The sequence below is a fragment of the Rana temporaria genome, chromosome 2, assembly GCF_905171775.1.
Source record: "Rana temporaria chromosome 2, aRanTem1.1, whole genome shotgun sequence".
In the NCBI taxonomy this organism is placed as follows: domain Eukaryota; kingdom Metazoa; phylum Chordata; class Amphibia; order Anura; family Ranidae; genus Rana; species Rana temporaria.
Genome location: NC_053490.1, coordinates 333,286,486 through 333,358,574, shown reverse-complemented (window position 1 = coordinate 333,358,574; position 72,089 = coordinate 333,286,486). Strand labels below are relative to the sequence as shown.

The window sequence follows — 72,089 nt, the reverse complement described above, 5'->3', positions numbered from 1 at the left end:
TCGTGAAGGGGGTTTGGAGTGTGAGTGAGAAGTATTTTTGGTAGGAAAGCTTGATGTTGTTGTAGTCAGAGAGTTCAGTCTCTGTAAGTTTATATTCTGTTTGCAATTCTGTAAATGTACGAAATGAATTATTTTTTTGTGAGTGATTTTAGGTTAGATAGTTTGAGGAGTTGCCATATAGTATATTGATTTGAGTTTAGGTTGGGAGGGGTTAAAAGAGGGTCCCCTATAAAAGAAGCTAGGGGAGGAATCTCTGATGAGATGTTACATTTATGCTTTTGTCTGTGCCATAATAGTAGGTTTTGGTGTACTAATTTGTTTAGGTGGTCAATTCTTTGAGTTTTGATGGATTTGGACCAAGGGAGGCCCTGAAGGTGGTACGGTAGGACAGATTGTTCCTCAAATAATAGCCATGGTATATGGCTGGACGGTAAATACCATTGTGCGAGTTGTGTATATCTAGCTGAAAGATAATATAGCCATAGGTTAGGTATACTCAACCCTCCCTTCGATTGAGGTCTAAACATCAATGCATATCCAAATCTAGAATTTTTATTTTGCCATATGAACTTATTCATCTCTCTTTGTATAGAATCCAGGGTGTTTTTAAGTACCAAGAGAGGAAGTGCTCTAAAGAAAAATAATAGTTTTGGTAGTATAACCATCTTTGTAGCAACTATCCTACCCATAAACGAAATATGGTATGTTGACCATGATTTGAGCAAGTCTCTGATGTTTTGAAATATTCTAGGGTAATTAGTGTGGTATAGGGTTCTGTAAGATGGGGTGATATGGATACCTAAATATCTAAAGGATTCTGGACACCATTGAAAAGGAAATTTCTCTTTTAATATAGCAGTCAAATCAGGGGGACAGTTGATTGGAAGGGCTGAACATTTAGATACGTTTATACTTAAACCTGTGAGGTCATAAAATGTATCCAAAGTTTTTTTGATAAGGTTTGGTAGTGAAATTAAAGGTTCAGTGAGGAACAATAGGACGTCGTCTGCATAGAGACTTAATTTAAATTCTGTCGAACCTTTTGTGTACCCTTTGATCTTAATATTATTGTGGATGGCGCATGCAAGGGGCTCAATAGCGAGAGCAAATAGGAGAGGGGATAAGGGGCAGCCCTGTCTTGTGTCTTTGCTTTGTGGGAAAAACTCAGAATTGTGACCGGGGAGTTTGATTTGAGTATGTGGATCATTGCATAGGGCTTTAAACCTGTGCAGAAACTCATTTCTTATGCCGTATCCGGGGGGTAGTGGGTCTAAGTAGGACCAGCTGACACTATCAAAGGCCTTATGTATGTCTAAACTAAGTAATAGTGTGGTTCTAGTGTGTAGGTTGAAGTCTTGGATGATATTTGTTGCTAATCTTATATTATCTGTGATTTGCCTGTCTGGGATAAAACCTGATTGATCTGGGTGGATTAAGGGTAGGATAACTGAGGCCAATCTGTCCGCTAACATCTTGCCAAAAATGTTTAGATCATTATCTATGACTGAGATCGGGCGGAGGTTCTGTGGTGTGGAGTGGTCTTTGTTTGGTTTGGGTAATAGGGACATATTAGCTAGGAGCATTTCGGAAGGAAATTGGTTGCCTTGCAGTATATGGTTAAATAGTTTAACAAGGTGGGGAATTAAAATTGAAGCAACTTTTTTGTAATATGATGTTGAAAAGCCATCTGGACCTGGGGCCGTGAAGGTCTTCAAAGAACCCACTATCCTATTTATTTCAGTTTCTGAACAAGGTGCATTTAAAGCTTCAATTTGTTGTGTAGCTAGAGTGGGTAGAGGAATTTCATCAAGCCACTGTGTCGAGGATTGTTTTGGGGTGTTTTGAGGAGAGGATAGAAGTTTCTTATAATAATTCAAAAAAATCTCCATAACTCCTTTAGGATGGGAAATTAAGTTGCCTGCAGCGTTTCTTAGTTTATAAGTATGGGGAGGTTTCATGGATTGTTTCAATTTTCTGGCAAACATTGTGGATGAGGAGTTACTGTATAATAAGAATCTTGCCTTGGACCATCTAAGGGCTTTTTCTGTGTCTGAAGTTAGTAATGTGTCTAGGGCCGAACATTTTTCTTGGATTTGTTTTAGTATGTCTCCAGAGGGGGATTGACTGTGTTTGTGGTATAGCTTGTCTTGATCTCTGGTTAGTGTTTTTATGTCAGTCAGCTTCATTCTATTTCTGGTATCTGCCATCTTGATTAGATGGCCTCTCATGACAGCCTTGTGGGCCATCCACCATGATGTGGGAAGAATGTCTGGGGAAGAGTTAAGGGTAAAGTACTCTTCCATGTTGGTCGTTAGTTGATGTATATTCAGATGGTCTGTTAATAATGCATCATTGATGCGCCATTTATGTGGTGTGTTAGCAAGACCTATTTTTGAAGTCGTAAATTATACTATCTGGTGATCCGACCAGGGACAAGAATGAATGTCAGCTTTTGATGAGTTAGCTACTAAAATTGGGATCTAGCGGAGCAATCATGTGGGTTTGAGTAAAAAGTGTAATTTTTAATGCCTACGTTATGTGCTCTCCATGTGTCGATGAATTGGTGATTATGTAATGTGCGGTTTAATGTTTTAGGGAAGGCTTTGGATGAGGGCGCAACTCTACTTCTATCTAAGGTTGAATGTGCAGCTAAATTGAAGTCTCCGCCTACATATAATGGGGGGGAGAAGTATTTATCTAATGTATCAAATAAATTTGAAAAAAAGGATGCATGAGCTCCATTAGGTGCATATATAGAGGCTATTGTGACCATACGTCCTCCTATGGAACCTTTTACAATCAGAAATCGACTCTATAGGTCTTTATAGACGTTTTGGGTTTGAAACATTATAGAAATTTTTGATAAAAATAGCTGTTCCTCTTTTCTTGGAATCGAATGTTGTATAGTAGAATTGACTATATGCTTTGTCAAAAAATTTGGGGTGCTTGGATGCAGTGGAAGTGCGTTTCTTGCACTAATATTATGTCAGCGCCCAGTCTTTTATAATGGCGGAACACTTTTTTCCTTTTTTTGGGGGAAAATTTATGCCATTGGCATTGTGGGAAATTACTTTAAGTCCCATTTAGAATGTATAGATGAAAGCTCTGGCATGATAGATAGTGATACCAGTTAGTTATTTTTGGGTAATGAAAAATGAAAATAAGCGCCCCAATGTGTAAAAGTATTGTGTGTAAGCACCAAACTTGAAGAAACATATGATAGCGATGTGTTAATCCTAGGCATGTAATCTTTACCATACCAGTATTTTATCAATCTGTTTTTTTTGTGAGACTTGAGTACATTATAACACAACAAAGTAAACCGAAAGAACCTTATTTCAAAATTTATAGGGTAACTAAACATGTTACCTAATTTGCTATAAAACTGGAAAAAGTGAATATAAAATAACAAGGGGTCAAGCTGAAAAAAACAGTTTGACTTAAAAAAAATAACCTTTGGACAAAGGGCTGCTAAAAGTATGACCAAAAGCACTAGAAAATGTGCTGTTAAGATCCATATCTAGACTCCAATAGTGAGAGGGGGGTCAATCAAGTGGAGGCGGATAGACTAAGCAACTCTCCATTTTTTATCTATATCATTTTTCCCCTTCCTCTCCTCCCTCCCCTCCAATAAACTGAGAGAAAAAAAAATAGTGTGCATGGGTTATAAGAATATCAGCTTTGACTAAGTCACATATATAGCAAAACAAAGAATTAAGTACACGCCCCAAGGTGTAGTGAGTGCTATCTTGTGACAGGAAGAGAAAAGGCTTCATTACTTTGGTGCGATTTACATGGATTCACTGATCACATGGATAAGATAAAAAAGTTAAAATATAATAAAACAAAACAACAGCGAAATTTCAATTTTGCTTGAGATGTCTTCCATGGTCTAGAAAGTCCCATAGATAAACTAGATAGTTTGAGCTAGTTTGTGGTGTATTTCCTTGATTGGCGAGTCACTCAGATGAAGTAATTATTTTTAAGTTTGTTGAGAGTGATTTTTCTGGGCTAGTATATGACAGAAAAGAGCTAGAGTTTTACTGCCCGTCAGTAGCATTTATCAAAGAAAAGCAGAACATACAATTAAAAAAAAAAAAAAAAAAGGGGGAACTAACTCGATAGATGCGACTTTCATGGATTTGCATAGCTCATAAATGGGTTGAAGAGTTCAACCTTATTTAAGGATTCTATCATGGACTAGTAAGTCGTGTAGCTGAAATGGGAGCGAATCGCATGGATGGTCTCATTCTTCTTTGATCGCGTCCTGAAGAGGGAGTGGCCCAAGTGGGTGACAAGTGTGGAGTAGATGGTGGTCTTGGGTTTACTTCCGGATCCAACAAACCTAATTTGATCAGGAGCTCTTTGCCTTCTGCGACATTTATAACAGAATATGTGGTGCCATTATGAGGAACAGTTAGTCTGCAGGGAAATCCCCACCTGTATCTGATATGGGCAGATTGTAGGATTGATGTTACTTCCTTCATCTTGCGTCTTCTTTCAAGGGTGGTCTGTGAGATGTCGGGGTATATTTGAATCCGTGTTCCTTAAAACTCCAAGTTGTGCGAGTTTCTGGTGGCCCTTAATATATTCTCCTTTGTGATAAAGTCCTTCATACAAAGGATAATGTCACAAGGTGGCTTGTCTACAGGAGGTTTGGGACGCAGAGCCCTGTGAATTCTATCACATGTGAAGGATTGTGATGGGATGTCCGGAAGGAGCAACTGGAAGCTTTGAGATCGCGGGCATTAAATCTGTCACGGACTCTGGGACTCCACAAATTCTTAAATTGTTCCTATGATTTCTGTTGTCCAAATCTTCCACTTGTGTTTGGAGATAGGAATAGTTTTCAGCTAGTAGCTCAAAATCTTTTCTTAGATCATTGTGGGCTAATGACAACTCATCATGCTTTGTCTCTAACAAGTCTGTGCACCCTCCCAGGGATGCCATTTCCTGCTGTAGTGTGCTAGTGGATGCATTTAGTTCTGAATGGAATTTGTTTGCTAGCCTGTCATACATGATAGAGAGACTGGAATCTAGATCAGCTTTAGTGAGCTGTGAAGGGAACTCACTTAATTGTTTGGATGAGGTTGTTCCCTGAGAGGCATGTGAAGTTGCTGGAGAGGCCTGTGGAGAGGGATGGGCGCTATCCTGGGACATCTTGCCTTTCACTTTGGAGCGAAGTAAAATGCTAGTTGGAGATTGTTTTGACCGGCGTCCGCGGGTCCTGTAGTTTCCAGGCATGCATGAATGTATCCTGCAGGGGTGATGGTGGTTAATGGGTGGTTTGTCTGTGTTTTAGCTCTGTGGATAAGCTATGTTCCTCCTTGACCGGTGGAGCTGTTCCAGAGAGCCGCCGTCCTGCATCACGCCTCGCATGCGCCCCCACTTACTTGAGAATGTGTCATTTAGCTCATCCTGTCACCTTTGTCCCCGGTAAATAACTTGTTTTCATACCTTTGTGGGGCTGCGTGCAGCCCAGTCAGGAGGCCGCGGGACACTCTATCCTCAGAGAGCTGTCTCCCACCTGGTTCCCCCAACTGCATTCAGATCCCCTTTGCACTGTCCTCTCAGTCAGGGGAAGCTGCCTCAGGTGGAGGAGATAGCCTTTCAGACCAGGTCACATTAATTGTGTTGGAGGGAGTAGATTGACTGCAGAGGGGTGAGGGAGACCTCTGTAATACTGAGGCCAGGTGTAGCAAGATGTCTGCCCTGTGGGGCTATGGGATCCGGGCTGCAGCTACTATTTACTCCACATATAGGGAGGAAACCCACCTCAATCCTCTACTAGAGTGCAGTACTGTCCAGTCAGGGGGCTCCGGTGGGGGGACAGGGTCTGTATCAGGCTGCAGGGGGACAGAAGGCCTCGGGTGTCTGCCAAGGTGTACCTTTACAGTCAGTGTGCAGTTTAGGTGGGCAGTTTTTAACAGTGCCTCGGTTAAGGCAGTGCCTAGGAAGGATGGCCGAGCGAATGCTGTGTGGATGCCTAGCGGATATTTGTGCCTACCGAAGCCGAAGCAGGACGGCCGCAGCGCGCTCCCACGGGGCCAGCCGCAGGAAACACTGGGGATCCACAGGTCGCGTTAGGCCGCACTAAACCGCGGCCACCAAGGATGACCCGAGACTCAGCTCAGCCTCCGGACTTCTCCAGGTAGGTGGATGGGTGGCTGGAGGGGATGGGTTATGGTCCCTTACCTCCAGAGCTGCCGGGATCGGTTTTCTCCGGGCGGCCTCAGGCCCACAAGATGGCAGCGGCCAAGGGTGCTGGATGTAGTGAATCTCGGGCGTCACTACATCCAAAAAAATAGTGGCAAAGGATCCTGCAGGGGATCTAGCTGAGCAAACTTTGTCCGTCTCTGCAAGGATGAAGTTCCAATGGCCATAAGCATGTGTAATTAGTGTATAGTAATACGATTTTTTTTGTCAGCACCCCCCCCCCCCGATTCTCTGCTCCAGGGGGCCCCTGCCTAAAGCTGTGTGATGGCTGCCCTGTTTAGAGGCTTATTGCTATAAATGTATTGCTATAAAAGTGTATAGGGACCCGGGAACTGTCCTAGGGGACATGTATCAATGCAAAAAAAGTTTTAAAACAACCATTTTTACAGGAGCAGTGATTTTAACCACTTCAGCCCCGGACCATATTGCTGGTCAATGACCGGGCCACTTTTTGCGATTCGGCACTGCGTCGCTTTAACTGAAAATTGCGCGGTAGTGCGACGTGGCTCCCAAACAAAATTGGCGACCCAGTCCAAAGCTCCGCGGCCGCGGGACCCACGGACCCGATCGCCGTCGGAGTCCCGCGATCGGTCCCCGGAGCTGAAGAACGGGGAGAGCTGTGTGTAAACACAGCTTCCCCGTTCTCCACTGTGGCGCTGTCATTGATTGTCTGTTTCCTGATATAGGGAAATGCGATCAATGACGTCATGCGTCCAGCCCCACCCCCTACAGTTAGAAACACATATGAGGTCACACTTAACCCCTTCAGCACCCACTAGTGGTTAACTCCCAAACGTCAATTGTCATTTTCACAGTAAACAATGCATTTTTATAGAATTTTTTGCTGTGAAAATGACAATGGTCCCAAAAATGTGTCAAAATTGTCCGATGTATCCGCCATAATGCCGCAGTCACAAAAAAAATTGCTGATTGCCGCCATTAGTAGTAAAAAAAAAATTATTAATAAAAATGCAATACAACTATCCCCTATTTTGTAAACGCTATAAATTTTGCGCAAACCAATCGATAAACGCTTAATGCAATTTTTTTAACCAAAAATATGTACAAGAATACGTATCGGCCTAAACTGAGAGAAAAAATATATAGATTTTTTGGGGGTATAGCAAAAAGTAAAAAATATAGATTTTTTTTCAAAATTGTCGCTCTATTTTTGTTTATAGCGCAAAAAATAAAAACCGCAGAGGTGATCAAATAATACCAAAAGAAAGCTCTAATTGTGGGAAAAAAAGGACGCCAATTTTGTTTCGGAGCCACATCGCACGACCGCGCAATTGTCAGTTAAAGCGACGCAGTGCCGAATCGCAAAAACTGGCCAGGTCCTTTACCTGCCTAATGGTCCGAGTCTTAAGTGGTTAAACTATATACATCCTAAAATTAACATGTGCTAGGTAATGGAGATTATACCCACTGTAATAATCACTATTTTACAATACCAACAATACATTGTAATAAAAAAAAAAAATAATAATATACATTTTTTTTAAATGATCCCTGCCCCCCATGCATACAATTGAATGCAAACATATGTGTATTTAAACAGCGATTGTGCCACACGCTGTGAACATCAAAATTATAGTACTAATGGGGCATAATTCATGGTTAATGGTAAACTGATAACCGTTAAAGGCTTTTAAAGCGTTACCTATGAAATGTTTAAATTAACAGATTTTGGCTCCTATTGATTTAAATGGGGTGCAGGTCTGGAATCCAAACTTCTTTGAATTTTACCAAACCCAGGGCAGTTTGGCTCATGAGGTGGGAGAAAAAATAAACTGCATTAAAAGTGACGTATCTAGGCTATTCTACTTGAGCTGAGTATTCTTATCATCCTTTGGCATATTTAAAGGGGTTGTAAAGGAAAAAAAATGTTTTCATAATAAGCATCCTTTACCTGCAGACATTCCTCTTTTCACTTCCTCATTGTTCGTTTTTGCTCAGAAGTTGCTCTATTTCTTCTCTGTTCTGCTCACTTCCTGCTTGTCTGATTTTACTGACCACCGTGACGGGAGGGTTTACTGCGGTGGTCAGTAACGTGCTCACCCCCTCCTGGGAACTACATCTGTGTGGCAGGACGCTCTCTACTAGGGTGACCACATTTCCAAACTGCCATTCAGGGACCCCCCCCCCCCCCCCCTAAAAAATATATGTTTTTTTACATATTTTTTGGCGTATTTTGGGGGCAGGGGCGTATGAAATCAGCGGGCCCGTGTGCAAGATCAAAAGAGGGCCCTAGGCCCCATCAAATGCTGCCACTGTTCCCCATCAAATGCAGCCACTGTTCCCCATCAAATGCCACTACTGTGCCCCATCAAATGCTGCCAGTGTGTCCAGCAATTGTTGCTACTGTGCCCAATCTGATGCTGCCAGTGTGCCCATGAAATGTTGCTACTGTGCCCCATCAGATGCTGCCAGTGTGCCCATGAATTGTCGCAACTGTGCCCCATCAGATGCTGCCAGTGTGCCCATGAATTGTCGCTACTGTGCTCCCATCAGATGCTGCCAGTGTGCCCATGAATTGTCGCAACTGTGCCCCATCAGATGCTGCCAGTGTGCCCATGAATTGTCGCTACTGTGCCCCCATCAGATGCTGCCAGTGTGCCGATCAATTGACACTACTGTGCCCCATCAGATGCTGCCAGTGTGCCCATGATTTGTCGCTACTGTGCCCCCATCAGATGCTGCCAGTGTGCTCATGAATTGTCGCTACTGTGCCCCATCAGATTCTGCCAGTGTGCCTATCAATTGCCGCTACTGTGCCCATCAGATCAGATGCTGCCAGTGTGCCGATTAATTGTCACTACTGTGCCCCATCAAATGCTGCCAGTGTGCCCATGAATTGTCGCTACTGTGCCCCCATCAGATGCTGCCAGTGTGCCCAGCAATTGCCAACAGTGTGCCCCATCAGATGCTGCCAGTGTGCCGATCAATTGACGCTACTGTGCCCCATCAGATGCTGCCAGTGTGCCCATGATTTGCCGCTACTGTGCCCCCATCAGATGCTGCCAGTGTGCCCATGATTTGTCGCTACTGTGCCCCCATCAGATGCTGCCAGTGTGCCCATTAATTGTCGCTACTGTGCCCCATCAGATTCTGCCAGTGTGCCTATCAATTGCCGCTACTGTGCCCATCAGATCAGATGCTGCCAGTGTGCCGATTAGTTGTCACTACGGTGCCCCATCAAATGCTGCCAGTGTGCCCATGAATTGTCGCTACTGTGCCCCCATCAGATGCTGCCAGTGTGCCCAGCAATTGCCAACAGTGTGCCCCATCAGATGCTGCCAGTGTGCCGATCAATTGACGCTACTGTGCCCCATCAGATGCTGCCAGTGTGCCCATGAATTGTCGCTACTGTGCCCCATCAGATTCTGCCAGTGTGCCTATCAATTGCCGCTACTGTGCCCATCAGATCAGATGCTGCCAGTGTGCCGATCAATTGTCACTACTGTGCCCCATCAAATGCTGCCAGTGTGCCCATGAATTGTCGCTACTGTGCCCCCATCAGATGCTGCCAGTGTGCCCAGCAATTGCCGACAGTGTGCCCCATCAGATGCTGCCAGTTTGCCGATCAATTGACGCTACTGTGCAACATCAGATGCTGCCAGTGTGCCCATGAATTGTCGCTACTGTGCCCCCATCAGATGCTGCCAGTGTGTCCATGAATTGTCGCTACTGTGCCGATCAGATGCTGCCAGTGTGCCCATGAAATGTTACTACTGTGCCCCATCAGATGCTGCCAGTGTGCCCATGAATTGTCGCTACTGTGCCCCCATCAGATGCTGCCAGTGTGCCCATGAATTGTCGCTACTGTGCCCCATCAGATTCTGCCAGTGTGCCTATCAATTGCCGCTACTGTGCCCATCAGATCAGATGCTGCCAGTGCGCCTAATATTTGTCACTACTGTGCCCCATCAAATGCTGCCAGTGTGCCCATGAATTGTCGCTACAGTGCCCAATCAAATGCTGCCAGTGTGCCCATGAATTGTCACTACTGTGCCCCATCAGATGCTGCCAGCCAGTGTCAATTGCCCCTATTTGCTCACCTTTTAAGATGATGATATGGATAAAGTCTGCATCGGTTGGTGGTGGGGCAGGGCAGTCTTCAGCCAGCGCCGGGCGGTCTTCTCTAACTCAGACAGGAGGGGACTCAGGAGTCTCAGGCGGAGGCAGTAAGTCGGGCCGCTCGGGCGGGAGGAGGAGGAGCCAGGCCTGAAATTTACAACAGTGCACTGAGTTGCCCACTTGCCCTGCGGCAGCGGGAGGTCGCGGAACGGACGGTGGTGGCCTGCGCTGGGCTGGGCAGTGGGTTGGAGCATGGAGCAGTGGAGGCGGAGCGTGGTGGAAGAGGTCTGCGCCGCGGTAGTGCTGAGCTGCTCTCTCTGTAAAGAACCGCGGCTGAAGGAGGAGAGGAGGAGGAGGAGGTGGGGGTGGAGTCAGAGAGAGAGAGAGCTGGGCACGGTCACGGTGACGTCACTGGTTGCTACAAGCGGGGCGGCCTTAGCAACCAGTGACTGTAATTACAGTGGCACTGACTGCGGCAGTGAATGTGGCAGCCGGCAGGCAGTCCAACGTGTTTGATACTTTGATTCCGGGATACTCTATTGTCCCGGATTGAAGGCTACCGGGACACGGGACAACATTTTAAATTACGGGACGATCCCGGGCAAACCGGGACACGTGGTCACCCTACTCTCTACGTGTTAGAGACTTCAAGGAGGTGTGAATTACTGGGCGTGCCGCAATGCATACTGGGAAATGTAGTTCTTACATGAACGAGCGATGCAAACCAGGAAGTGAATGAGAGAACAGAAACTAGAACGCCGGAGGTGATATTTACTCGTTTTTTAACAGAATCATTACACTATTCTGTCTGTCTACCTTGCAGACATTAATTTTAGGCAAAAAATGTTTTTCCTTTACAACTCCTTTAATGTTCAGTCTTGCTATGCAAATAGTAAATACAGTGTAGTTAGGTTTAGTAGTTCTTATATGCAAAACTTTTCTATGAGCACAAAAATGTCCCTTATATTCACAACAGTTTGTAATCTATGCCAAAAAAAGTACAGCATTTTTAAACAATGATATTTTCAGCATAATTAATAATTTTAAGGCTCCGCAGGGTTGAGGTGTAGACTTGTATTTAATGCGCACTTTTTTACCATGATCAAACTCCCTTATATTCTTGGATTACAATGGATAGGCATAATAATCCAAGAACACTGCTTCACCGATTCCACAGTTTTCTGCTAATTGATATTTCTGTATTTCTGTAGTTGCCTAGGAGGTATTTGAGGCGTATAAACAGGTGATGCTGTTCCGCAGGCATGCTATGCTACAAAAATATTTCTGTCCAAAACTTTTTTTTTATGTATTGAAACTATGAAATGGTCAACTACTAGGTAAACAGTTTCTGCTCTGCCACCCCCCCCCCCCCAATTTGTTTTAACATTTTTTCAAATAGCTCACCAGGTACACTAGGGTTCACTTTCCAGTGTTAAGCCACCTAGAAGAATAACACCAAGAGCTCGGGGCCATATTCTGATACATTTCAGGCGGCGGAACGTATGTACTTTACGTTACGCCGCCGCAAGTTTAAGTGGCAAGTGCCGGATTCCCAAACCACTTACCTGTGAACTTGCGGCGGCATCGCGTAAAGTCCACCCGTGTAAGCCATCCTAATTCAAATGATCCAGGCAGGGGGCGTGGATCATTTAAATTAGGCGCGCTCCCGCGCCGATCGTAATGCGCATGCTCCGTCGGGTAAATTACCCGACTTGCATCGCGCTAAATGACGTCTCACGGACGTCATTTGTTTTGACTGTAACGTAAATGGCGTCCAGCGCCATTCACGGACGACTTACGTAAACGACGTTCAATTTTGAAATTTCGACGCGGGATCGACGGCCATACTTAACATTGAGTACGCCACCTAGGGGGCATCTTTATCTTTACGCCGCGTATCGCTTACGGAAACGACGTTAAAACACTACGGCGGGCAAGCGTACGTTCGAGAATCGGCGTGAGTAGTCATTTGCATATTCTACGCTGACCGCCACCTAGCGGTCAGCGTAAATATTGCAGCCTAAGATACAACGGCGCAGGCTGGTGTATCTTAGGCATGTTTGGGCCAGATTCACGTAGATCAGCGGATCTATAGATCCGCTCGTTCTACGTGAATTAAGATCCGCTCCCGCAAGTTTAGGAGGCAAGTGGCTAATTCACAAACCACTTACCTCCAAACTTGCGACGGCGGATCCTAAATCCCCCAGCGGAATTCAAATTCCGCGGCTAGGGGAGTGTCATATTTAAATCAGGCGCGCTCCCGCGCCGATTTAAATACGCATGCGTCGTCCGGGGAATTTCCCGGCGTGCATTGCTCCCACTGACGTCAATAGGACGTCAGTGGTTGCGACGTGATCTAGACTTGCGACGCGCGTGTTCGTGAATCGGCGTACGCAAACGACGTAGGAAATTTCAAAATCGACGCGGGAACGACGGCCATACTTAACAATACTTACCCCTGCTTTTAGCAGGGGTAAGTATACGACGGGTACCGCGCTACGGAAACGACGTAAGAACACCGCGTCGGGTCCGCGTACGGTCGTGAATTTCGCGTATCTCGCTGATTTACATATTATTCAGTGTAAATCAGCGGGAACGCCCCCGGCGCCATTTTTAATTCAAAAAAAAGATCCGACAGTGTAACACAGTGTGACACTGTCGGATCTCAGCCCTATCTATGCGTATCTGATTCTATGAATCAGGCGCATAGATAGGACCAGAAAAAATCCGAGATACGATGGTGTATCTGAGATACACCGTCGTATCTGCTTCGTGAATCTGGGCCTTTAAGTGTATCTCATTTTGAGAATACACTTAAACATAGGAAAGGGACTTACGTAGGCGTATCTGTTGATACGCCTACGTAACTTGTTTAAGAATATGGCCCTCTATCACTATTAAAAATATGCTATTTATTGTAAATACATTGACTTAGTTTAAACACAACATACTGTATATACACACACACAGGGCTAGATTCAGAGAGAATTTACGCCAGCGTATCTATTGATACGCCGCGCAAATTAAAATCTGCGCCGGTGTATCTTCTTTCTGTATTCAGAAAGCAAGATACGCCGAAATTTGCCTAAGATCCGACTGGCGTAAGTCTCTTACACCGTTGTATCTTAGTTGCATATTTACGCTGGCCGCTATGTGGCGCTTCCGTCAATTTCAGCATAGAGTATGCAAAGGAGCTGGATATGCCGATTCAGAAACGTACGTGCGCCCGGCGGAATTTTTTACGTCGTTTGTGTAAGGCTTTTTCCGGCGTAACGTTGCTCCTGCTATATGAGGAGCAACCAATGTTAAGTATTGACGTCGGGCCAGCGTCGAATTTTGCGTCATTTGCGTAAGTCGTTAGCGAATAGGGCTTTGCGTAAATTACGTTCACGTCTAAAGCATTGACGATTTGCTGCATAATTTCGAGCATGCGCACTGGGATTCTTACACTAACGGCGCATGCGCCGTTCGTTAGACACGTCATTTACGTTGGGTCATGTTTTATTTACATAAAACACGCCCACCTCTTCTCAATTTGAATTTGGCGCGCTTACGCCAGCAGATTTACGCTACGCCGCCGCAACTTACGGAGCAAGTGCTTTGTGAATACTGCACTTGCCCGTCTAAGTTGCGGAGGCATAGCGTAAATAGGATACGCTACGCCCGCACAAACTTGCGTCCCCCTACGTGAATCTAGCCCACAGTATATATTTATATTTCATTTTGTATAAAGTAAGGAAGGCTTAAAACCCCTATAAAGTAAGTTTACACAAAGACCACACTAAAAACTTAGCAGAAGGTTCAACCCTACCTGTCTCATCTTATTCAAAACAAAAATGTCCCTTTCACACGGGCATTCTGTTTGTCTGTTTTTCATTCGTCTAATGACGGATGAAAAATGGGCAACAATGCATTGGTATAGGAAAATGGATGTAAGCAGACGCCGTCCGTTTACATCCATTTTTCAGTCGCTTTCGTTAAGGTCCTTTTTTTTTTTTTTTTTTAATGAAACAAGTCTACATTTTTGTTTCATTTAAAAAATGGAAGCAGACAAAAAACAGATGTAAACTGATATAAACAGATGTAAATGGAAACAAAATGCATATAACAGATCTTAACAGAAGATGGATAAACTGATGTAAACTTAATCCATTTTTTATTAGCAAAAAATGTGACTGAAGAGATGACGCCTGTGTGAAAGGGGTCAAAAGCTTTGCCTTTACAAACACTAGCTTTACCCAATTGTTTTGCATTTTTTACAATTATCTCTCACGTAACCCCTTCACAGGTGAAACATCTATAGAAACCAAATAAAATGTACAAAATGCATTCAAAACAGATTCATCATTAGGATTTGAATGTTTTTGCATACTTATTTAAAAGATCTTAAACATTTTCCTTGCAATAATTTTAATAGGCAACTACTTCTTCAACATACACTATTTTAAGTCCAGGGCATTAAGCCGGTAGTCTAATGTAGGTTAAGCATGCGAGGAGCCTTTGTTGCTTTGAATTCTTCCACTGCTCTTTGTGCTTGGACTGCTGAAAAATCTGTTATATCTGATAACAAGGCTTTGTTTATTTAAGAACAGTCACACTTCTAAGATTTCTGTTCTATGTATAAAAAAAAGCCACAAGAAAACAAAATGATATATATCACCATACATGTATCATATGTGACAAAACCATTCATAGGTATTTTAAAGTCTAAGTTTGGATGCCTTAGATCGGTGTTTCTCAACCTTTTTCCAGTTAGGGCACCCTTAAAAAGTATTTTCAGTCTTGAGGCACCCCAGTCCAAGCCTTGGTTCACATTACGGTGTGTCGCAGAACACGCGCAAAATCACGCTCATTCTTGACACACAGACAAATGCTCTGCTCTTTAGGGGTACCATTAATTCTTAATGATACCCCCACACATTAGAAAATGTGGGGTGCTTTTGCTGCAGTGCAATTTAAAAAAAAAAGGTTGGCGACTTGTTTTCCTGCATTTTTGTGGGTACGGAAATGAATGGACTGCCCTACTTGCAGCTACACAGATGTGATCCAAGGGCTTGTTCACATGTCATAGGGGCGGTAAAACCACATGGTTGAGCTGTTTTTACCACCCCCAACTTCTCCACCTTTAGCTGCAGAGGCAGCAGCTGAGGGTGTTCACCTGCTGTGGCTGCAACTGGAGGTATACCGAGGGTGAATGGGGCTGCACTTCAACTACCCTGAAACTGTGTGCATTGCATGGTTGCGGTGTAGTGATGCTGCATTTACGGGCTTAAAACAGGTGGTAAAGAGGCAACAGAGTTCCTCTTTACTGCCTGTCAAATGCCTCTGAAAGCGATCTGTGCATGGATTGCTTTTCAGAGGAGCAGCAGTCCTTGCTTCTATCAAACAAGCCCTACAAAAGCCATTCTGATAGTACAGGAAATGGGGGGGGGGGGGTGTCAGGATTAAAAGTAACATACACACATACATACAGACACATGCTTACACACGCATACACACATGCTTACATACGCATACACACATGCTTACACACATACATACATACACATGCAGACACTCACATGTGCAGACACACACACAGACACATGTATACAGCAATTTTAAAATGAATCTAGCTTCTAGCTCAGTACCTTTCCAGATTCCTCATTCAGCCAGGTACTGCACTCTAGGGGAAAGCAGAGAGCACAGCACACTCCTCTGCCCTTTACTTTCACTTTTGAAGCTGACAGAGCTTCTCACAGTTCGGCAGGAGAGCTCATCTGACAGCCTTCTCTCCACTGACACCGCAACCCACCTGAGAACCTCTGATGGCACACCAGTGTGTCACGGCACACTGGTTGAGAAAGGCTACCTTAGATGACTCAATATCATTAAACAATAAGCAAAACAGAATTGGACTAAGGACTAGTGAATTTGGTTTTAAAGGCACACGGTACAAATAGTATGAAAAACTAGAAAATATTTTTTATTATTGGTATCACCTGAAAACCAGGGATACACTTAGATACACACCGGTTTGGAGCACTAAGGACTTTAATGCCAATACCTGTTACCCTTCCCATGTATATGGATTGAGGCCATTCAGTTTGGAGATCGTCGAGGCAGATTTACCCATCTGCTCATTCGTGTCTGGCCCACTGTACCATGTATACAGTTTACTTTGCTAATATATCCCTGGAATAGGTATTTTGTCTATTGCTTACCAGCAACTGATTGCCATACCACTATATGCAACTTTGTTTTTCATTCTATGATACTACTCCCCTAACTGGTTGAAGTAACATTCCTTTGTGAATTACAACCAACGATAGGCTAACAAGAGACCGTTCGTTGATTACCACCAACACAGGGTACCTTTTAATGAGATATCTATGCTCCTGAGGAAGCGCTAATCCCAAAGCGCACAACATGTTGAGCAAGCCCTCCTGTTCCTCTGGATAACCAACTGGTCACTTGTGATATAACCTACTTTATGTTTATGCTTTCTATTGAAGCTTTCTATGTTAGAATCATACAATGAATGTGAACCTTGTGTGTGGAATCGGTTATTAATTTAATTTCATTTGTGATTTTATATCTATAACTGATTTATGATATTTCTATACCAATAATAAAAAATATTTTCTAGTTTTTCATACTACTTGTACCGTGTGCCTTTAAAGCCCAATTCACTAGTCCTTAGTCCAATTCTACATTATCGGGGCGGTGGCACACCTAATACTGGTGCATCCGTAGTATCACCCTACGATTGATGTACAATAAATTAGGCCTTTTTCCTCTCAATAAGCAAAACAGAGTGGTGTATGCAGATTTTTTTTAAAACAACTGGTCTGTTTCCACTATGTTTTGGTGTTTAAAGAAATATTATTATTATTATTATTATTATTATTATTATTATTATAATAAAGGATTTATATAGTGCCAAATGTTTGTGCTGTGCTTTACAACGTATTGTCTTTTCAGTGTGTTTCTTTCAGATATACAGGAAGTCATATTGATTAATGCATAATACTATCAGTGTGTAATAATATAAAATTATATTTAATTGTATATTTTGTAATTATATATGTATATTTGGCAGCAATATTTGCTTACTACAAGTAGTTGCCCTTTACCGCTATTTTTAACATTGGGGATCAATGTGTTGGCTGACTCACTGAAGGCATCTCTTGTATACCTTGCATCTAGTAGCCAGTCTAGATATCTTTGTATTTAATATAAAATGTGTGGAAAAGTGTAGCGCTAATAATGACACAAATAATGATAATACAATAAAGATTAAATCATGCAACACCACATGTGAATGAATGGTATTAAAACATCCATAAATGTTTGGATAAATCGGTGAGTCGGTTTCTTTGAGTAAAACAGATACACAAAATCCAGTGCATAAAGAAGTGAAAAGTCCACCACCACTTATGACAAGGGGCTTACCGGATCGATTGGACCTAGACAGGCATATACCCACTAGGCCAATCAAGCTTTGTTAAAGTTGATATACTGAAGCGGGTACACCATACACGTCATGCGATTCGGTATCAATGAAGGCAAACCTCAGACAGATGATTCAAAAATGCTTCCCAGCAAGCAGCAACTCTCAACAGATCACTCAGAGGGCATATCAGTACTCCAACCGATAAGCATGAAAAAGAGAAAGCAAGGCGCACATAGCGTAATTCCGTAATAAAAATCGATATTTATTATAAAGAGAAAAACTCACATTTTACAATGGTCATTTGAGCTCATAGAAAAAGAGTAGCAGGAACAACAGTAGTCCATCCATTGTATTTAATATAAGAAAAAAATATCAGGACAAAATAAGTCAAAACTGTTGGGAAAATAGCCTAAAAAAATTCTAATAAAATCTAAATATTAATTACACACAATAAACACAATCTGCTATGATTAATCTGAAATTAATGCATACCCTTGAAAATCTGTTTTTATAGCTTTCTTTAAACCTATAATGCAGGGATATGCAATTAGCGGACCTCCAGCAAAACTACAAGTCCCATCATGCTTCTGACTCTGGTGTCATGCTTGTGGCTGTCAGAGTCTTGCTATGCCTCATGGGAATTGTAGTTCTGCAACAGCTGGAGGTCCGCTAATTGCATATCCCCACTATAATGTATTGGATTCACAATCATACCAATTAAACAGTAGCAAATTGTCAGATTATTGGTGCACAAAAGTGCAGCACAACCAAAACAATTGTTCTAATTCAAACAATTAATATAAAATCCATTTATGTGCCTATATGCAAAACCCTGTTTTTTTTTTTTACAATATAATATACACTTTGGTATAGTGAATGTAGGCCTTGTCCTTAAACAAGGGCTGGTAATCAATCCAGGAATGTTCTCCAGATTTATCCTCAATTGGTCATCCATCTTCCTCCTCTGGTTAGCACAGCTTGTGGTGGCAGACAGTGTATTGTTGAACAAAAGGAGAAATCTTGCACAATAATTTGGTTTGTTTTTGATCAATATTTTTTTAATTTATTTTATTTTTGTTACACTTGTGTGTATTGTAAATAAGCACTGAGTTTTGCATACAGGCACGGAAGTGTATTTTATATTGATTGTCTGAATTAGAGCGTTTGTTTTGGTTGCGCTGCACTTTTGTATACTAATTTCCAGTTGGTGTGGCAACATATGACAGTGGGTTAGTGGCAACATACACTTATTTTTGTTTTACACTATTGTTGGTAATGCAGGGTATATATTTATAAAATAATATAGAAAAAAAATAGTATGATAGTGGGCATATACGGTAGTCATTCCACACAGTCTTGAGATATCTCATCCAACGTGTGCTCCCCACTCGAACTTTCACTCACTTTGTGTAGTATATATGTTCTTATAATTTGGGAATATGAGTCTTTAAATTTCTTGATTTTAAATGCATAGACAATGGGATTCATCGCTGAATTGGCATGGGACAGCAGTATGGCTACAGATATGAACCACTTAAATGCACTGGAACGTTGAGTGCCTTCAGTATAGTAAATATAAAAATTAAAAATAGACAACGGCAACCAGCTGATTGCAAATAGAAAAAAAACCAGGGCAAGGGATTTTGCAGTCTTGTATTCCTTGCCATAGAAAACTCCCCTTTTCCCAGTATTTGAAATGTTTTTTCTGATATGTTTTCTGATTAGATAGAAAACTTCAATATATAAAGCCAATATAACCAACATGGGAAGAAAAACCCATCCAATAATATTAAAGTAGACCATGTAATCCATCCTCATAACATCAACGAACTGGCATTCCAGGTAGTCTGAGTTTAACTTTTTATTCCATCCGAACATTGGAACCAGCCCGACCAAAAAGGATAATATCCAAACAAACCAGATGGACAGATAAATTCGTCTTGGTGTAATCACAATTTTATACCTGCAAAAAAAGTAAAATGTAATGATTATTGTTAATTTTTTACATAATAACTTCATTCCAAAGTAAAAAAAAAATACAGGGGCAGATCCACAGAGCGAGTACGCCGGCGTATCTACTGATACGCCGGCGTACTTTCAAATTACCCGCGTCGTATCTTTGGTTTGAATCCTCAAACCAAGATACGACGGCATCTGGGTTAGATCCGACAGGTATACGTCCTCGTACGCCTTCGGATCTAAGATGCAATACTTCGGCGTCCGCTGGGTGGCGTTCACGTTGTTTTCCGCGTCGGTTATGCAAATGAGCTATTTCTGCCGATCCACGAACGTACGAGCGGCCGGCGCATTTTTTTACGGCGTCTCTAGTCGGCTTTTTCCGGCGTATAGTTAAAGCTGGTATTTCGTCGCGTATAGTTAGACCTGCCATGTTAAGTATGGCCGTCGTTCCCGCGTTTATTTTGATTTTTTTTTTTTGCGTAAGTCGTTCGTGAATCAGGATGGACGTAATTCACGTCTAAGTAAAAAAAAATTACGTCGTTGCGACGTCATTTAGCAAAATGCACGGCGGGAAATTTTGAAATGGAGCATGCGCAGTTCATTCGGCGCGGAGACGCGCTTCATTTAAATGAAACACGCCCCCTAATCGCCGATTTGAATTACGCGCCGTTACGCCACCAGAGATAGACTACGGCGCCGTAACTTGCGGGGCGCAATCTTTCAGGATTCGAACCAAAGCCGGAAAAGTTACGGCGGCGTAGCATATCTCTGATACGCTGCGCGGGTGCAGATCTCTGTGGATCTGCCCCATTGTGTTTTATTTTCCCAATTACTGATATGGTTCAATGATACATATATATATATATATTTTTTTAACACTGTTTGTATTTTCTTAAATGGACATATCTAAGTATACGGATCACATAAATTATCACATACAGTATGGTATTGTATTAAGTGACATTACTGTGGAAATAATGGAGAAATCCAGAGTTGCAGAATAGCTGTTGGCTGGATTTTTAACCATGTAGCATTTTAAACTGGATTGTAGCAAATGGAAAGAAAGTCATGAGTGGCTATCATTATTTAATTTAAACCTATGAGGTGCTGAGTCCTAAATTTAAGAAACTCCAAGATTCGTGAGGCTATAACTTACTGCAAGAATAATAATTAATATGAATAATAATTTTTATTAGCACTATTTCATTTACTAAATGTAATGGGAGGGAGCTACCTTGCAGTCAGAAAGACCAAACTCCATCAAATTTAATAAGGTGGCCTCTGGGAATACACCAGTTTTAAAAGGTAGAGTAGCATTGACAAGAGCACGCCATTTACCCAGTGTTGGAGGAGAGGTGGATAACCAACATAGTTTTCCAAATTAAATATACCAATGCCAGAGATAGAAATGAGACTAGTGTTCTGTGAAATTAGCGCAACTTTACCTAGTAGGCAAAGTTTGGGGTGAAGGGGGTTTTGGCAGCAGATATGATCACAAATAAATGTATTGGATTGAAGACAAAATGTATTCACAACAGGGCAGTCCTAAAATAGGCGGTAAAAAAAAAATGGTATCAGTAGAGATCTCTTTTCCTGTTTTGTGAGTTTACAAACCACAGACTGATTTAATCGGTAATTACTTGTAAACTGCTGTCGGCTTTAACCTAAATCTATTTCATGGTAGACACTGTATTACAGTATGAAAAACTGGTGTTTTAACCACTTAAGACCCGGACCATTATGCAGGTAAAAGACCTGGCCAGTTTTTGCGATTCGGCACTGCGTCGCTTTAACTGACAATTGCGCGGTCATGCGAAGTAGCTCCCAAACAAAATTGGCGTCCTTTTTTCCCCACAAATACAGCTTTCTTTTGGTGGTATTTGATCACCTCTGCGGTTTTTATTTTTTGCGCTATAAACAAAAATAGAATGACAATTTTGAAAACAATTCAATATTTTTTACTTTTTGCTATAATAAATATTCCCAAAAAAGATATAAAAAACATTATTTTTCTCAGTTTAGGCCGATACGTATTCTTCTACCTATTTTTGGTAAAAAAAAAATCGCAATAAGCTTTTATCGATTGGTTTGCGCCAAATTTATAGCGTTTACAAAATAGGGGACAGTTTTTTTGGCATTTTTATTAATATTTTTTTTTTACTACTAATGGCGGCGATCAGCGATTTTTTTCCTGACTGCGACATTATGGTGGATACATCGGACAATTTTGACACATTGTTGGGACCATTGTCATTTTCACAGCGAAAAGTGCTATAAAAATGCACTGTTTACTGTGAAAATGACAATTGCAGTTTAGGAGTTAACCACTAGGGGCTTGAAGGGGTTAGGTGTGACCTCATATGCGTTTCTAACTGTAGGTGGGTGGGGCTGGATGTGTGACATCAGTGATCATCGTTCCCTATATCAGGGAACAGACGATCACTGACATTGCCACAGTGAAGAACGGAGAAGGTGTGTTTACACACACACCTCTCCCCATTCTTCAGCTCCTGTGACCGATCACGGGACACCGGCGGCCATCACGTCTGCGGGTCGCATGGGCGCGGTCACGGAGCTTCAGACCGGGTCATGTGCGCGCGACCCAAGGCAGGGCTCTTAAAGGCGACGTACCTGTACCTGCCTGTGCCCAGCCGTGCCATTCTGCCGACATATATCGGCGTTAGGCGGTCCTTAAACAGTTGCCGTCCAGCCACTGCAGTTTTATGGCGGCAGGTCGGCTTGGCTGCGCAAAATCACGTAATATTACGTCATTTTGCATTTCAGCCACTAGGGGCGCACGCGCCGTCAGAGCCACGCGCGCCCCTGCTCACCCCTGGTGCCGACGCACGTGCCCGGCGGGCGCGATCACCGCCGGGCACCCGCGATCACTCGTTACAGAGCGAGAAACGGGAGCTGTGTGTGTAAACACACAGCTCCCGGTCCTGTCATGGGGAGAAATGACTGATCGCATGTTCATACAATGTATGAACAGCGATCTGTCATTTCCCCTAGTCAGTCCCACCCCCCCTTCAGTTAGAACACACCTAGGGAACATAATTAACCTCTTCCTCGCCCCCGTAGTGTTAACCCCTTCCCTGCCAGTGACATTTTTACAGTAATCAATGCATTTTTATAGCACCGATCGCTATAAAAATGCCAACGGTCCCATAAATTTGTCAAAAGTGTCCGAAGTGTCCGCCATAAGGTTGCAGTACCAATAAAAATCACAGATCGCCGCCATTACTAGTAAAAAAACAAAATATTAATAAAAATGCCATAAAACTATCCCCTATTTTGTAGACGCTATAACTTTTGCAGATGAGGCGGCACTGATGGGCACTGATAGGCGGCACTGATGGGCACTGATAGGCGGCGCTGGTATGTGGCACTGATGGGCACTCATAGGCAGCACTAATGGGCACTCATAGGCGGCACTGATGGGCACTCATAGGCGGCACTGGGCACTCATAGGCGGCACTGGGCACTCATAGGCGGCACTGATGGGCACTCATAGGTGGCACTGATGGGCACTCATGGGCGGCACTTATGAGTGGCAATGATGGGTACTTATGGGTGGCACAGATGGGCACTGATAGGTGGGCACTGGGCATGGATGGGCACTGAGAGGTGGTACTGATGGACACTGAGGGGTGCTACTGATGGACACTGAGGGGTGGTACTGATGGCATTGCTGGGCATCACTTGTTTATCCCATATTGTGCCAGTCAGTGCCCATGTTGCCAGTCAGTGCCCATTTGTGGGCACTGATTGGCATCTATTGTTCTAATTTTTTTAATTGTTTTTTTATTTGCCCCCCTTCCCTGGTTGTCCTGGCGGCTTCCCTGGTGGTCCAGTGTGGGCATCCGAGGGGGGGGCTGCGCTGATAAACAATCAGCGCGAACTCCCCCTGTCAGAAAAGCCGCTGATCGGCTCTCCTCTACTCGCATCTATCAGATGCAAATGAGGAAGAGCCGATCAACGGCTCTTTCTGTTTACATCGTGATCAGCCGTGATTGGACATGGCTGATCACGTGGTAAAGAGCCTCCGCCGGAGGCTCTTTACCGAGATCGGAGATGCAGGGTGTCAAACTGACACCCCGCATCACCGATCGCCGCGCGCTCCCACGGGAGTGCAACGGCATGTTATCCTGCAGGACGTCAATAGACGTCCAGTCAGGATTACACAACCACTTCCCGGACGTCAATTTACTATTGACAGGGCGGGAAGTGGTTAACCACTTGTCTACCGCCGTATTGTAATATGACAGCCCTTCGGCCCTTTCAGGCGGCCATCAAATGACGTCCTTGGCTTCCCGAAAATTGTGGAGAGCATGTGGGCAAGCTCGCTGCACCAATGCGCGTGCCCGGTGGGCGCGATGTCCGCCAGGCACCCACGATTGCTCATCACAGAGCAGGGACGTGGATCTGTGTGTGTACACCTTCTCTTTCTAATGACACACACCTACTCTTCATTTTTATTAATTGTGCTCATTACAATACAGCCCAGTTTGTAGTAGAATATATGGTCTAGGTTTTTAGTGGGTATTTTGCTTTGAACAAGGCTAATCGCCAAAACATGTGAGCATTTTATTTACTCCTGTGCAAGAAATAAAAATATTTATATGGATGTTGTAGTTGCCGGATACTACTTTTGCTTAATGCTAAATTCTGGTGCATTGAGGACACTATAAAGAGCGAGAGCACCTGTGTTGGATTCAATGTGCAACTCACTGATCTGTTCCCCTATCATTTACCTGGTACTGGAGGCCAATGGAGAGAGAGGGAATCCCTTGCGGCTAAGTTCCAGATCCCCCGAGGGTGAAAACAGGAGAGGTCAGGCCCAAAGAAGCACGGGTCACCTGCTGGACTGTATGCAGGAGGTTCTAGAGTACAGCTGGTGTGCTGGCATAAAATCAGCAAACAGGTAACACCCGTGAGGTGTTTCAGGATTCAGATAATGCTGCTACTGGAGCGTGTTCAGAAGGAAGCCTAGGTTGTGACCCGGGTTGGTATCAGAGCAGACATGCTCAGGTGGATAGCTGGAGTCGAACACAGGAAGCAAACAGGAGACAGGTCAAGGACAAGCCGGATTGGTAACAGGAGACACAGGAACAGGAATATCACAATGATAACACACTGGAGGAGCCGAAGATCAACCAGCAAATGCAGACACTAGCAGACTTCCATATAGGCCCACGTGATCTGCTGGTAGAGATACTAGGTCCTAAAGTCCTTCTCCTGCCAGAGATGCTGGGTCCTAAAGTCCATCTTCTGCCATAAGTGTTGGTAGAGATGCTGGGTCCTAAACCCCTTCTCCTGCCATTGCCCCCCTGCCGGGCAGCCTCTGGATGCCCATTTGGGCAATTTTCTCAGGGTATTTGGCCCGAAACTCTCAGAGGAGACTAGGGGCATGTACATTGGCTTCAGGTTCCCAGAAGCTCTCTTCGGAAGGATACCCTTTCCATTTAATTAGGAATTGGGTTTGTCTCCCTCACTTCCTGCAGTCCAGGATTGATTCTACTTCAAATTATGTGTCCTCTTCAATAGTCACTTGTGGCGGCGGTGGCTTCCCTCTCCCTGGAAATGGATCTGGAACAGTTGGTTTAAGCAAGGAGGTGTGAAAGACCAGATGGATCCTATATGATTCAGGCCGAGACAGTTTGTACGCCACTGGGTTTATTTCCCGTTTGATCTGAAAGGGGCCAATATATCTTGGCCCTAGCTTCCGTGAAGGGCAGGCCAATTTCAGGTTGGCAGTAGACAGCCACACTTTGTCCCCTACCTTAAAGGGAGGATTCCCCCTCCGTTTCTGAGCAAAATGTTTCTTGTAATCCACTTGGGCTTCCTGTATGGACTCCCGGAGGACCTAATAATTGTTTTGTATCAAAACCAGTCTGTCCTGCAAGGCGGGTACAGTAGTTTCAGGCATAGTTTCAGGCAGGGCAGCAGGGTGGAATGCATAATTGGTCCAGAATGGGGACTGGTTTATAGCTGAATGGTCAGAGTTATTATAGGAAAATTCTGTCAGTGGGAGCAGGGATGCCCAGTCATCTTGGGAAAAAGCTGAAAAGCAGCGGAGATATTGCTCCAGAGTTTGATTTGTGCATTCTGTTTGCCCATTACTTTGGGGTTGATAGGCGGATGACAAGCAGAGTTCCACTTCCAAGGCTTTACAAAGGGCTCTCCAAAACCTGGAGGTGAATTGCACCCCCTGGTCCGAAACAATGTTCTTTGGGAGTCTGTGAAGTCTGATGATCTCTTTGATACAAGTATGAGCTGTTTCGGCTGCAGAAGGAGTACCAATCATTGGTATGAAGTGGGCCATCTTAGATAGTCGGTAAACCACAACCAGGATTGTTGTGAAGTTTTCAGAGAGAGGAAGGTCAACAATAAAATCCATAGAGATCATCTCCCAGAGGCGATTAGGAATAGGGTCTCAATAACCCCCAGGCTTTGGCTTTGTCGCCCTTTGCTACGTAGACATGTCGTGCATGACTTGACGTAGGATCTGCAGTCCCAACTGAGGTTAGGCCACCAAAAGGACCGCTGAATGAGCTCATTAGTCTTACGGCTCCAAAGTGCCTTGCAACTTGGTGGTTGTGGAATTTCCTGAGAACCTGAGACCTTGCTTACTGAGGTACGAAGATTTTGTCCTGGTGGCAAAGTAATCCATCCAGCCTCCCTAACCACTTGACAACTGGGCACTTAAACCCCCTTAATAACCAGACCAATTTTCAGCTTTCGGTGCTCTCACATTTTGAATGACAATTACTCAGTCATACAACACTGTACCCAAATGACATTTTTGTCCTTTTTTTAACACAAATAGAGCTTTCTTTTGGTGGGATTTAATCACCGTTGGGTTTTTTATTTTTTGCGCTATAAAAGAAAAAAGCCTGAAAACCTGTAAAAAAAAAATATTTTCTTTGTTTCTGTTATAAAATTTAGCAAATTAGTAATTTTTCTTCATAAATTTGGGCCAAAATATATACTGCTACATATCTTTGGTAAAAATAAGTACATACATCCTGATTTTTCTGAATCACATATGACCACAGGCGTGAATCTGGAAATCTTGGGACCAGATGGAGACTATGGTGTTGGTAACAATATGGACAGATTACTTAAGCTCTCTCGTATACACAAAAGAAAGCTGAAAGCATGGAAAGCTGAAAACATGTTTAACTACTTGTCGACCAGCCGCAGGTCGGCTCCCCTGCACGAGAGCCCGTAGCCATACGTCAGCTCCTCCCAGCTCGTCCCTGACTCCCGTGCGCGTGCCCAGCGGGCACGATTACCGCTGGGCACCCGCGATTGCTCGTTACAGAGCGGGGACTGGGAGCTGTGTGTGTAAACACACAGCTCCCGGTCCTGTCAGGGGAGAAATGCCTGACCGTCTGTTCATACAATGTATGAACAGCGATCACTCATTTCCCCTAGTGAGGCCACCCCCTACAGTTAGAACACACCCAGGGAACATACTTAACCCCTTCCCCGCCCCCTAGTGTTAACCCCTTCCCTGCCAGTGGCATTTTTATAGTAATCCAATGCATTTTTATAGCACTGATCGCTATAAAAATGCCAATGGTCACAAAAATTTGTCAAAAGTGTCCGCCATAATGTTGCAGTACCGAAAAAAAATCGCTGATCGCCGCCATTACTAGTAAAAAAAAATATTAATAAAAATGCCATAAAACTACCCCCTATTTTGTAAACGCTATAACTTTTGCGCAAACCAATCAATAAAGGTTTATTGCTATTTTTTTTTTTTTTTTACTAAAAATATGTAGAAGAATACGTATCGATCTAAACTGAGGAAAAAAAACTTTTTTTATATATATTTTTGGGGGATATTTATTATAGCAAAAAGTAAAAAATATAATTTTTTTTCAAAAATGTCGCTCTATTTTTGTTAATAGCGCAAAAACGAAAAACCGCCGCAGAGGTGATCAAATACCACCAAAACAAAGCTCTATTTGTGGGGGGAAAAGGACGCCAATATTGTTTGGGAGCCACGTTGCACGACCGCGCAATTGTCAGTTAAAGCGACACAGTGGCGAATCGCAAAAAGTGCTCTGGTCTTTGACCAGCAATATGGTCCGGGGGTTAAGTGGTTAATGAAGGAAACCAGACTGTGGTGGGATCTCACTGGATAGAAACAATATATCAGTGAATCCATGATCCCAAGGGGTTTAAGAATTAAAAAAATCCCATCTACTGTGTATTCGGACACCTTCCTTGCTAAATGTAATGCCATCCTTTCTAAATGTTCATTGGCATTGATGCAACTAATGCCGCGTACACACGGTCGTTTTTTTGTGATGAAACAAAACAACATTTTTAAAAACGTCATTTAAAATGACCGTATGTGGGGAAAACGTTGTTTTATGTCTTCTGAAAAACGACCAAAAATAAATTCGAACATGCTTCAATTTTTTATGTCGTTTTTCAAAACGTCGTTTTTTGTGTCATAAAAAATGATCGTGTGTAGGCTAAAACGACGTTTAAAAAAAGTTTTTAAACCCACGCATGCTCAGAAGCAAGTTATGACACGAGCTGGAATGGAACAGAGTGCCGCCGTATGCGCTGAACGTAACCGCGCTTTGCTAGAGCATTTTGAAAAAACAGTGGTGTGCAGGCAACGTCGTTTTTTAAAATGAAGTTTGAAAAACGTCATTTTTTTTCATGAGAAAAAACAAAGTTTTTTTACAAGACAAAAAACGACCGTGTTTATGTGGCATAATTGTCTCCCAGGAAGAAAATCTGCTACAATCAATATAGAAATAGAGGGCCAAATCCTCAAAAGAGATACGACGGCGTATCTACTGATACGCCGTCGTATCCCTGTTTCTAACTATGGAACTGATCCACAGAATCAGTTTTCCATAGTTAGGCAGAAGATCTGACATGTGTAAGGGACTTACACTGCCGGATCTTAGGATGCAGTACCGGATCCGCCGCTGGGGGCATTTCGTGTCGAAATGCTGCCTCGGGTATGCAAATTAGCACTTACGGAGATCCACGAAGCTTTTCAGCTTCGTTTTTTCTCCGTAAGTTTTAGTTTGCAAACGCAAAATTAGGGCTGCTTTTACAAAGTGTAAAGTTAGTACACCATGTAAAAGCAGACCCTTCTGTCCAGTGACGCGATTTTTTTTTTGTTTTGAATTTTTTTTTTTCGCCGTATCTTTTTTTTTTTCCCGACGCAACTTTATTGACCCGTCGCGATCCACAAAGCTCGGCGTAACGTAATTTCGCGCTATGCACGTCGGGAAAATGACGTCACGAGCATGCGCAGTACGGCGGGAGCGCGCCTCATTTAAATGGGAATCGCCCCCATTTGAAGAGGAACGCCTTGCGCCGGCGGAATTTAAGTTACACCGCTGCAAATTCCCAGGTAAGTGCTTTGTGGATCGGGCACTAACTTGGGAAATTTGCGGCAGGTGTAACTTAAATGGAAAAAGTTAAGTTACGCCGCCTGGCTGAGGATTTGGCCCAGAGACTTTAAGAGACCACCTCCGAACACAATAGTCTTGCGATAATTTATGTAAAAAAATAAAAATTCAGTGATCTAAAAAATTTACCTTGTATCACCCGTGAACACTAAATCACATAATTGACATATGAAGTATTTTTCAAACAAGTCTCAATAATAAAATGAAACTCTAGTGAAAGTCCATAAGTAAGTAGTTGAAGTGAATAGTTGAAAAATCCTCCATCGCTGGGTCTTGCCTCCACCATACGTAAAGAATGCAAACTCTCCGGACAGAGATGCTGTCTAATATATAGAACCGCCAAACTTCCTTGTTACTTTTTTTATTCTCCTCACAGGAAATCTATGCAGCTTCAAATTAACCTCCTTAGCGATATTCCCGAGTCTGGCTCGGGGTGAATTTTTCATACCAAAAGTGGTATCCCTGAGCCCGACTCGGGATCGCATTGTAGGATACAGGGAGAAGTTACTTACCTTGTCCCTGGATCCTGCGATGTGTCCCCGCTGTATGCGCGAGCTCCTCCGCTGTGTCTCCTCGCTCGATTCACAGTGCCAAGCTCCGTTCCCTGCGACGTTATGACGCACAGGATGGAGTTTGGCGCCAAATTCAAAAAGTGAAACACACAATACACATACAGTATACTGTAATCTTATAGATTACAGTACTGTATGAAATTAATACACACCCCCTTTGTCCCTAGAGGTCTGTCCAGTGTCCTGCATGCAGTTTTATATAATAAAAACGGTTCTTTCTGCCTGCAAACTGTAGATTGTCCATAGCAACTAAAAAGTGTCCCTTTACATCAACAGTGCTTTTAGACCAGCTAGAAAACAGCGATAATAAATTAGAATCACTTGCAGAATTGAGCGATAGCAATTTGTGGGGAAATTCGTCATCAAAAAATTTAAATAATGACAGCGACAATTCTGCAACTGAGCAAATTTCAGTATTTTTGATTTGATTACATTATTGAATAATTTTTATTATAATTACATTATTATTTGTTATAATTATTTATAGTTATTTATTATATTATAATTTATGATTTTGTGTTTCAAACTTTATCATACCCGGGATGTCTGCTAGACTCTTGTTTGGACAGATTTAAGTGTGTTATTCCTAAGAATTGCAGGCCTACAATATATATCACCAAATTTTCATGCAAAATAATTGTACCGCTTTTGGTACAAAATTCCAGACATAATCATACCGCCAGGTAGGTTAAGATCTTCCAGATATCAACTCTCTCCAAAACACATCTCATGGACATCAAAGGGAATGAATGCTCTCATCCAATAAAACAAACCAACAATGTCAAAGAAAAAACGTATAGTATAGTATTTATAAATAAATTATTTAAAAACAATAAAGCTTTGAACTTTATTCCTGCCACCACTCTACTATAGTTTTGCGGCACCAGATGTAAGTTTGTGGATACCAGCGACACATGTTTGTGTATTATATGTATTGTTTTAAAAACAAAAATCGCTTGACATATATTCACGGGCGATATAAGTAAAACATTTTTAGAGCGTTGCATTTTTCTGTTTACATGTATGATCTGGTGTTCTTGTATATCTACACTGATTGCATGCTGCTCTGTGCTTACTAATTAGACCTGACATACTTTGATCTCTCAATATTTATGCCACTTTGAATGATGACTTACGGGAGTCTAATAATAAACTGGAGCAGGAAATCCTGGACACTAAAAGACAAAAATATCTAAGAGATTTACAAGATTACAGGCAAGGAACCGTCTATGTGTGGAACAGATCAGGAAGACCACACTCAATCTTAAGAAACAAGAGAAGACACAGACACAGACAAAGGCATGTCAATTTCAGTTCTCCTGATCTGTCAGACACAGTAATTTTTCTATTCCAATGTAGCCCCCTGAAACCTTCTCAAGTGAATTATGGTAATGATCAAGATGTTCCAGATACTTTCAATCTTCAGGATCTGATTGCAAGATCCACACTTGAGAGGCTTCAAATCTTCAGGCGGTATGCATGGTATAGACACAGATGTTCCTCACAGAGGCAATAGGTATTTCTATCGGGTTCATACCCAGAGTACGGCTGTGGAGAGGGATCTCCTCAGCCTTAAAGAGAATACTATTACTACCTCCACCCCTGTCAGAGATAATTTGACTAAATCTGAAAGACATGCTCTCTAATCTTATGGCTTGCCGTAATATTGTAATACGTGACATGGACAAAGGTGGATCAGTGGTTATCTTTATCTCTGAGGATTATAAGACTGAAGCATTGCGTCAGTTAAATGATACTTCTACGTATCGCCTTTTGGAGGGGGATCCCACTCCCATTTTCAAGCAACAGTTGTCAAAACTTTTGGACACAGGCAGGAACCTGGGGGTTTTTACTCTTAAAATTACTGAATTCCTATAGTCCCAGTATTCCATCACTTACCCAAAGTACACAAGGGTGACCACCTCGTTAAAGGCAGACCCATTGTCACAGGCATTGGTTCCCCTTTTGAAAAACTGAATGAGTGGGTTTATCAGTACCTTCAACCACTTGTCACTAGGCTACTTGGATACATTGGGGACACTTCTGCAGTACTATCTCATATCCAAGATATTCATTGGTAGGATTATTTTTTATGGATCACACTAGATGTCAAATCTCTATTCCATTTACATCATTATAGCTCTTATGATGCAAAATTAAAAGAGTTTTTGATTATGTCAGTACATTTTTTGTTGGAGCATAATTATTTTATTTTTGACCGAGTGTATTATTTACAGACCAGAGGAGCATCCATGGGAGCTAAATTTTCCCCATCTCTTGCTAATCTGTACATAGGATGGTGGGAGGAGTATTTTCTATTTTCCCATTTTAACCCATGTGCAGACAGCATCAGATGGTATGGAAGGTACATTGATGATCTGATACTAGTTTGGGACAATTCAGGTTCAGCTCTATTGCCTTTTATTTTTTTACCTTAATTATAATCCTCTGAATTTGGAATTTTCACATGAGATAGGCTCCAGAAACATTGATCCCATCTCTGGTCTTGTTCATTCCTTCACATTCTATAAGGATGTCAGGCAATTTTTTGTTATTGGCATCTAGCTTCCATCATAAACACACCATTCAGTCTATACCCATGGGGAATATATCAGAACTAGAAGAGACTGCTCTAATACAGGCAGCTTCTTTAGAGAATGCAATACCATCAACTCCAGGTTAAAGGACTTTGGCTATAAGGATTGGCATATCAAAGCTGTTTGTATGGTTTATGGTAGGGACGGACTGTCCCTTATTAACTATAGGTGCACTGCCACTTCAGACAACTCAATTACTTTTGGCACTACTTTTTCTAAAGAATTTAATCAAGTTAGAAATATTATTCGCAAAAATCTTAGTGTGTTATCCACAGATAAATATCTTGTCCCAGTTCTCTCCAATGCCTGAAGATTTTCCAGTGGATGTGATTTAAAGAGAAGTAAAGGTTTTGTTTTCTTTTCAGTTTCATCCTTGCCTAGGTGGATGCAGCTTCGGTCCGATGCTGCATCTGTCCTCTGTGCCTCTACACTGAGAACTGAGCGATCGAACAACACCAATGGCTCAATTTTCACAGCTCCCCAAGCAGAGATTTGCTGACTGTCAATCAGCAGCTCTCCGCTCTGCTCATCCTCGCTCATTGGAGTGCTGAGCTGTGGAGGGGCGGAAATTGACTGCCTCAGGCTCTCAGAGGCTCACTGAGAGCCTGAGACAGGTATTAGTCCAGGCACCTTGCGGATCCAGACATTAATGGGATATCACCACTTCAGGCAGGTCAAACGAAGGTAAAAGCCTCTCCTCCAGAATACGAGGTGCTGACAATGCATGTAACAATGCAAATAGGAATAGGAAATTCTGGACAGCCAAACTGCAAAGAAAGTTTTTGCCTTTATTCAAAAAATGTATTAAAAAATACATGCCACAGCAGATCAGAACGGACAGAAGAACTGACGCGTTTCACACTAACAAACAGTGCTTAGTCATAGCTATGATAAAGGCAAAAGCTTTTTTGGGAGAGCAGCTGTCCAGAATTTCTTCCCATTTGCATTATTAATGTCAGGATGACGCAGTGTCTTGACTGATTCCTGTGACATCAGCAGAAAGAGGACCTTAGTCCACTCTCTGCTGAAAATGGGTCACAGGAGTGTAAAATTAATTGCACTCCTGTGATCCATAGGAGCAGCCCAGCCAAACAAGCTTTGGCTGGACTTCTCCTTTAAACTCTGGGCAGCATATTGTCACCCAGTTTGTACAATCATCCTTTCATCAAAATTCATGGCTGGAAATGTTTTTTTTTTGCAGCCTTAAACACTTGCCGCCCTATTACAAAATTACGGCAGCAAAGTGGTTTCAATATCCTGACCCGACGTCATATGACGTCTTCAGGATATTGAGCCGCTGCGCGCCCTCAGGGGCGCGCATCGCTGCGATCGTTGTTGCGGGGTGTCAGTCTGGACAATTTTGACACATTTTTGGGACCATTGTCATTTTCACAGCAAAAAATGCATTTAAAATGCATTGTTTACTGTGAAAATGACAATTGCAGTTTGGGAGTTAACCACAAGGGGGCGCTGATGGGGTTATGTGTGACCTCATGTGTGTTTACAACTGTAGGGGGGTGTGGCTGTAGGTGTGACGTCATCGATTGTGTATCCCTATAAAAGGGATCACACGATCGATGCCGCCGCCACAGTGAAGAACGGGGAAGCCGTGTTTACACACAGCTCTCCCCGTTCTTCAGCTCCGGGGACTGATCGCGGGACTCCAGCGGCGATCGGGTCCCGCGGTCCCGGTCACGGAGCTTCGGACCGGGTCACGGGCGCGCGCCGCGGGCGTGCGCCCGCGACCCACGGCTGGGTACTAGCACAGGACGTACGTGCATGTGCCCAGCCGTGCCATTCTGCCAACGTAAATGTGCAGGAGGCGGTCCTTAAGTGGTTAAGCATCGTATCATCAATAGACAATTCACTCAGCTGTGCACCTTCAGCTTTGGCCTGCTGACTTAACCCCTTAACAACTGAATTACACATAGGGTAAACGGACTGCTCACACAAACTCTCATTGCATGGTGTAGACCAAGTCTGTTCAACCAGAGCAATATCAGGGCTGTCCTGGACAATCTCTGGCTCCAACATCTGGAGACCCCCAGAGATTTCCCTTGGCAACACTGTGGTTCTGGTTGCCAAGGGAGACATACCCCTTTCCTCATTACTAGTGAACACATCACCATAAGTGCATGTATCATCAGCAATATCTTTATCCTCAGCATTCATAAACATAGCAGTTTTATAAGCTCTATCAGGTTGTCTTTTGTCATAACGCATGGTACCATGCGTGCCACTCAGCACACCACCCTTCCTCTCCAAAGGAATTCTTCTGCCCACTAGGGCGGCTTCACAGTTGTCCTGGGAAACCACTTGCCTCACCACTGCAGGCTCCTTGGAGGTTTCCCTGGGAAACTCTGCAGCACCTGTCACTGTCACTAGGGAACATGGCACACCAACTGTTTTGGTCACTCCTAACACATCTCTCCCAGCACTCTGCTGGATTGCCTTGGGTGCACACAGAGTCCATATGTCATTTTCAGTCGTTGACTTTGCTGCAAGCAGGGTTTTAACCTGTGTCTCCCCACTAATCTGGGTAGCACAGTGCAGCAAGTCAATTTTTACACCTTCTGCAGATCTCCCCACTGGACACACTGCCACTTCACTTGGAACAATCCCACAAACTGCAACAGTCTTACCATATCCTGCAGCAGGTAACTTTGGCTTAATTTGAGTGCGCTGTCTCTCAGCTGCATCCACACAAACTACTGCCTCCTTGTGGCCACAAGGCGACACTGCAGCCTTTCCAGACTCGCTGGTGGTGTTACAGAGCCTTGGGCAAGTAAAGATTCCATGTCCCAGTTGACCACATTCCAGGCATGGTGTTTGGTGACTTTCTCCTGTTGCTAAGGGAGATGACACTCTCCCAACACGCAGAATATCACTGATATCTCTATGAGGATGGTGATATTCCTCTTGCCTGTAGCTCCTCCTTCCCATTTGCATATTTTATCCTGTTGCTAACGGAAACGGTGCTCCCCCAGCTGCACTTTGCTGGCTCTCCCACACACGTAGACTCCTCTCTCTATAAAGCGGTGATGCTTTAAACTTGCCACGACCCTCTGTAGGCAACATCTTTGTCTTGCGGTCCATCGACCTGATATCATAGGCGTTGCTATGGGCAACTGCACCAATCTGCTCACTCTTTACACTCTCAGCAGGCTTCTCATACCTTTGCTTTGCTGAAGCCTGGGACAAAGGGCACTTGGAAACGTCATGCCCCCACTCACTTGACCGCAAACAGCGCACTTGGTTCTTAACACTTTTCACATTGATAGCTGGCCAGCTTGCACGAGCGTTGCCAGGGACAACAGCATGTGCTTCCCTTTTAACTTGGTTCAGTGCGGCCAAGTGCATCTTGCACCAGTCTGGGGATTTTTTTGTGGGTAACAACCCCTCCAGCCACAAGGTTCTGTCTCTCATCTCAGCAAACATTGCTTCCTTTTTGCGCTTTGACCGTCCCATCTCTGCAATCAGGCCAACAATGTTTTTTAACAGTTCCTTTTAACACAGGAAAATTTGAGGTACTGTCTCCAAGACTTGCAAACAGCACACTTTCACATGCAGACTTCACAATTTGCGATTCCACTTGAACTATCCATTCACTGGACCTTCCTAAGTGGATACATCTCCTCAGGCCACGCTGAGCTCACTTGCACAGGTACACCACCTGTATACAACACAGGCCATCAATTGAACTCCTGTGCAATGCAGTTCGCCTGACTGCCACACACAGCTAACAGCAGTTCACCGCAGAAAACGTTGACTTTTCGTTCACATTGGCTACTCACCACAGCATTGCTGCAAAACACACAGTTTCTTTCTACTCACTGTTTTTTCGGTATGCGAGGATCTGGAACTCTTCCAAAACTGCCCGAAGCAATACCTCCATCATATGTAAGATTGGGGTGATCAGACTCCAGCGGTAGGTGTGTTTTTTTAGTGATTACGCCAGTCCAGAATTTTTAAGGGCCTGGTAGCCCACTTTTCTTTAAAAGCACAAAAAGTTCACAAATACATCAGTAGCCCTCACAGGGGGTTCCACCATTACTGTATCTTGCATACTTAACACTTTAGCCTCCTGGCTTTCATTCTTGCCATCCGGCTGTTTCAGGCCTTAAGTCTGCTCCTCAGAACAAACAGAGTTTTCTAGAGTTAAGCTCATACCTAGCTTACTCCTGATCAGCGCCTTGCTGCTCAGTCACTAATGACATCTGACTCCTGCAGATACGCATGCTCTGGCTGCACCCATGCAGCATCTGACTCCTCTCAGGGGGATGGGAGACCACATGGCTCCCAGGAACAGACTTCCTGTCTGTTGGATGGGACTCTGAGCCATAGTCAGGTCAGAACTAAATAGCCAAACACACAGCTGTGCAATCAGTGTGTCTTTCTCTCAAAAATCTGGCGTAAACCAGCAATCTTTAAGTTAGCACAGGGTCCCACCACCACACTCCCCAGACCATCACTGACCCACCACCAAACCGGTCATGCTGAACGATGTTACAGGCAGCATAAAGTTCTCTGAGGCTTCTCCAGACCCTTTCACGTCTGTCACATATGCTCATATGCAGGGGCGGACTGACAACTCATGGGGCCCCCAGGCAATAGAAGATTATGGGGCTCCTGGGCTTACAGATGGCCACCACGCCAGGAGGCAGTGCAGAGGCAGGGCAGCTAAAATCTCAAGATTTTCACATCAAAAGCATGTCGGTTTCGGACATATCAAGGACCGATGTAAAAAAAAACAACACACAGATTTTTACATACTGTTCCTGGTATTATTGAGCCTGGCAAGCCTGATGGGGCCCCCTAGTGGCATGGGGCCCTCGGGCAGTGCCCGAGAGTCCCAATGGTCAGTCTGCCCCTGCTCCTATGAAAAGCTTGGGGCACCAGTGGCGGACCTGCCAATTCTGGTGTTCAATGGAAAATGCCAATCGAGCTCCACAGTGTCTGGCAGTGAGCACAAAGCACACTAGAGGACGTTGGACCCTCAGGCCACCCCATGAAGTCTGTTTCTGATTGTTTGGTCAGAGACATTCACACCAGTGGCCTGCTGGAGGTAATTTTGTAGGGCTCTGGCAGTGCTCATCCTGTTCCTCCTTGCACAAAGGAGCAGATACCGGTCCTGCTGATGTGTTAAGGACCTTCTACGGCTCTGTCCAGCTCTCCTAGAGTAACTGCCTGTCTCCTGGAATCTCCTCCATGCTCTTGAGACTGTGCTGGGAGACACAGCAAACCTTCTGGCAATGACACGTATTGATGTGCCATCCTGGAGGAGTTGGACTGCCTGTACAACCTTTAATGGGTTTAAGTATCGCCTCGTGCTATCAGTAGTGACACTGATCCTAGCCAAATTAGTGAAAAACAGTCAGAAAAGACGAGTAGGGAAAAAAATGTCAGACACCTCCACCTGAAAAAACATTCCTGTTTTGGAGGTCGTCTCATGGTTGCCCATCTAGTGCACCTGTTGTTAATTTCAATTAACAGCAAATCAGCTGAAACTGATTAACAGCCCCCTCTGTATACACCCCTCCCCCTCTGCTACTTAACTGACCAGATTAATATCCCATGGGGTTCTGATTCAAAAGTGTTCGAGAGAGAAAGAGAGAGAGAGAGAGAACAAAAAAAGTCCACACGCAGTATAAAACTTTGTATGTGATAAAATACATGTGCAGAGAAATACGCAATGAAGGAAAAGAATAAACCTTACCCTCCCCATGTGTATGAATGTGCACACACAAGCGGAACCCATGATGAAACAAAGAACATCATATGCAGCAAAAAATCCCCCTTCCAAAACATCTAAGTTTACCACATTGCTGGCCATAGTAAAAGTAAAATATATAAATACATTTTTTTCTTACCTCCTTGTGTCTATTCTATTCAAAAATGATCTACATATAAGTAAAAAAATATACAAATCTAGAAAATGCAATATAGAAATGGAAGGAGAGAAAAGAAGAGGAGAAGCCCCAACATCCAAAAGAGGTGATACTATTGTTTACTCATAAAAATTCAAAATTTCCCACTCAAAATTGAGGCCGATACGACACAAGACAAACTCAGAGTACTTGTGCCTGTGATCCACCATTGCTAACTGAGGGTATCCCTAGTAGGGTACTTTCGGAATGGAGGTCAGAATGGATGGACTTTTCTGCATGCAGATATAGGATCCTCCATAACCCAGGCATTGACCATGTTCCTATTGCTGTATCTCTATAGAAGATGGCAGCAGGAGTGAAAGGAAGGTGGGAAGGTGGGGATGCAGTTACCTCATCCTCCTGTGTGGACTCTGCTCATTGTGAGTGCAACAGGACATAAGTGCAGTGGACAAAGTTTCATGCATAGTTTCAAAAGCAGTAGCACCCTGCATCTTACTACAAACTTTGCATTATGTGCCATGGTGAGCATCCTCAAAGCAAAAATATTTTACCACCCCCCCCCCCCAGCAAAAATCCCCTGTTTAACCCTACAGTCCACAAAAATCCCTTCTCCCCCAGCAACACCCCCTCCCCCCACCACTACCAAAAATGTTCACTCCCCCCCAGTAAAAATCATTCTCCACCAACAAACCCACCTTTTCCCTGGCAAAATTCAATCCTGCCACAGAAGAAGCAACCCCCCCCCCCCCCAGAAAATGTTCTCTCCTACTTCCATTGAAAAACTTACCAGACATCAGGTACAGTGGTACCTGGAGTAGGGTGACCACGTGTCCCGGATTGCCCGGGATTGTCCCTTAATTAATGCTTGTGTCCCGGGCACCCTCATTACGGGACAATACAGAGTCCCGGAATTGCCCCCTAAAATAGCCTTTGCATACATCCTCTCTGTCTCAGCCTGTGGTGGACCCCTAGCTGACAGAGAGTGAGACCCCTATTCACCACCGCTGGCTCAGTGCCCAAACTGGTTGCTACCTGCCTCCCGCTTGGCGTGTAGCAACCAGTGACGTCAGAGCAGGAGAGAGGCAGAGACCTATCACAGCGGATGAGAGTTTAACTTCCTCCTCTGCGCCTTCTGTTAAGCTCCACCCACCTCCTCTTGTATGTTCTGGAGTCCACCGGCAGCCAGAAGAAACTTCGGACTCTGAGACAGACTGCAGTGTACAAACTAAGGCAAGTAACATGCAAAGCACTGACCAGCATTAAAGATCCATCGGTGTTAAAACCCTGTCGGCTCTCTCTCAGCAGTCAGAGTTCAGCACTTGTAAGAAGCTGGAGTGTGTGTCTGCACAGTACACTCAGAGGCTTGCTCCAGATAAGGGTCGGCAGGAGAGGACACTGACACATGACACCCTGGATGGAAGGAGGAAACATCCTTAGATATCAGGGCAGGGTTCATGCTGGAACTACAGGTGCCAGCATTAACCCCTCAGAGCTGAAGATGTTTCCTGCACACATGATAACTCCTCACACCCAGTCCTGTCCAGCTGCTCAATGTCTCTTCTCTCCCACTACTTTTTGCCTCTCACTGCAGCAGCCCCCCCCCCCCTCCTCATTCACTCTCAGCCTTTCATGGTCTGCCACCTTTTCACCTACTAGTCTTGTTAACCCCTCTGTATATCAAGCTATCCTCTCAGTAGTGGCTCATCAGCGACAATCACAACCTCAGAATCCTGCCAGCATTCCATTCATTGCTCCTTCAAACTGCCAGAAATGTTTTAGTTACTCCACTGCAGCGGTGTAACTACAGGGGGCGCCATTGCAACCCAGCCTCATACTCCAGGATGGTCCATGCAGCTTCCCTCTAAACCTGGATAGGAGGGGCGGCATATAGAGGAACCGATGCCCCCCATGTTCTTCTTGCAGCCACTGAATGCCTGCAGGAGGTAAAGGCGGGCATTCAGTGGCTGCAAGAAGAACAGGGAGGGCATCAGTTCCTCTATATGCCACCCCTCCTATCTAGTTTCCTTCTACTGCCCACAGGTCCCTCAACACTCTCCTGGCTGATCTTCCCCAGTAACTTCTCTGCTCCCTTCCACCCCCCACTCTCCAACCCCCTGCTGTCCTCTGGTCCCACCTGTGCTGTTCTTCAGTCCCTCCTTCTGTGCTGTCCTCTGGTCCCACCTGTGCTGTTCTTCAGTCCCCCCCCCTCCTGTGCTGTCCTCTGGTCCCACCTGTGCTGTTCTTCAGTCCCTCCTTCTGTGCTGTCCTCTGGTCCCACCTGTGCTGTTCTTCAGTCCCCCCCCCTCATGTGCTGTCCTCTGGTCCCACCTGTGCTGTTCTTCAGTCCCTCCTTCTGTGCTGTCCTCTGGTCCCACCTGTGCTGTTCTTCAGTCCCCCCCCCCCCTCCTGTGCTGTCCTCTGGTCCCACCTGTGCTGTTCTTCAGTCCCCCCCCTTCTGTGCTGTCCTCTGGTCCCACCTGTGCTTTTCTTCAGTCCCCCCCCCTCCTGTGCTGTCCTCTGGTCCCACCTGTGCTGTTCTTCAGTCCCCCCCCTCATGTGCTGTCCTCTGGTCCCACCTGTGCTGTTCTTCAGTCCCCCCCCCTCCTGTGCTGTCCTCTGGTCCCACCTGTGCTGTTCTTCATCCCCCCCCTCCTGTGCTGTTCCTGATTTGGAGGAACTGTCCCTCATTTAGAGCATTGTCCCTCTGCCCCTCTGTTCCTCTTTTCTCCTTGTTTGTCCCTCAAGGAGCCAATATAAAAGAATAGTAGTGGTAAAAAAGCACCTGTGGGTTTAACCAGTTTTTCTTTGTTTATAATTCTCCTACATATTTTTGCTAATAGGTGTCCTTCATTCCCATCTCAGAAAGTTGGGAGGTGTGCCTCTATCCATCCCACTGCCCCTCTGCTCTGACTACTCTGTGCCCCCCCCCCCCCTGACCACTCAGTTGTTTTTCTTGATGCCTAGGGCCCACTTTTGATCTCCCACATGGGCCCGCTGATTTCATATGCCCCTGCCCCAAAAATCTGCAAAAAAATGGGGGGGGGGGGGGGGCCCTTGAATGGCAGTTTGGAAATGTGGTCACCCTAGCCTGGAGTGAGAAACAGTCCTCCAAGAATTTCCTCCAGCTGCGTCAAATGACACATTGGAGCCGAGTAGAAACCCCGGAGAGATTTGCTCAGCTCTGTGCTGCAGCTGTATATGAGGTATTGAGGTCTGAAAGGGCTGTCAGGCACATTACCACTGTGTAAGTGGTCCCCCCTGCTTTGGGTAGAGGGCAGGGATAAAGAAAGTGTGTAGCCAAAGTGGCTGTGATAATACAGTGCAGCTATGTGTGATGCAATTGGGCAAGCGATCCAATATGGTAATATCATTTATTAGAAAATTGAATATTTTATTACTTTGTAAATTTATATTTTTGCTTTAGTACATCCTACAGATGGGCTGCCAGGTTTATGGGATCTTCTAAGCATGTTATTTAAAGGAATTTCGCATTTTAATCGTTCATGTTAATTTCAATAAAAGAGCTGCTCCTCGCTGAATGAAATTTTTAAAAAGTGTTTCTTGCATTGCTATATGCCCCTCAGGATATTGCTCTGTTTCCCTTGCCCTTTGTTTAAACCCCTTATTGTCCTTGAAAATGGTTAGAATTGATTTTATATGCCCCTCAGGATATTTCCCTGCTCCCCTTGCCCTTTGTTTAAACTTTAAACCCTCTTATTATCCTTGAAAATGGTTAGAATTGATTTTAACCACTTGCTGACAGGCTCACACCAATGTATCGGAGAGGTTGTACTGTTTTTTTTTTTTGCTTTTAGTTTTACATTAAAAATGTTTTTTGTTCTTTTTCATGACAACGGTTCTTTTACTTGCTATCATTGAATCCAAGTTTTTTGTTCTGAGACAAAAAGACATGAGCATTAAAAGAAGTATGTATTTCTTTTCAACACGGTTTGAATTTCAGTGCATTCAGAAACTAGCTTTTGGTTGCAATAGGCAGCAAGAAAATTTGAAAAGTATGTAACAAATCAGGAAATACCCAACTACCCTTTTCCACAAAGAGGAAATGGTTTATGTAATGTATCTGGTAAAAGTAACATATTTATGCATGTTAAGTTAATAAGATACAACTTTGTAATAATGTAGTGCCATAGACAGGGCCGTCTTTACCGCAGGGCAAATGGGGCAGGTGCCCTGGGCCCTGTCACTGTTGGGGGCCCAAAGCAATCCCCTTTGAAAAGGGGGCCTTAGATGGCAACCCCCCTTTTTTTTATTTATTTTTAAATATTTTTTTTTTTTTATATATATATTTTTTTTTTTTTATTAAAGGGACAATTTTTTTAGGGGTCCCCAGGGGCCCAGAGGCCCCCAGGGCCCCAGATGGCAACCCCCCTTTTTTTATTTATTTAAAAAAAAAAAAAAAATAATAATATATTTTTATTTTATTTTTTATTAAAGGGCCAATTTTTTTTTTTAGAGGTCTGGGGGTCCCCAGGGGCTCGTAGTTCCCCAGGGCCCTGGATGACAACCCCCCTTTTTTTTTATAAAAAAAATCTTTTTTTATATATTTCTTTATTTCTTTTATTTATATATATATATATATATATATATATATATATATACTGTATATATATATATATATATATATATATATATATATATATATATATATATATATATATATATATATATATATATAATATAAATGTTATTATTATTATTATTATTATTATTAAAGGACCCAGAGGTCCCCAGGGCCCCGGATGGCAACCCCCCTTTTTTTATAAAAAACATTTTTTTATATATTATTTTATTTATTTTTTTTCTTTTTATTTATTTTTTATATATATATATATATATATATATATATATATATATATATATATATATATATATATATATATATATATATATATTTTTTTATTAAAGGGCCCAGAGGTCACCATGGCCCTGGATGGCAACCCCCCCCCTTTTTTTTTATAAATGTTTCTTTTTTATATATATTTTTTATTATTTTTTATTAAAGGGCCCAGAGGTCCCGGATGGCAACCCCCTTTTTAAAATATATTTTTTATATATATTTTTTATTTATTTTTTTCTTTTTATTAAAGGGCCCAGAGGTCCCCAGGGCCCCAGATGGCAACCCCCTTTTTAAAATATATTTTTTATATATATTTTTTATTTCTTTTTTTCTTTTTATTAAAGGGCCCAGAGGTCCCCAGGGCCCCGGATGGCTACACCCCTTTTTTTTATATATATTTTTCTTTATTTCTTTTTTGTAAAGGGCCCCCCGCTTCTAAATTCATGGCAGCCCTCCTCTGCTTCTCAAGTTCAGGCGGCAGCAACCCCCCATCCCGGTTCTCTGCTCCAGGGGGCCAATGCCTGAAGCTGTGTAAGTGGCCCCATAATTCCTGATGGCGGCCCTGCCACCCGTTAAGCCCCTGTGCTGCCCACAAATCAGGCTGAAAATCATCAGCGGCACGCAGCCAGTGACAGTACTGCTTCCCTTTCCAGTGTTTTAAAATGTACAGCACCCCTGGCTTCCCTTTAGACGTGCACTTCTCCCTTCCTGCCACTGGGTGCTGCTTGTATATAAAAGTGAATTAGAATGTGATTTTATAACATCCCCAGTTTGCTCTTCCCGAGGCTGACTTCTTCATGTCCTGCTCCTCAAGGTATGTCACTGTTTGCTAATCTATATTGTAAATAGAAGTTTTCTGTAGAGTGTGCCCAAAGTCTTTATAATATTTGATGATTTACTGCAGGTCTGGTCAGTGTTTTAAAAAGTTCCTCTATTTTACACATGGCATGGCATGGGGTCACAGCACCGTCTGTCCATTCTGCTTTAGCACCATGGGACCCCATGCCATGCCATGTGTAAAATAGAGGAACTCTTTAAATCACAGACCAGACCTGCAGTCCAGGCTGAGTAAGGCCTCAGAGCACATGGCATTACTGTCTGTATTTAACTGCTTGATGGGTTTATTTTGGGCCTGGCTGGTTCACATGTATGTATTTTGGCGGCCCACATTTGCGCAGGCACAGCAGCCCATTCATTTGAATGGGCCGCCATGCCTGTGTTTCCTGCAAAGAAAAGCGCATGCCTCATGTAATAGGCTGCGCACACAGCACGCCTATGCCCATCAAGCACTAAAATACAGCACTGTCTGTCCATTCTGCTGTCTGCTGTGACTTATCTGCAGTTCCCGCACTGTCAAACTTGCTGCATTTTAAGATGTTTAGGTCACGCTTTTAAAAACACAGTGCGTTTGTGTGTGCAAGAACTGCAGGTAAGTAGCATGGTGCAAAAGCAGAATGGATTTCAAGGCAACTGTATTTTTAAAATGCTGAATGCACCTTTTTTCTGCAGGAAACAAAGGCATGGCAGCCCATTCAAATCAATGGGCTGCTGTACCTGCACAAATGAGGACCGCCAAAACATACATGTGAACCAGTCAGGCCCAAAATAAGCTGGAGGGGGGCCCAAAAAAAATGTTTGCCCAGGGCCCAAACCATATTAAAGACAGCCCTGGCCATAGAGTCATATTGTGATTTTCTTCCTTGATTCAGTTTCCAAACAATGGGAATTATTTACTAAAGGAAAATCTACTTTGCACTACAAGTGCACTGCACGTGCAGTCACTGTAGATCTGAGGGGGACATGCAAGGAAAATAAAAAAAATTGCATTTTATCTTTCACATGATTGGATGATAAAATCAGCAGAGCTTCCCCTCATTTCAGATCTACCCCTCAGATTTACAGCAATTGCAGTTGCAGTGCACTTGTAGTGCAAAGTGGATTTGCCTTCTCGTAAATAACCCTCAGTGTGTTAATATGCGATGCATACTAGCACATTGGGGGGTTTATTTACTAAAGGTAAATCCACTGTGCACTACAAGCGCACTTGGAAGTTTACTTGGAAGTGCTGTCGCTGTAGATCTGAGGGGGACATGCGGGGGGGACAGCATTTTTGCTTGAATATGATTGGATTATAAAATCAGCAGAGCTTCGGCAATTTCAGATCTTCCACTCAGATCTACTGCTGCTGCACTTCCAAGTGCACTTGCAGAGCACTTGTAGTGCAGGGTGGATTTGCGTTGAGTAAATCAACTCATATGACTTTACCTTGCAGGTTAAAAAAAAAAAACAGCCAGTGGTTTACTACTGCTTTAAATAGATAAAGTATTTTAAAGTGTGTTTAACTACTTGCCGACCTGCCGCCTTCATTCTTCGGCTCTTTCGCAGGCAACTAGGGGCGCGTGCGGCGACGGAAGGCGTATGCGCATCCCGCTCGCCCCCGACACCCGTGCGCGTGCCCGGCGGGCACGATCGCCGCCGGGCACATGCGATCGCTCGTTACAGAGCGGGGACAGGGAGCTGTGTGTGTAAACACACAGCTCCCGGTCCTGTCAGGGGGGGAAATGCTAATCCTCTGTTTATACAATGTATGAACAGAAGATCAGTGATTTCCCCTAGTGAGGCCACCCCCCCCCACAGTAAGAACACACCCAGGGGCATACTTAACCCCTTCCCCGCCCCCTAGTGTTAACCCCTTCCCTGCCAGTGGCATTTTTATAGTAATCCAATGCAGAGCTTTTTTTCTCAGAAAATAGGTGCAGGAACTCAACCACGACCCGTTCAGATTTCACAAACAGTAGAAGGGTCTTAAAGGGGCATTAAATACCAGAATTGCATTACATACAGAGTGTAGAGTTCAGGGGGTTACAAAGCTGTAACTTGTAAACACAGAAACCAGACTCCTGTGTTTACAAGTGATTGTGGTGAGCAGGCACCAAAGGGTCTGAGTCAGAGGTGGTGGAACTGAGTTCCCTCAAGTTCCCCCTGAAAAAAAGTCCTGATCCAATGTATTTTTATTGCACTGATCGCTATAAAAATGCCAATGGTCCCAAAAATGTGTCAAAAGTGTCCGAAGTGTCCGTCATAATGTCGCAGTACCGAAAAAAATCACTGATCGCCGCCATTACTAGTAAAAAAAAATATTAATAAAAATGCCATAAAAATACCCCCTATTTTGTAAACGCTATGACTTTTGCGCAAACCAATCAATAAACGATTATTGCGATTTTTTTTTACAAAAAAATATGTAGGAGAATATCGGCCTAAACTGAGGAAAAAAAATGTTTTTTTATATATTTTTGGGGGATATTTATTACAGCAAAAAGTAAAAAATATAAAAAAAATTCTAAATTGTCGCTCTATTTTTGTTTATAGCGCAAAAACTAAAAACCGCAGAGGTGATCAAATACCACCAAAATAAAGCTCTATTTGTGGGAAAAAAAGGACGCCAATTTTGTTTGCGCAATTGTCAGTTAAAGCGACGCAGTGCCAAATCGCAAAAAGTACTCTGGTCTTTGACCAGCAATATGCTCCGGGGGTTAAGTGGTTAAACACAAAACCAAAAATGTGTTATATACTACAGCTTAATAGTCCTTAGATGTGGCGGCTGCATTCATTTAAGGCTTAGACCCCTTTCAACCTGGGACGTTTTTCAGACGCTTTAGCGTTAAAAAAAACGCCTGTAAAGTGCCTGAAAGAAGCTGCATCTGCAATCCCAATGTGAAAGCCTGAGTGCTTTCCCACAGAGGCGCTGCGCTGGCAGGGTGTCCAAAAAAGTCCTGCAAGCAGCTTCTTTGCAGCGCTTTAGGAGCGTTGAATACACTGCTCCCTTCCCATTGAGGGAGATTTTTTAACGCCAAAGCGCCTGAAAAATGCCCCAGTGTGAAAGGGGTCTTAGCGGCACTTAACCAGTGTTCTTCGGGCGCTGGCAGTGTGAAAGGGCTCTGAAAGCACTCAGGCTTTCACATTAAGATTGCAGATGAGGCTTCTTTCAGGAGCTGGCCGAAACTGCAGGCCACACAAACCCTCATCCGGAGGTACAAGGGGACCCCAGTGACTTACTGGGCTCCCGGTTCTACTGAAAGGATCCCAGGCTGGGTGCCGTTTGATTGGGGAGTCGGTTTGAGGGGGACCCAGAGGCAGGTCGTCCAACAGAGCCTGAACAAACCAATTGGGGATCTGGTGACCAGAGTACTGACAGGTATGTTTGCTGTCATCTGGTGACCAATGCAGAAATCTACTGGGAGGATTCGCTCCATCTATCTATCTAGCTCAGTTATTGTAATTGGCCTGTGATAGGGGCCCTAGAGCCAGGCCTATAGACAGGCCTGTTCCTCCCAGAAATCCTAAGTGACATCTTGGCTGCCAGGCTTATAGAAACGGGTCTGTCCGGGGGCACTTTACCCACTCAGTTGGAGTGGCGACGAGTTACAAGTTGGTACTATACAGAGCAGTGCCGACTGCTCCATTTAATATCCAGGCCTGATACTGCAAGGTTCTTCCTCTCTCTCTATTCATCAACTTTATCCTTCCCAATTTGTGTTGATGTTGGCCTGGAAAATAAAGCATTGGAAAAACCCTTCAAAATTTTGAAGTTGAAAAACAAAATGTGCATTTATAATTTTTTTCTTAGGAGCTTGTAAAGCATTGCATCCATGTTCAGCAGATCATGGGTGCTATGTCAGGATCCTGCAGACTCTCCGGATAGCTGTCTGCCCATATCTCCTGTATGGGAAGGCAGGGATTATTAAAAAGCGAATGGAGGAAGGTGGTGTTTGGAGACAATTTATACGTTGATTACCCACACAGAGGTGCAGTCTGGAGACTGTAGGAATTACTACCATTGGTAAAGTGGACTGATCGTGATCGTGGTGGACACATGGAGTGATCTGTCTATGTGTTTTATACTCATCCTTGAGGTGAGCAGGCATTTTAGTAGGTGGTGGTGTGCACTGAATATTGGATCCATTTAAATAGGATTTTACACAGCAGTGACAGCTTTGGAAACCTTCATATGAACAGTTTTTTTATATATTTTTTTTTTTCATAAATTGTTTTATGGAATGTATAATTAATTGTTTATATAAGATTTATAGATGCGCAGCTCTGCACTATTTTCACAAAATTAATATTGCAATAGGTGTGGTGTATCACTATAAGTGTTCAGCAGCTGTGTAGACACTCAGAGCGGTATATCTGATTTTTTTCACGTCATTATAGAAGTAATTGATTAGTATTGAAGCGCTGATTGTTTTGCCCACAATTTATCCCTGACCAGTCTGGTGTGTTCCTTGGCCTTCACAATGCTGTTTGTTTACTAAGATTCTCTAACAAACCTCTGAGGGTGTGACAGAACAGCTGTATTTATACTGATGCCGCGTACACACGATCGGTCCATCCGATGGACACGGACCAATTTCATCATTTAAAAAACGATCGTGTCAGAATGCGGTGACGTAAAACACAACGACGTGCTCAAAAAAACGAAGTTCAATGCTTCCAAGCATGCGTCGACTTGATTCTGAGCATGCGTGGATTTTTGACCGATGGACTTCCACACAGACGATCGTTTTTTTCTATCGTTTTTTTATCCATAGGAAAATTTTAAAACATGTTCTATTTTTTTTCACCGATGGAAAACAAACCGACACACGATCGGTTTGTCCGATGAAAACGGTCCATCGGTCCGTTTTCATCAGACAAACCGATCGTGTGTACAGGGCTTAAGGGTGCTGGTGAGCACTCTTGAAGTTCATTGATCTTCCTGCACTCAAGTAACTGCCTTCCCATACAGGAGATATGGGCAGACAGCTATCCGGAGAGTCTGCAGGATCCTGACATAGCACCCATGATCTGCTGAACATGGATGCAATGCTTTACAAGCTCCTAAGAAAAAAATTATAAATGCACATTTTGTTTTTCAACTTCAATTTTTTTTTATTTATTATTTATTTTTTGGAAAACTTGTCCTGTGGTAGAGTTTACTACAGCTTTAATGACATTTTTTTTTTTTTTTTTTTTATCGAATGGAATGGAATTAGGTGTTGCTGAATTGACCAAATATGACATATACGCGATAAATAAAATAAAATAAATACAATATAGGATCAAAATAGTCTAAGTTAGATAAAATAACTCACCGAGTGGGTATCTTAATTCTCAGGTATCTGTCAATAGAAACTGCCAGCAGAGATAGGATGGATGCATTGGTTAATATAATCATTAGACAGCACATAAACAAACAGCTGTAAAAAGGTAACTTCATTCCTAGGCTAACTATAATGGCCAGGGGCATAACCAGGACTCCAACGGCAAGATCAGCGAATGCCAATGAAACGATGAAGAAAAAAGTTGTGTTCTGAAGGCTTGAGTTCAGTTTCACTGCCCAGATGACTAGGATGTTGCCCAAGACAGATGATATTCCAATCACAGTTTCCACTGTAATATAGGCTGCGGTATACGATAAATCAGTCTCATTTGCCATTTTCAAAAGTGCTGTCACATTCACTGACTTTCAAAGTGAAGGAAAGCAAGAGGGTGACAATAAAAATTAAATGCTATTTAGTGCGTTCTTCATTCTTTCACCGCACCTACTGGTTAAGATGTTCCGCTCGCTCTTTGTAAATACAAAAATCTCTTGCTGCAATGACACTTCCTATTGATCTTTTAAAATAGATAAAAGGTTACAGTAAATCCTGCTGCCATTCCTGCTTGTGTCATAGGAAGTTGCTGCTGTGCGTTCAAATGAAAAAAACCTGCAGGATGCTCTGCCTGTTTGCAAGGGTAACCCAGGCACTTACTACAGTTATGTTTGTTTCTAGAGAACTAAAATTATCACGGAAACCAGCTTTATTTTGACAAATGCTACTAATGCTTTTAAAAACAGATCGAATGAGGAACTTTCTATTTGGCACCGTAAGCACAAATGCGCTTCAGCCACTTTTGGTAGAAAGTTCTATGGAACTCAAGGCAAAGGAACAATAATAAATAGTAAGGGAAAATTTAATAAGAAACTGAATGAAAATACAGAAAAAATAAATAAAAATAAAACAATCGCAAATAGAATAGATAAGCATCAATACAAAATAAAATGAAGTGCGTATGAAGGCTGTCCTGGGTTTAAAGTATATTTAAATGCAAGAACAAAAATGATAGCATTGCGGCTTACCTGTCCTTGGTGGCTGCATTTTTCCTTTTTTTTTAACCTAGTAATCTTGATATTAACACAAAAAAACAAAAACAAATGCAATCACTGCATCTAGGACAATAAGGTCCTAGATGCGGTGATTGTATTTGTTTTCTTTTTTCTACATTTTTTTTACTTTATTTTAGCCTATTAATCCTGCTTTTGGTAAACTTCCTTTCCTAGAGTGACAACCATACTGAACAGTGTCGTCACCCTAGGACAGAGAGTGTATTAGGACTATATAACACTGTGTTATTACTACATGACATCTCCCTTTCCTCTCCATAACAGGTGGTAAGTATTCTGTAGTCCAGAAAGATAGCAGGGAACAATGCTGATAACAGTGAGGCAGAAAGCAAGGAAAGTTATCAACTCACAACATTTCTGGCTGGATGAACAGTCACTTTGAACAGATATAATAAAACATTTTCAATGTTTAAAATGGCAAAAGGGAGCAAATAGAAATGTTGTGTTCGTTTATTGAAATGCTAATGTAGCACCCTACTCCTGTTGAACAGGCACTGCTTTAAATTTAGTGGGGGTCTGTGCTGTTGGCTCAGACCAGAATGATTAAGGGCAAATTTGGCCTCTGTTCCAGCCATGGCTGTGCTGAAAGTATCCACCATTGCTCGCCTGGGGGTGTCATTACCACCCCAGGCCAAGGGTGGCAGCAGCAAGGTCAAGGTGTATTGAGTGTCCCCCTTGGCAGCCAATCAGTGGGAGTGGTTGCCCGCCGTGCGTGCTGGGGAGGGGTACTTGTCATCCGTCCGCGCCTCGTGGCCTGAGGTGCGCGTTCTGAATCCTAGTTCCGGGACCACGTTGGCCCGGGGCTGCAGCTTCATTTGAGGGCCCAGTTGTCTGGCTGTGGCCTGTACTAAAAAGATGATCCTGTGCTGTCCAACCTGCGGGAGGAAGCCACCTGATGAAGGAAGCCAGGGGAGGACCTATCCTGGAGAGGGCCATGCAAGAGGCTGGTACCTTGGGAGAAGGCCTGGAAACTTCATCGAAGGATGCACCATACACCGAGAGGTTTGACAGTGTCTCCTGCCGGATCTAAAGGTCTAAAGAAACAAAGCTAAAGAGATCCTTTGGCAGGGGATTCCGGACCAAAGTGTCTCATCAAGAAAGGAAGGTCTGTGGCAGAGACTGTACTTTACTTTGTGCACCATCCCGGCTGCTGGGCCAGTGAGAGGGACCTATCCGAGTGAGCAATACCCACTCTGGCTAGAGTGGCGACGAGAGCTGTATGCTGGAAACATAGGCTGTTACCTCTAGCAACAGAATTGGAGAGTTACTTCGCTTTATTGAGAGTCTGAACTTTATTCGAGAAAGAAGGGGTTGAGGTCAGGACGTTTGGCAGAGAAATTGGCTGCATGTGCCACAGAGAGGTGTGTAGAGCGACGCGCCAAAAAGAACCAGAAGGGGAGGAGTTCCCGCCCCCTGCATGAGACACGTGTGTGTGTCTGGCGCGAAAAGGACATTGATTGGCAGATTGGATAGAGAGAATCACAGCACAAGTTGTGTCAATGTATTCGCTGCTATCAATTGGGCTGAGGCCTACCATGTTCCCGTCCGGAGCTAGTGTGAGTTCCGCACCGCCGGGAGCCTTGCTGACAGACACGGGCATTCGCATGAAACCGCATGGGCGTTTTGTTCTTTATACCAGTGGAAATGTGGAGGCGCTTGGTATGCTGTGCCCGAAATGCGAGGGATTGGCAGTCCAGCTCCGACCTTTAGGCCGATGCTTCCAGTGTGGGGAGTACTTATTCAGAGTGGATCAACTCACAGGATCGCCCCGCGCATATCAAGTGGATAGGATCACGGGTGCCGTCACTTTGGAAGAAGTTGCTTCCTGGCTTACATCCTGACCTACACCTGCCGTGCCTGCTATGGTGAGTGACACCAACCAAGATTTCGCTATTGCAAGTGTTCCGGAAGCCACCAGCAGATGTTGTTCCTGAAAATGTTTGCACTGCAGTTGTTGCTACTGCACCCGCCAGGAAGAAGGTGGGATACATGAAGGCTTCCCATGGCCGTGGTCGAGGCCAACCCGAGCATCTACCGGGACCGGACTCCAAGAAAGATGTTGCTCTTGTGAGGTCCACGTCAGGAACTGGTAAGCAGGCTGGGGATAAACTGACAAAAACTGTGCGCACATATTTACCTGCGGACGAGTATGGGGACTCTGATCTGGACTCTTTGTCAGATGCAGGTGATGATCACTGCTTTGAACCAGAGTTCCCCGAGTTAACATGGACCAAAAGATGGAGATGTGCTTCCACCCATAGTTTAGAGAAATGTTCATCTATGGACTCTGGGGAGACAACGCCTCGGGCGGAAACCCTGGGTGTTAACTTAGAAATTGTCATTGATGCAGAAACTGTTTCTGGTCAAAAAGATGCACTTCCATCTATTACACCTCTTTTAAAAAGGTCAGACAAAGGCCTGACAAGGATGACAGAGTGTACTTTATTACCACCCTTGACAAGGAGGGAAAATCCCTGAGCCTACGGGATCCCCGGTTTTCTTTGTGAAAGACCGGCAGGACCTGTTTGGAGAGTTTTTGTTTCTTCTTCTCTCTCTTCAAAAGAAGTTCCATGAAGGAGCTTTATTTCCTCAGCTGCTGAGATATTTGAACTTGGGAGGGGAGGAACTAGTCGGTTAGAACCAGGGCCTCTGAGCACTCCGAAATAAAGACTTGTTTTTTTTTTTCTTGCCAAGGATTTGTGCAAAACGCAAATTGTGATTTCTGCCACCAGGTGGCAGTGGTTAATAAGACTAGGGAACGACTCTTTAAGCCTAGTTTTGTGATCTTTAGAAGGAAGAAGGAAAGTTCCACCTTCACGAAGGTGCAGCTTTGCTCTCCCTTAACTGTATATAATATTAGGAGTAGAATTGTTGTGTGTTTGTCTCTTTTCTGTTTTCTTTTAGGTGAGCTGATCTTCTATCAAAGTGCCGGAGAATGGGCGGGTTAGATAGATAGGATGTCAATTTGTGAAATTGTTATAGCATGATTATGTATAATGTGTTCCTATTTTTTCCTTCCCTTCCTATCCATGTCTAGGGTTCAGGTGTTGGTGCTCAGGCTTAAGTGCTATCGATTCCGACACTGGGGACAGTGTCTTTTTGTAGTGGGGGAGTATGTAGCGCCCTGCTCCTGTTGAACAGGCGCTGCTTTAAATTTAGTGGGGGTCTGAGCTGCTATTTGGCTCAGACCAGAATGATTAAGGGCAAATTTGGCCTCTGTTCCAGCCATGGCTGTGCTGAGAGTATCCACCATTGCTCACCTGGGGGTGTCATTACCACCCCAGGCCAAGGGTGGCAGCAGCAATGTCAAGGTGTATTAAGTGTCCCCCTCGGCAGCGAATCAGTGGGAGTGGTTGCCCGCTGTGCATGCTGGGGAGGGGTACTTAAGGGGCAGACACCATTGGTGTGGGGTCTGTCGTCCGTCCGCACCTCGTGGCCCGCCTGGCCTGAGGTGCGCGTTCTGAATCCTAGTTCCACGTTGACCCGGGGCTTCCGGTTCGTCTGAGGGCCCAGTTGTCTTGCTGGGGCCTGTACTAAAAAGGTGATCCTGTGCTGTCCATCCTGCAGGAGGAAGCCACCTGATGAAGGAAGCCAGGGGAGGACCTATCCTGGAGAGGACCATGCAAGAGGCTGGTACCTTGGGAGAAGGCCTGGAAACTTCATCGAAGGATGCACCATACACCGAGAGGTTTGACAGTGTCTCCTGCCGGATCTAAAGGTCTAAAGAAACAAAGCTAAAGAGATCCTGTGGCAGGGGATTCCGGACCAAAGTGTCTCATCAAGAAAGGAAGGTCTGTGACAGAGACTGTACTTTACTTTGTGCACCATCCTGACTGCTGGGCCAGTGAGAGGGACCTATCCGGTTGAGCAATACCCACTCTGGCTAGAGTGGCGACGAGAGCTGTATGCTGGAAACAGGAGTGTTTTCTTACTTTGATTATGCACCTGAACCTACCTACCCTCCCACCCCTCATCCTTCTTTTCTTCTAAAGTTCCCCCAAATAAATCTAAGAAAAAGAAGTGCATTGTGTGGATATTGAAATTCTTCAGACTCTCCTTTTCACCCTGCACAGCGAGAACATAGAGGTAACGTGCCACCCAAAACATAACCAGCAGCTCTTGCGGGGGTAGTGCTACACTAAGAAAACTGTTTGTAATATTTAGCGGATACTGGGGGACTTTCAGATTTCCATAAACCCCACCCAGAGATCTAAAATTATAATGGAAACCAGCCTAATTTTGACAAATGCTACCACCAGGCAAAGTTGTAGGGAAGACTCTTTCCTTATCAACCTGGGAACAAGGTACTCCCTATGTTGAGTGCATGTGGCTCCCCTCCTTTTCCTGGCTAGCCAAGCTGCATAATACTAAGATAAGGGTCTTGTATGGATTTTATTTTTCTTGAATTTTGAATGGGATTCCCCTTTAAAATTCATATTACACCTGAAGGGCCTGGTTTGAATCAGGGGTATGAATAAGGTGGCTTGATTTGGTCAGTGATTGGACATGGGGTTAATAATTTTTTTTTATCTTGATATTATTGGGGGGGGGGGGGGTAGGGGGGAGGAAATATTGTGAGCTCAGCTTTGGAAGTTTTAGGAAAGGGTGTGACAACAAAACTAATATGTCAGGCAGTAAATTGATAATACACAAGGAGAATTAAGGCGTGAGCTTGTAGGTAGGTTGAAATGTGCTGGTTTTAATGACTTAGTGGCTGGCCCAGGCTGGGGTTAATTGTTAACTATTGTAAGCTCTGTCCCTGGGCTTTTTGATAATTTCCAGCCCACATGTGCTATAAAAAGGGGGAGGGTGATGTCCAGGGCTCTCCCTATCCAAATCGGTTAGTTTTGTTTGTGGCATCAGGACAGCTGTGTCTTGCAGTCCACTGAAGACACTGGACACTGGACAATGCCATAATGGACTCTCAACTTACAGAGGTATGCCTGGGCAACCACACTACTGTAGTTAGGATTGGGGAAAGACATTGTTCATATTGAACTGCTATGCCACACTTGTTCAGTAAAATTACATTAACCTTTCTAAGCCTTGTCTGAAGTTATTCAAAGGAGTGCATGTTGGTTCTGGGGTATCTAAAGAACCAGGGTCTTTAAAGCACTATGGCGTATGAAGCAATACCGCTACAGAAGGGTTAACTTAGCAAGACAAGGGAGAGGAGTGCAGTTGCTAGGAGTAACCAAACACAAGTTCAAGACACCAAGACACAAAGCAACCAGTCATTAGGCGTTGTACCTGGTAAGGTGACAGGTCCTCCGGTAGTGAAGGGGTCAATGTTCTGGAGCCCTCACCAGCAGTCAGTATAAAATAGCAACCAGATCCGATGTCGCTTTACAGAGATCTATGGCCTGGTCTTGGGGTATGGAAAGGAAAGAGTTAGGCTGGGTTCACACTATTGCGAATTGGATGTGGATTTCTCTGCATCCAATTCGCATGTCAAGAGCCTGTGACCAGCTCTCAACGAAGCTTGTTCACACAGCTCCAGGACAGCTACATAGTGAATTGCACAGGAGTCCTGGTTGTCTTCTTGTCCATTTCAGGTCCAAATTCAGCCAAAAATTTGAACAGAAATCAGACCTGAAACAGGAATTCACCGGACCCCTGCTGTGAGATGCTCCACACAGATGTGAACCCAGCCTCAATGAGTGCATGCATTAGGTCCGCACAAGGTGCACGATGGGACCCCATTCTTTTCCTGGGAGGTAAAAGAGGTACGTTGAACTGGTGGAGTGGGTGCATGCTCATCATGTCATTCCTAATGCAAGGTACAAGTTACAGTGTGTAGTGACATGGGGCAAGACACTTTTCAGAGGAACTCTGCACATTTATTACTGCACAAAGTGAAGACTCATCTCTAAGTTGCCTTAATGTTAGATTTTTTACATGACTGCAATCTCTGCTTGTTCCTGGGCATTCTTGAGTGCACTCAGCATGAAAGGCACCCCCACGTGCAGTCCCTGCTCACAAGCTGAGGAGTAGAGAAGAAGCCAAGAGGGGTTTTCAACTGACCAAGGGAGGATGTGCAGATAAAGAATAGAAGGGGTTCAAAGACAGAGTCTTTGGGGTCCCCTGCAGAAAGAGAGAAGAAGGTACAATAGTACAGTGCCTTGCAAAAGTATTCACCCCTTTGGCTTTTTACCTATTTTGTTACATTACAGCCTTTAGTTCAATGTTTTTTTAATCTGAATTGTATGTGATGGATCAGAACACAATAGTCTAATTTGAAGTAAAATTAGAAAAATGTATACATAAAACTATTTTTCAGAAATAAAAAAATGATAATTGGCATGTGCGTATGTATTCACCCCCTTTGTTTTGAAGCCCATAAAAAGCTCTGGTGCAACCAATTCCCTTCAGAAGTCACATAATTGGTGAAACGATGTCCACCTGTGTGCAATTTAAGTGTCACATGATCTGTCATTACATATACACACCTTTTTGAAAGGCCCCAGAGGCTGCAACACCTAAGCAAGAGGCACCACTAACCAAACACTGCCATGAAGACCAAGGAACTCTCCAAACAAGTAAGGGACAATGTTGTTGTGAAGTAAAAGTCAGGGTTAGGTTATAAAAAGATATCCAAATCTTTGTTGATCCCTAGGAGCACCATCAAATCTATCATAACAAAATGGAAAGAACATGGCACAACAGCAAACCCGCCAAGAGACGGCCGCACACCAAAACTCACGGACTAGGCAAGGAGGGAATTAATCAGAGAGGCAGCACAGAGACCTAAGGTAACCCTGAAGAAGCTGCAGAGTTCCACAGCAGAGACTGGAGTATCTGTACATAGGACGACAATAAGCCGTACGCTTCATAGAGTTTGGCTTTATGGCAGAGTGGCCAGAAGAAAGCCATTACTTTCAGCAAAAAACAAAATGGCACGTTTTGAGTTTGCAAAAAGACATGAGGGAGACTCCCAAAGTGTATGGAGGAAGGTGCTCTGGTCTAATGAGACTAAAATTTTACTTTTTGGCCATCAAAGAAAACCCTATGTCTGGCGCAAACCCAAAACATCACCAAAAAAGATCACCATCCCCATGGTGGTGGCAACATCATGCTGTGGGGATTTTTTTCAGCAGTCGGGACTGGGAAACTGGTCAGGGTTGAGGGAAAGATGTATGGTGCTAAACAGTGGCGGCCGGTCCATAGGGGGTGTCTGGGGGCCGCCCCCCCCCCCTCTTGTAGTCACCCCAAAAAATGAAACGGCCCCTTTAAGAAAAAAAGGGATTTTTAATAACAGCTTACCTGTAAAATCCTTTTCTTGTAGTACATCAGGGGACACAGAGCAGCATAGCCATTACATATGGGTTAAATAGTGTACCTTCAGGTGATGGACACTGGCACTCTCCGACAGGAAGTTCCCTCCCTATATAACCCCCACCCATAGTGGGAGTACCTCAGTTTTGTAGCAAGCAATATGCATCCCAAAATTCCCCATAAGAGGGGTGGGAGCTCTGTGTCCCGTGATGTACTACAAGAAAAGGATTTTACAGGTAAGCTGTTATTAAAAATCCCTTTTTCTTTATCGTACATCACGGGACACAGAGCAGCATAGCCATTACATATGGGATGTCCCCAAGCAATGCTCCATGAGGGGAGGGAGACAACCAGAAAAAAACAAACAGGAGGTGCCACCGGACAGGAGGAGGTTAAATTGCGGCCTGGAGGACCGCCTGCCCAAAAGCTGAATCAGCGTTCCTTCTAACGTCCATTTGATAAAACTTTGCAAATGTGTGGACAGACGACCAGGTCGCTGCCCTGCAGACCTGAGCCATAGGGACCTGGTGATACGCTGCCCAAGAGGCACTCACAGCTCTAGTGGAATGAGCCTTAACCGATAAGGGTGGACTCTTCCCCTTCAGGCCATAGGCCTGTATAATTGTCTGCCTAATCCACTTAGAAATAGTGGCTTTAGACGCTGCCTGGCCCTTCTTGGGCCCTTCTGGCAGAATGAATAAGACGTCAGTCTTACGAATCTGGGCTGTAGCTTCCAAGTAAATCTTTACAGCTCTAACTACATCCAAGGAATGTAGTAACCTCTCTTCCTTAGAAGAAGGCTTTGGAAAAAATGATGGAAGAATCACATCTTGATTAAGGTGAAAATTAGACACCACCTTAGGCAGGAAGGACGGAAGCGGCCGCAAAACGACCCTGTCCTTATGCAGTAATAAATAAGGTGCCTTACATGACAAGGCTGCCAACTCCGACACTCTTCTGGCGGATGCCATGGCCACCAGAAACACTAGTTTCCTAGTCAAAAGGACCAAAGGGATCGCGGACAAGGGCTCAAAAGGCTGCCTTTGCAAGGCCGATAGAACCAAATTTAGATCCCAAGGATACAGGGGAGCTTTAATCGTGGGATTCACCCGAATAACACCTTGTAAAAAGGATTTCATTAAAGAATGGGCAGCCAAAGGTCGCTGGAAGAAGACCGACAAGGCAGACACCTGCCCCTTGATTGTGCTGACCGCCAAACCTTTTTCCACTCCCAATTGTAAAAACTCCAGGATTCTCCCAATGGTATATTTGCGGGGATCCCATTTCCTGGTCTCACACCAGGTAATATAGGCCTTCCACACCCTATAGTATATTAACCTGGAAACTGGTTTCCTTGCGCTTATAAGGGTGGAAATGACCTGCCCTGAAAGGCCTCTGTTTCTGAGAATCAGGGACTCAGCCGCCAGGCCATTAAATTTAGGGCCTGTAAGGCAGGATGGTAGAATGGCCCTTGTGAGAGGAGGTCCGGACGTAGAGGGAGGACCCAAGGCTCCTCTACCGTCATCCTTTTTATCAAGGAGTACCAAGGTCTTCGGGGCCACGCTGGGGCCACTAGAATCGCTGGCTTGCGTTCCCTTTGAATTCTGTGAAGAAGACGGGGTAGCATCCGTATTGGAGGGAAGGCATAGATTAGCGCAAACTGATGCCAAGGGCACACCAAGGCATCCGTCCCGCAGGCCAATGGATCCCTCGTTCGAGAGACAAACTTTGCTACTTTGGCATTGAATCTGGACGCCATAACGTCCACCTCCGGAGTACCCCACTTCCGGCAAATGTCCTGGAACACTTTGGGGTGGAGGGACCTCTCCCCTGGGGACATCTGTTGGCGGCTGAGGAAGTCCGCCTGCCAATTGTCCACCCCGGGGATAAAGATAGCTGAGATGCAGGGGACATGGGCTTCTGCCCATGAAAAGATCCGATCTACCTCCCTCTGGGCTGCCTGACTCCTGGTGCCGCCCTGGTGGTTTATATAAGCCACGGCAGTGGCATTGTCGGATTGTACCCTTACTGGGGAGCCCTGCAGAATCTCCGTCCAGTCCAAAAGAGCCAACCGAGCTGCTCGGATCTCTAAGACATTTATGGGTAGGGCTGATTCTGCCCTTGACCATTTCCCCTGTAGGGTTAAATCGTCTAGGACTGCACCCCAGCCCGATAGGCTGGCATCCGTGGTTACTATCCTCCAAGAGGGGGGACTGAACGATCTTCCTTTCAGAAGATTTTTTGTGACTAGCCACCAACACAGACTCTGCCTTACCGCATAGGGAAGGGAAATGGGAAGATCCAAGGCCTGGAGTTTTTTGTCCCAGGCCGTGAGAATTGCTCTCTGTAGCCTTCGAGAATGGATCTGGGCATAGGGCACTGCCTCGAAGGTGGCCACTAGCTTTCCCAACAGGCGCATGCAGAGGCGTATAGATGGCCTTGTGCTGCTTAAGACTACCTGGATTAATTCCCTTATCGAGTCTACTTTGGACTGGGGCAGGAAGATCCGTTGTCGTCTTGTATCTAAAATTAGACCTAGATACTCCAACCTTCTTGTGGGCTGTAAGGCCGATTTGTCCCGGTTTAGAACCCAACCCAGGGACTCTAGGCAGTTTACCACTAGCAACACTGCCTGATTTAAGCCAGCCGCTGAGTGGTCGACTACCAGAAGATCGTCTAAGTAGGCCATGACCAGAATGCCCTGTTCCCTTAGGATGGCCAACACAGGGGCCAGGATTTTCGTAAAAACCAGAGGGGCCGTGGCTAGTCCGAACGGAAGGGCCACGAACTGATAATGCCGATAGTTTAGGGCAAAACGCAGAAACCTGTAATGGCCTGGGAAAATCGGAACGTGCAGGTACGCGTCCTTTATATCGATGGAGGCCAAGAACTCCCTTCCTTGAAGGGCGGCCACCCCTGAGCGAATGGACTCCATTCGAAAGGACCGGACTCTTAAAAAGCGGTTTAATGACTTTAGGTCCAGTATAGGCCTGACGTCGCCGTTTGGCTTTGGGACAATAAAGAGGTTTGAGTAAAACCCTTGTCCTTGCTCCCCTGCTGGCACTTCCATAATCACTCCTTGAGATAGGAGTCGCTCTAGGGCGGACAGAAGTGATGCCTGCTTTTGAGGGTCGCCTGGAAGTCTTGACGCCTGAAAGTGAGGAGGGGGGAACTCCCGAAACTCCAGCTTGTACCCCTGAGTCACTGAGGACAGAACCCATTGGTCGGTAACTTTGGCCCCCCACAACTCCGAGAAGAACCGGAGTCTTCCCCCCACCCGAGAGAGTGGGGGCGCCCCTTCACAAGGCTGCCTTAGGGGCAGCCTTAGCCGGCTTACGGTTCCATGGTCTTTTGTTCCCTGCAGCTTGACCCTGTGGCCTGTTTGCAGCTGCGCGTCCAGGAGGCCGTCGATACTGCCTAGAGAATGAGGGCCCTGGGACTGGAGAGGTTGGACGCTTAAAAGAGGGACCCCGGAACCTTTTCTTAACCGGCAAGAGGGTGCTCTTACCACTAGAGATCTTTTGTATATATTTGTCAAGATCTTCTCCAAACAATCTTTCTCCCTGAAAGGAGAATCCAGTAAGGAGTTTCTTGCAGGGGGTTTCTGCAGACCAGTTTTTCAACCAAAGCAATCTCCTCATATGAACCAAAAATAGGGATAAGCGAGAAGCTTGTTGGATCGAATCCTTGATTGCGTCTACCGCGAAACATAAGGCCCTAGGTAGGTCAGCCAGATCCTGAGCTTGTTGGGCTGGGAGGTCCTTTAGGGCCTGCTTTGCTTGGTCTTTTAAAGCCTGGCAGACGCCAATGGCGGCTACAGCCGGCTGGACCACTGCCCCCGCTGTGGCAAAGGATGCCTTCAATAAGGTCTCAAGCCTTTTATCCACAGGGTCTTTAAACATGTGGATATTGTCTACTGGACACGTTAAAGACTTATTGACACATGAGATGGCTGCGTCCACAGTAGGGACAGCCCATTTCTTTGAAAACTCTTCCTCTAAGGGGTACATGACTGCGAACCTTTTGGGAGGCAGAAAAATCCTGTCCGGCTTAGCCCAGTCCTGAAAAATCAGGTCCTTTAACAAAGGATGTACCGGGAATACCAAATTGGCTTGGGGCGCTTTCAGGGAGCCCAATGAGGATACCGCGGAGGCCAGAGGCTGAGGCACAGGTATCTTAAAAGCCAACCGCACCATATCCGTTAGGGACTGAACCCACAGTCTTTCTGCGTGAGAAGCTGAAAAAGGTTCCTCTATTGTAGAATCCTCAGAACCTAAATGGTCAAGGTGATCCTGAGTCTGGTCTCCTTGATCTTCCAATTCGTCAGCGGAGAGGATATCCTCCTCCAGAGACTCAGACCTGGGAGACGGGGATCTAACCCGCTTCTTCCCTGCCAAAGATGCCGTAATTAGAGCGGCCATCCTCCTTTCCAATCCACCCAAGGTGGAGGCTAACATCTCTTCCGTCACATAGGAAGGAGCTGGTTGAGTAGGGCCAGCCGTAGCACCTAGCAACCCTGATGGCTCACCTAGGACAACAACTTCCGGGCATTCCGGAGTAGTAGGGGCCGCTGGATTTTGGATATCCTCAGAGCCTGATGGAGAACCCTTTGGTTTTTTAACCGTCTTAGCGTTTTTAGCGCTACCTGCACCCTTAGGAGCCATAATATACAAATTCTGAGGCACTCCGCTAGTATACAACTGACTGTAATAGCTGGAGGAAATACACATATAATCAAATAAATGTGAACAATAGGATAGGGTAATGTTAGAGGGACTCCAAACCTCCCATAACCTATAAAAAAGGAAAATCAATACTGAGCCCCAAGGGCTTCAACTACCAGTCTGGTATTGACCCCCTAATGCTGGGCTAGGTGAGCACCCCTAAGTGTTCAAAGGCGCTGCTTAGTACACAGGCTTTGAATGCAAACTTTTAAGCCAGAGGCTCCTTTAGTAAGGTGTACTTCCAACAACTGCCACCGGGTGTCACTGTGCCAGAAAGCTCTGTCAAACCTTCCTATGCTGTAGCCAGCATCGCTGCTCCGTGTCCCTTCACAGCCTTCACAGACTGAACAGCCCTCCAGGATTTATCCTCCCTGTGTGCAGTGAGGAGGAGCCGTCCGGCGTCAACCGCCCCCTCCCCGCGGCGTCGTCGCGCGCGCACCGATAAGTAAAGCGCGCGCACGCGCGCGCGCCGAACGCCGTCAGTAGAAGCAGGAAGCCATGTGGAGAGGAGCATCAGGACCTGAAACGCTGGAGCAGCAGACACAGGTAAAAGGAAGCTTTCAACTGTCTCCCTAATGGTATGGCTCTGTGGAACACCCTGCCCAAAAAAAGGCCCTCCTTGTGACAGAAGCAGCAGCAGCCTACTAGCCCAGCCAGGGGAGCTATACCTGGGTGCTTTGAGCCATCCCGTTTGAAAACTTTGTGGTTCTCCTTTGCCCATGCACAGAGGCATAAATAGGCTGCCCAAGAATCCCCTGTAGGAAGCCTACTGACAAACCAAGTTCCGTAGGCCCCCTGCTTACCTTTCCACGCCGCAGGGTATTGCTCTGCAAGAGGCCCAATCTTCCCCCTTCACCGTGGGTATGGTCATAGACCTTCAGGGACCGGGGTCTTTAAAGAACACCACACACCTGGACCTATACAGCACCACTGGCAACAGGTATTCTCTAGGTATAGAAACCAGACCTGGAACCCAGGGTCCAGCCCTCCAAGGAGAGGCATTATAGGCAAAACCCCATCCACGAATTGGGGCCCGGGTACCGTCCACTTTGGCTATGAAGCACCTTGGACGGATCCGGTCAGCTGGCCCTGGTCCCAAGGACTACTACAGGCACAGCCTCAACGTGCACCAACACCTAAGACACTGGCGAAAAAACTGAGGTACTCCCACTATGGGTGGGGGTTATATAGGGAGGGAACTTCCTGTCGGAGAGTGCCAGTGTCCATCACCTGAAGGTACACTATACAACCCATATGTAATGGCTATGCTGCTCTGTGTCCCGTGATGTACGATAAAGAAATTTTTTTTTTTTTTTTTAAGTTCACTTGGGCGCTGGTCACCAGTGCCCTATGGGAAGCGCCACGTCAATGCAATCACGAGATTGCAGACGTGGCGCTTCATTTGCGAGCTTTTAACCCGTCTTGCGGCGCAATGCAAACTGCCGATTAGCTTCCGCCCGTATAATCACTATGGGCGCTGGGCAGGAGCATTGTTGTTTGCATCCCAGCTGTTACTTCCGGGTTTTGTGGAATAGACGAAAACCGGAAGTGATGTCACGTCGGCAGCTCAGTTCTTTGCATGGCCCGAGCAGAGCTGAAAGCAAGGTAAGAAGACAGAGAGAGCCACACTAACCATGCTAATATAGTTTGTCCTCGCTAGATCGATCCCACATCCCACTCTGATCACCAATTACTGTCTGTGCAGTTTTCTGGACAATAGTCCTCCGGCTCCAGGCTGTCTACTCCTGATTCAGATGTATTTAGTATTTGTGCAAGGCAAGGGGTGCGTGCATGTTCCAGAGAGGCCCGGAGCAAAAGCAGCAGGACATAGGCGCAGGGCCGGCCATGACGGGGTTAAAGAAAAACCCTGCCATGGTCGGAGGGAGGGGTCAGTAAGGAAGGAGAGCGGTGGGAGGGAGGTTATATATTTCCCCTCCCACGCTTCCCGGGTAACACACGTGGGGCGAAGTTTGCCTGCTGGGGACTTGCTGCTCTGCCAGAATCAGAACGGGGAGAGGTAGGCCGCGACCGGGGACTTTCTTTTTCGTTTTTCCAGTGTTTTAGATCGGCGCTGCTGGGGGAATCTAGGCCATGCCAGAATAAAAAAAAAAAAAAAAAAAAAAAACGAGCGCTGCTAGGCCGCAGCCGGGGACTAAATTTGCGGCACATCCATCGGCCTGCACCATGGCTGGGGTCGAGGCTATGCTCGCCCAGCTCAGGCAGGAGGCGGATCGCCGCGGTGAGGGGTGGCTGCAGTCTATGCTGGGGCGCTCCTCCCGCCCGGGGACACTGGGAACGATTCACCCGTCCGGGGGGGGCACCCCGCAATCGGGGGGGGAGCGGACTGCCACCCAGGAAGTAGCCAGCAATTCACCCGTCCGGGGGGAGGGGGACACCCCGCGATCCAGGGTGTCCCGGCCTCCGGCACGTTATTCCCTGGGACCGTCCACCCGGTCCCACAGGAGAGGGGGTAGCCCCATCCGGGCCCCCTCGGGCCCACCCGCAAAACAGACAGCGTCGGCGGCGGGGGGCGCCAGGAGAAGGCCACCGATCGGCAGCGGGGAACAGGGAGGGGGCGGCCAGGGGGCTCCAATGCGGCGGCCAGGTCCGCTCGGCGAGAAGATCGGAGGGATGCGGGCTCCAACCCCGGTTTTGCACCGCTGGGCCTCGAGCCTCGGCAAAGCACATCTGTCCCTGCGGTGGCTAGCTCTCCAGCATCCGCGGCTAGCCACCTCCAATCCAGCCCCGTGGTGAGGGAGTGAGGGGGAGGGGAAGACGGCAGAGTGTCCGAGGCGCCGAGAAAAGCTACGCGGAAGTCGGTGCACAGGTCCAGGGCGCGCAGCGAGAGTGAGTCCAGCTCTGGGCCCGTGGCTCCCAGGCCCGAGTCGCCTGGAGGGCTTTCATCTGGTGAGGAGGGTCGGCATGGAGATCGATTGGAAGGGGAGCTGTTGGAGGAGGAAGTCGTGCCCAGGACGGAGGTCGCAGCGCGGGAGCCAAGCCGGACGGCTGGTGGGATTGCTTCCAGACAGCCCGGTGAGTCGCTTTTGGCTTTTCCTTCTACTTTACAAAATGTTGGGGTGTTAGCGGGGGGACGGGGGGGGTCCCCGTAGTCGAGTGGGGGTGCCTGCGGGGGTGAGTAGTGGTGATTCTGGTGCACTGGGGGAACAGTCGAGAGAGGATGCGGGTTTGCACCGGTTCCTGGCGGGTCTGGAGACGTTGGTTAGCTAGCGGAAGGGTGGGGTCAGCCCCGCCGTTAGCCTGGCGGCAGCATGGGGACCGGCGGGGGGATCCGGGGTTACGGCACCTGCAGTAGCGGTCGCCGTGCCGGGGGCTGTGGTGCCCGTGGACAAGGGACAAGAGGTAGGGGTAGTGGCGGCAGGTGCCGTGGTGCCGCCTACGGAAAAGGGGGATGCGGGGGTCGATTCCGCGAAGAAGAGAGAGTTGGTCCGGTTGGCGGACGCGGCTAAAGGGGAGGTTTACACGTGTTGGGAGGCACCGCTGGGTTCGCATTTGAAGCCGGAGGTGCGGGAAAAGATTTGGAAGAGTGAGTATGTAGAGATATTTGTGTTGTTACCGCTGGAAAAGTTTAACCTTGATAGGGTTAAGCCGGAAGAGTCCAAGAAAGAGGACGAGGAGAAGAGGAGTTATAGGCTTATACCTGGGGCCGGGTACTCACGACCAAACATGTATGGTGAAAGCGGTCCGTCGGACCGTTTCCACCATACATGTCTGCCAGAGGGCTTCTGTACGATGGTTGTACACACCATCGTACAGAAGTCCGCGCGTAAACAATACGCGGGGCGTGTCCGCGGTGTCGCCGCGTCGATGACGCGGTGTCGCCGCGACAATGACGCGGCGACGTGGGCGGCCCGCCTTTAAAATGCTTCCACGCATGCGTCGAAGTCATTCGACGCATGCGAGGGACGGCGGGCGCCTGGACATGTACGGTAGGTCTGTACTGACGACCGTACATGTCCGAGCGGGCAGAATTCCAGCGGACTGTTTTAAAACAAGTCCAGGAATATTTGTCTGCTGGGAAAAGGCCCGGCGGGCAAATGTTTGCTGGAATTCGGCCCGCTCGCGCCCACACACGACCAAACATGTCTGCTGAAACTGGCCTGCGGGCCAGTTTCAGCAGACATGTTTGCTCGTGAGTATGGGGCCTGGGACTTTTGCGAATTGGTCGCAGGCCTACTCGATCATGGCGAGCCTGATCGGTGAGAAAAACCCCGAACATTGTTCGGCGCTTTTCAGTTACCAGGAGGCGATTAGCGAGGCCTACCGGTGTTACGGGGCACGGGGTGGCTCCGGTATGATGAGCAGTTCCGGCAACGCCGGGCTATCAGGCCGGATATTAAGTGGGACACTAAGGACATTGGCCTTTGGATGCGGCTTATGTCGGCCCCACGGACGTCCACGCCATTTTTTCAGGGGGGGGGGGGGGGGCGGTGGAACCTCTTCCCCAGGACAGTCGGCCGGAAAGAAGAAGGGGGTCTGCTGGCAGTTTAACGAGGGAAACTGCAGGTTCGGAGGGTCTTGCCGGTTCAAGCACGAGTGCTCCGGCTGTGGTGGCAATCACCCCTCTTCCCGGTGTTTTAAGCAAGGCAAGGGACGTCCCGGAGATTCTTCAAGTAAGAGGGAGGACTCCGGGGGGGCGTGGTCTGGAGTCGCATGGAGTAAGACGTGCTGAGTGAGAGCTCCGCTCGTGGCTGATCCTTTCAACAGAATCCTGGGGGAATCCCCCCTACCAACCGACCGCAGGCACATCCACCCCTTCCCCCGATACTCGGGACCAACATGTCGCCCCCTAAGAGACCCGGAGCCCTTGCTAAGCAGGACAAAGGCCGGCATGGTGAGCGGGACACGGGGGAAGAAGATGGCGCCGCCAGGCTGCTGGGGGGAGAGGACCGGCCTTCTGGCGATACCGCCCGGGTCCTGGAAGCTATTGCTGCCTGCCAGACTTCCCTCACCTCCCGGATCGAAGAGGTGAAGGTGAATATCTCCCATATGCGTCACGATATGCACAAGCTACGCGAGCGGGTGTCGGAGACGGAGCGCAGGCTTGAGCACGTGGAAGATGGCCTACACCGGCTCCAGGTCTCGGTGGAAGGTTTGCAGCATCAGCTGCAGGCGGTGCTCTCCAAGCAGGACGATATGGAGAACCGCCTTCGAAGGTGCAATCTACGCTTTGTGGGGCTCCCTGAGCGTTCTGAGGGAGCGGATCCCCCTACCTACCTTGAAAACCTGCTCATCAAAACCTTCGGCAGAGAGGCCTTCTCCCCCACTTTCGTTGTGGAGCGCGCCCATCGCTTAGCCTCCAAGCCCCCTCCTGAAGGTGCACCCCCGAGGACTTTCATTGCTAAATTGCTCAACTACCGTGACCGAGATGCTGTCCTCAGACTTACCCGGGAGAAGGGGAACATCCCACTTGGTAACATCACCATCGCTGTCTATCCGGACTTCTCATCGGAGGTTCAGAAGAAAAGGGCGCGCTTCACGGAGGCGAAGCGGCAGCTTCGGGTGCATCACCTTCCATACGCCATGCTTTTTCCTGCACGGCTCCGGGTCGTATGTGACGGCAAGGCTCAGTTCTTTGAGGACCCGCAGGCTGTTCTATCCTGGCTGGAGCGACGAGAGGGCGCTGGATCTTCTCACACCTGAACACCCGTCCCTTGCCTGACGTGCTGGCCATCCGTCCCACAGCGCCTACCTTGATACTTCTCCTTGGCATCGTTGTCCCTGCACCTCAGACTTCCTAACCGTGAGTTGGCCGTGTTGCCTTTGGGCCTGCCCCTGCCCCTTTATCCTTGTTTGCCCTGGTGGCCAGCTCACCCCTCACCTTACCCCCCCAGACGCTGCTTCCCCTACCTTGAGCCACGGGCGGCTCACCCACACAGGTGTCCCACATAATCGGATACCCCCTTGCACCGCTGTGTGCTCTTCAGTTTGGTCGCCCCCCCTGATCGCGCTGGTTGTCCTGGACTTAGGGTAATGTCATCACCCCTGGCAACCACCGCAAAGCCGAGGTTTCCCTGGCCGGCCCCTATCCCCAGACTTTCGGTGGGTGGTGGGGTGTTAAACCTGCTATGCCGGTCCAGTGTTCTTGCAGGACTTGGTTCTCATGCTGGCCAAGAAGTTGTTATTTATGTTTTGTGTTTTTTTTTCCTTTTTTCCTTGCAAATGTCAATGTCAATGTGTCACATAACTGTTATTGAATACTTTTCTGTGATCTTGCTCATGTTAGACGGTCCTTTCAGTGCCCGGTGGGCCTCGCACCTCCCCCGGTCGGTCGCTGGCGAGACCCCCGGGGGACGTGTGACTCCCACCGGATACTCTATGCTTCCATATATGCTTCCTATAACTGTGTGGAGGCGCTGGTGTGCCCTGATCTGCTGGCCACCTCCCGGCTTTTGGGGGGGCGGTCCTCCAGTCCCTGCTCTCATCGTACCTACACATGGCATCCCTTAAGGTGGTGACCTGGAACGTGCGCGGTCTGGGGGACCGCGTTAAACGCTCGGCAGTCCTCTCACATTTGAAATCCATGCGTGCAGATGTTTCCATTTTGTTAGAGACACATTTAGTGGGGCAAAAACAGCTATGCCTCAGGAAGGCCTGGGTGGGGTGGGTATATCAGGCCCCCCACACCTCTAACTCCCGTGGGGTGGCGGTGCTGGTGGCAAGATCACAGCAGTTCCTACTCTATGAGTTACAGTCAGATCCCCAGGGCCGCTACTTATTTTTGCATGCCACCATCGGGGGCCTTGAGGTACTCCTCCTTGCCTTTTATATCCCTCCCCCTTTCAATTTGAGGCCCTTCAGCGTGGGGTAGCTTATATGGCTCTACATCCCTCAGTGCCTGCCATTTGGGCAGGTGACTTTAAGGCCGGGTACTCACGACCAAACATGTATGGTGAAAGCGGTCCGTCGGACCGTTTCCACCATACATGTCTGCCAGAGGGCTTCTGTACGATGGTTGTACACACCATCGTACAGAAGTCCGCGCGTAAACAATACGCGGGGCGTGTCCGCGGTGTCGCCGCGTCGATGACGCGGTGTCGCCGCGACAATGACGCGGCGACGTGGGCGGCCCGCCTTTAAAATGCTTCCACGCATGCGTCGAAGTCATTCGACGCATGCGAGGGACGGCGGGCGCCTGGACATGTACGGTAGGTCTGTACTGACGACCGTACATGTCCGAGCGGGCAGAATTCCAGCGGACTGTTTTAAAACAAGTCCAGGAATATTTGTCTGCTGGGAAAAGGCCCGGCGGGCAAATGTTTGCTGGAATTCGGCCCGCTCGCGCCCACACACGACCAAACATGTCTGCTGAAACTGGCCTGCGGGCCAGTTTCAGCAGACATGTTTGCTCGTGAGTATGGGGCCTAACATGGTCATTTCCCCGTCCCTGGACAGACTGGGTCCAAGCGCCCCGGTGGGTCCCTCGCCGGGGACCACTAGATTTGGTAAGTTTCTAGCTGAATTCGCCCTGACCGACACCTGGCGGCATAGGCACCCGACTCAATTAGGATTCTCCTGTTTCACCCCCTCCCGCGCAGTAATGTCCTGCATAGACCTTATCCTTGTAACCCCCTCCCTTCTCCCGCATCTCTTTGAGGTTGGTTTTGACTCTAGGTCGCTTTCTGATCACTCCCCATACTGGGTCAAACTCAAGCTCCCGTCGCCCCCCGTGGCCCAGACCTGGCGCCTTAACCCCTTCTGGCTGAGAGTCCTCCCTGACCTGGACACCGTTGGGGCTGAATGGGACCGCTTCTTCACCACAAATAATGGCTCTGCCGCGGCGGGTCCTGTTTGGGAGGCGTTTAAGCTCCACGTGCGCATGATTCTATCCTCTCGCATCAATAGACACAAGGCCTCGTCCAAGTCGCTGCTCCGCCAAGCGGAGGAGCGGCTTGGGACCCTCGAGCGAGACTTCCGCGCTGACCCGTCAGATAACACCGCTTCCCAACTTCGGCTACAGATTAGGCTAACGGACCAACTTCACCTTGAAAAAGCGCGTCAGGGTATTTTTTTCAGTAAGCAGCGTATGTACGAACATGGAGAGCGAGCCGGTCGACTCCTTGCCTATATGGCACATCTGGAACACAAGCCCCCTGTGGTTGTGTCCCTCCGGGCGGCGTGTGGGGCTCTACTATCGGACCCTGACCAGGTGGCTGACGAATTTAGGTCGTTCTACTCGAAGCTATACACCTCCACCTCACAACATACCGCGGAGGAGCTCTCCACTTTTCTGCGGGATGTTACTTTCCCCACGCTATCTGCGGACCAAGTATCCATGCTTGAAGCTCCCATCACTACTGTGTGTGTGGAGACAGCTATGGCAAGCCTCCCCACTTCCAAAACCCCGGGCTCCGACGGGCTTCCCCTCGAATTCTACAAACACTTTCAGGACACTCTCGTCCCCAGGCTGTGCGCGCTCTACAATCATGTCTTCGACACGGGCACGCTCCCCTCCACCATGCGCGAAGCTCTCATTGTTCTTATCCCTAAACCTGGCAAGGACCCCTTACTCCCCGAATCCTACCGCCCCATCTCACTCCTTCAACTGGACGTGAAAATCTTAGCCAAAATCCTCGCCCTGCGTCTCAATAAAATTATAACTAGTCTGATACACCCTGACCAGACTGGGTTCATGCCCAACAAAAACACTGCCTTTAACCTTCGCAGGCTGTACATGAACCTTCAGGCTCAGTATGCGGAGGTGGGCGCCAGAGTAGTAGTTAGCCTAGACGCTGCCAAGGCCTTCGATTCGGTCGAATGGGAATACTTATGGGAGTGCCTTGGCAGATTCGGGTTCGGCCCTCGCTTTGTGAAGTGGCTTCAGCTTCTTTACCATGCCCCCACGGCGCGCATTAGAGTCAATGGTAGAACCTCCTCTCCCTTTCCCCTTTCGCGCGGCACTCGCCCAGGTTGCCCTGTTTCGCCTATGCTGTATGCCCTCGCCGTGGAGCCCCTTAGTATAGCCCTGCGTTGCCATCCTGGGATTAACGGGCTGCGCTGCGGTCGGGTTAATGAGATACTCAGCCTATACGCCGACGATATGCTCCTCTACCTATCGGATGCGGGTCCTTCGCTCCAAACAGCTCTCCAAGTTATATCTCAGTTCGGGGAATACTCGGGTTTGCAGATCAATTGGTCAAAGTCACACATCCTTCCCCTGGACCTCGGCCCTCCTACTGCGGCGCAGGCTGCCCTTCCACTGGTGAGAACGGACGTTATCAAGTATCTGGGTGTCCTTGTCACTAGGTGTCCCCAAGACTATATACGCCTCAATATTGAGCCACTGTTTCACACCCTGAAAACCAAAACACAAACATGGTCCCGCCTCCCCATCGGAGTCATGGGCCGCATAAGCCTGGTTAAAATGATTCTCCTCCCTAAGCTACTTTACGCCTTTTGGCATGCCCCGCTGTATATCCCCCCCCGTATTTTTAAATCCATGGAATCCATTATCAACTCATTTATATGGGGCTCCTCCAGGCACAAGCTGCCGTGGCGGGTTCTGAAGTGCCCCTCCAGTCAAGGCGGCGCCTCGGTCCCCGATCTCTTTCTCTATTATGTGGCATCTCAGCTCTCCCACTTTTACTATATTAACCACTCGGACAGGGGGCGCTACCTGGCCATGGTGTGCTCTAAGGCCCCTGGCCCGGTCTCGCACCCCTTTCAGATCCTCTTCTGTGTGCCCCGCGGCTTCCAACGGTCAGGCGACAGGAGTCAAACACTCTTCCACCACCGCAAAATATGGCAAACTGCCCTATCGGTGGGCGAGGCGCCGTCCCCGCACTCTCACACACCCCTCTGGGAT

At 46.2% G+C, this 72,089-nt stretch overlaps 1 protein-coding gene across 1 annotated transcript; it reads right to left on the bottom strand.

The window, feature by feature from the left end:
* Window positions 1-18,566: 18,566 nt before the first annotated feature.
* On the bottom strand, window positions 18,567-49,902 carry ADORA3 (adenosine A3 receptor). Its single transcript, XM_040337500.1, has 2 exons — window positions 49,195-49,902; window positions 18,567-19,694 (listed from the first exon to the last, which is right to left on the bottom strand). The coding sequence occupies exons 1-2, from the start codon at window positions 49,536-49,538 to the stop codon at window positions 19,073-19,075; spliced, it is 966 nt and encodes a 321-aa protein (XP_040193434.1). The 5' UTR covers window positions 49,539-49,902; the 3' UTR covers window positions 18,567-19,072.
* Window positions 49,903-72,089: the final 22,187 nt, after the last annotated feature.

Excerpts from the sequence above, each read along its gene's own strand:
- ADORA3 (XM_040337500.1), bottom strand. The coding sequence starts at position 49,538 with ATGGCAAATGAGACTGATTTATCGTATACCGCAGCCTATATTACAGTG. Across the intron at positions 19,695-49,194 it reads AGAATTAAGATACCCACTCG|GTATAAAATTGTGATTACAC; the intron begins GTGAGTTATTTT and ends CTTTTTTTGCAG.